At 44.1% G+C, this 72,089-nt stretch overlaps 1 protein-coding gene across 1 annotated transcript; it reads right to left on the reverse strand.

Annotated features, from left to right (window-relative positions):
• Positions 1-43,864: 43,864 nt before the first annotated feature.
• LOC119533166 (steroid hormone receptor ERR2) lies at positions 43,865-58,778 on the reverse strand. The gene is made up of 4 exons (XM_037835272.1): positions 58,672-58,778; positions 58,012-58,173; positions 48,553-48,822; positions 43,865-44,264 (listed from the first exon to the last, which is right to left on the reverse strand). Exons 2-4 carry the CDS (start codon positions 58,118-58,120, stop codon positions 44,020-44,022), a joined length of 624 nt encoding a protein of 207 aa, XP_037691200.1. The 5' UTR covers positions 58,121-58,173; positions 58,672-58,778; the 3' UTR covers positions 43,865-44,019.
• Between the last annotated feature and the right edge of the window lie 13,311 nt (positions 58,779-72,089).

Below are 72,089 nucleotides of genomic sequence, written 5' to 3' on the forward strand. Positions count from 1 at the left end.
TGGCTTGAGACTCTGCATTTCCAACAAGCTCCTGGTGACGCCAATGCTGCTGGCACAGAGACCATCCTCTGAGTACCACAGCCCTGTGGAATGAGGCTCAGACTATGTCTTTGGAGCTCCTGACAGCCTGATCCTAACTGCTTTTCCAGTCCTGTCTCTGGCTCCCCCTTTCCCAGTCTCCCAGGCACCCTATTCTCCAGCCATACCAGGCTGGAAAATGACCGCCCCTCCAAACATCCTCACCCATGCTCATGCCTCTGGGCCTCTGCCCAGGTCAGCCCCTCATCTTGCAATGCCCTTTCTTCCTGTTCTTCTGCCACCAAAACTGCATGTGTCCCTTAAAGCTTAGCTCAGGTTATCACCCAGTTCTCTATGCCACTTTTTCCAGCCACTCGTAGGAATGAAGTGTTCTTTCCGTTGGATCTCCAGCACTTGGCTTTCTTCTGTGCCAGCATTTACTTCATTCACCTGGAATTATAAACAGTTGTTTGCTTGGCTGTCTCTTGCCAGGATGAGAGTCTTGTGGAGGCAGGGGCCGGGTAATAGTATTCAGCTCCAAAACCATCCCCTCTTCAACTGGGCTCAATGCTATCAACCTAAAAGTTGCTCAGAAAATAATAATTGCATGAGAACATCTGGGTGGGAAAGTTTGCTAATGCTGCTGAAATGCAAAACACCAGAAATGGATTGGCTTTTATAAAAGGGGTTTATTTGGTTACACAGTTACAGTCTTAAGGCCATAAAGTGTCCAAGGTAATGCATCAGCAATCGGGTACCTTCACTGGAGGATGGCCAATGGTGTCCGGAAAACCTCTGTTAGCTGGGAAGGTATGTGGCTGGCGTCTGCTCCAAGTTCTGGTTTCAAAATGACTTTCTCCCAGGATGTTCCTCTCTAGGCCGCAGCTCCTCTTCAAAATGTCACTCTCAGTTGCTCTTGGGGTGTTTGTCCTCTCTTCGCTTCTCATTGAAAGAGTCTGCTTTCAACGGCCATCTTCAAACTGTCTCTCATCTGCAGCTACTCTCTCAGCTTCTATGCATTCTTTAAAGTGTCCCTCTTGGCTGTAGCTCCTCTTCAAAATGTCACGCTCAGCTGCACTGAGTTCCTTCTGTTTGTCAGCTCATTTATATGGCTCCAGTGATTTAATTTAGACCCACCCTGAATGGGTGGGGTAACACCTCCATGGAAATTATCCAATGAGAGTCACCACCCACGGTTGGGTGGGGTGCATTTCCATGCAAACAAACTAATCCAAACATTCCAACTTAATCCCCACTAATATGTCTGCCCCTGCAAGATTGCATCAAAGATAATGGCATTTGGGGGGACATAATACATTCAAACTGGCACAGAGCCTTTCCTAGAAATAAGCTTAGTTAACCTTTACGAAACAGTATGTGCCAGTACCTAGTATAAACACACTATCATGCTGAATCCTCACCATAAGGTTTTGAAGTAGATTCTATGATCCTCATTCACAGGGAGTTAGAGTAACGTCAAGCAACGAACGAGTGGTGGAAGCCAGACTCGAGCCCACGGATTTACCCCGCCTCTCTAGGGGAGAATTCAGACCCATCAAGTCAGGGACAAAGACATATTAGCAAGAAAGGTGACCCATTCCTGAACGACTAGGAGGGCAGTGAAATTAATCAGGGACTTTAAGTGGCTGAGAAATGAACTACCTATTAAAACCTGTCTTTAATAAGAAAAATAAAGTTAAGAAATGGGTGCAATTAGTAAGTCATAATAAAAAACAGGTAAAGGGTCACTTAGAAAAATTAAATGTGAGGGAGAGACATAAATCAGGGGGTCCTAGGACATGCAAACCAAAAGGTTCTGCCAGAATTAGCTAATGAACTTATGTTCAAAAAGTGAGCTTAACCATGGAAGGCTGCATAGAGATGAAAAACATCAACCTAGACTTGGAAAACAGGAAGAAAACCGATTCCAACAATTTTCCCCTGGGGAAGCCGTAAGTTCCGTTTTGTAGGCAAGCCACAGAACAAATTTTATGATTAAAAATTTATGATAAATTTTATGAGTTGAAAATCCAGTAAGCAGCTGGAGAGCCACAGAGACCTGTGCCATAAACCGGACTGGCAGGTTTACGCGGAAGTCATGCCGGGAAACCATAACGCTTTTTTATTCTAACTAATTTGTAATATTAGTGGGAAGAGGATCCACTGAAGATTTAGTGCTTTTTGATTTTTAGAAAAGCCTTTGATTCAGTGTCTCATGAAATCCGACTGGCAAAATTAATTTAGATTGGCATGGACGGGGCCTGTCACTGGCTCTGGGGCTCAGCCGAAAGCCTATAAACAAAGGCGTGATGGATGGGGAGGCAAACTGCAGAGGTGGGGGGGGGGCCGGGCTGCTGCTAGCAGTGGCAAGCTCAGCAGAAGTGGTTGCCCGATCACATTTATGGTCTCCACGAAGGTGAGGTGAATGGTTGATCAATTAAATCTGCATGTAAAATTCAGTCGGGGTGACACAAACGGGGATGGTGGGCACCCTCAGAGACATGAGAATTATCACCAGGAAATAGCCTGTGCTGAGCAGCAGGGGCTTGAGACCTGGCAGGAGAAATAGGGGTCCAGCCAGATCCCCGAGAGGTAGGGACACACACAGGTGGGTGAAGCTGGAAGGGGGTGCAAATAACAGAAAACCTGCCTCGAACATCAAGGAAATGTCATCTCACGTATGGGAAATATTGCTGTGGGTTTAGCTTCAGGCACAGAATAATCAGGGCTCTTGACCATTTCTTGGCTCTGCCCTGTCCCCTGAGCTGGCACTGTCCTCGAGTTGGCTTCCCTCAAGATTTCAAGATAGCTGCCAGGAAGCTGCGTGCTTCTGAGCTCATGAGCAGACCAGCTCTGTGTGGCTCTTGGTAAGAGTGAAGAGACCACTTTTCCATAAGCCCCAAGCAACTCCATCTTTACATCTCATTGGCTAACATTAGCACAGCCTTGCCCACCCATAATCCAGTCCCTGGCAAGGGGGTGGAGACCATAATGCAAGGCTCGCACTCACCATCTGGGGTGGAAAGGGTGCTACTACTGTGGCCATTCCAGGGCCACAGAGAGGGGGCATGAAATGCAGTCGAAGTGTCCAGTGTTTCTCTCTGGCCCATGGGCTGTCAGGGGCCACCCAGTTGGGCCCTTTTGTGCTTTTGATGTTCCTGGGGTCACTCTCTGAGCTGGGCAGAGCAGGACAGGGCGGACTTGCTGGCTCCTGCATATCCCACCCCTGTGCAATAGGCAGGGTGGGAAGGAATTGGGGCACTGGCAGCTCATTCCTCACCTTGAGGCATCAGCAGAGGAACCTACCTCCCTTCCCTTGGGGTTCCTGCAGGGGGGGTGTGGGGGGCAGTGTTTGGCCAGGGGGAGGGGGTGTCCCAGAAACTCTTCCTCCCTCTAATATCCACCCCGCCTCCAAAGTACATACACCCGCTCCCAACTTAAAATCCTCATCTTGGTTTAGCCAAATCTATTCCCCTTGCTGAAAAGAAAGGAGAGGGACCTTTTTTGCTGTAAGCGGAGGCGTACACCAGGTGTCGGGTATTCGATGCTCATTCAACCGCACATCATGCCCTTCATCTGCAAGTTGCAGCACTCTGCAAGCTCATCCCAACCACTACGCACTAAATGTTGAACCACAATGAAGTTCATTTCCTTTCTTCCTTCCACAGTTCGAGAGATTTTACCTGCCAAGCAAACTTCATAAAGTAACATTTGCAACCTCATCAGTGAGAGTTGTGCAACTTATTTATTTATTTATTTATTATTATTTTTCTTTGTGTGCAACTTACTTTTGCTTCTTTGAAATGTCTAAGGACTTCCCTACCTTTGGAGGGATCCAAAGGGGTCAGGGAACTACAGATTGGAAGCCAGTGACATGGTAGCAATAACAATAGCTATGACCAGTGACTAAGTGCCTATTAGGAGCACTTTCCATATATATAATCTCTAATCCTCAAAACAACACTGAAAGTTAGATATTATTCTTGTTTCACAAGGAAGGAAACTCAGGCTCAGAAAGGTTAAGCAACCAGATCCCATAGTGAGTAAGAGGCTGAGCCAAGACTTAAACCCCAGGTCCTCGAGTTCCTGTCTGGGTGCAAGGGTGATGCTGATGGGCAGGTCCCGAGATTTTGTGAAAAGGAGTCTCTGTGCTTTGGAGTCATGGAACTGAGCATTTTCCCCACTTCTGCACATGATGCTCTTTTCCTTCTAGAGACCCAAAGGCTTTTTAAGGCTGTTGATTAATGGAACTGTGGGTTGGGTGGAGATTCTATTACCCCTGACCCTCAGTGGAAGGCATGCTGTAGGAGAACAGAGAAGCAGGACTACAGATTGTGTCTTGGTAGGGGAGGTGAACAACTTGATTAGAAAAGGGAAACAAATAAAACTTATTCATTCATTTATGTTAAGAGAAAAATGACCAGAACTATCAAGAATGGTTGGTGGGATTTTGTCAAGGAGAAAGAACAAAGAGCATCCAGGAAAAGGGAAAAGATGAGAAGGTTTGGACACTGTGGGGAGGGTGTGTGCAGAGAACTGACTTAGAATTCAGACAGCTGCAAAGAATTAATTTTGGTCTGAAATCAGTGCCTCCAATCTGGGTAGAGAGGAGTCTGGATTTCTTCATCATCATCACCATCAATTCAATATCAAGGGGAATTCAACCAGTATTTATTGATCAGTTACAACAGATCCCTAACTCACTAGAACTTGTGACCCAGACCCAGCAACAAGACAGCTGACAACCTACTGTGAGAGATAAGTTTTTGCCCAGATGCTGTGGTCCATGGTGCAGCAAGTGAAGTGTTGTGGATGAAAGGAGATGAATGTGAGCTTATCTGCCTAGGCGGACAGGGAAAAGTTTCCTGGAGGGCATTGTAGGTATTGCTGCAGTTCACAAATTTCTGGGTCTCCTCTCCTTCCGGGCCTGTGGCAGGGTTCACTTCCTTGGTCCCAAACATGGCCACGTGGTGTGCTTTGGCCAATGACTTGTGACCAGAAAGGATACATATCACTTTGGAAGGAAGCGTTTAGTAGCTGGTGCACAATCTCCTGTCTTCCTTCCTTGAGCCAAGAGAACTGACTACTGTCTAGCCAGTGCTGCTTCTGATAGCCCGTGAGGGTGAAGTGGAGCAGAGGCCCCTATGCAATCTGTGATGAACGTGCAGTGTGAGTGAGAAAGGAACTTGCTAACTTAAACCACTGATTTGTTACTGCTGCCTACCTGACTAATACAGAGGGGAAGATATCTGAAGTCATCTGTAAGGACTGGCAGAATTTTGACAGGAAGGCATGCAAAATATTCCAGGCAGGCAGAACTGCATGAGCAAGAGATCCAGGGGCAGGAAAGGGCCCAGGGCCACAGGGTCACAATCCAGGCAGATGAGCCCTCCTTTGTCCTGCTCTAGATGTGCTGCTCCGAGGTGACTGGGGGGAGTGTACTTCTCTTACAAGGGACTTGGTGACTCTGTCATGGTTTCTGTGTCCTAAGCCACCGTGGAAGCAGCAGAGCCAGTGAGATAACACACAAAACTCCTAGGCATCCTTTCAAAGAGCATCACTTCCCCTAGGTGGGGGAGTATAAAGTACCAATGGAAGGCACAGGGTTGTAAGCAACATAGGTGCTTTATTGGCTCCTGTCACTGAAAGGTCCACGGGTGGGTAGGACTGCAGGCTGAGCCAGGATCTGGGAGCTCCAAGGATGTCAGGAATCCATCCCCCGCACCCTCTCTCAGCCCTTCTTTCCTCCAGGCTGGCTTCACTCTCATACAGTCTTTCTCTCCTTGGTGACAAGGCTGCCTCTGGTAGCCTTCCTGGCTTTTGCAGCCAGTGATCCTAATGAAAGTGTGTGTCTCTTTCCCAGTGGTTTCAGCAAAATCCCAGGGATCATTCTCATTGGCACGAGGTCAGGTGCCTGCCTCAGGTCCTGGGGGTAGAATTAGCTCCACCTAAAGTGCATGAACAGAGAATGGAGAAACAGCAGTGTCTTCAGCTGGGTTCCCCCAAAGGCAGAACCTGAGACAAGGTTTTGAGTGCAAGTAAAGTTTATTTGGAAGCACCCAGAGTGGCATGGGCAAGTGAGACAGGGGAGGGAAGGAAGCAACTGAGGCTGTGTTAATGCACAGGTTATATTACGAGCAACTGGGGCTCAACAACTCCGAGGCCCTCTGTGAAACTGTGTAGAAGTCTCAGAGTTGTCCCACCCAGGGGCTGAGGAACCTGGGACATCTCTCTACTACTGTGTCTCTTTGGCTAAGGCCTGGTCCTGGGAGCCTGAACCCCCCAGCCCTTCTCACCTGCTCCGAGCATGCAAGCATGTAGGCTGAGCATGCTTCTGTGGACAGAGAGAGCCCTCAGGCAGGTGCATGTGGTAAGAAGTCATAGATGTGCTTGGACACTGTTGAGTACTGAGAGAAAATGGGCAGGGCATTGACATTATCTGCTGAAGGTGGTCCCCAAAGGAAAACAGGAGGCCACTATCAAAAGAACAGGATAGGGATGCAGGGCAGGCATAAGAATAGATGGTCCACTGCAGCCAAGCTCCTGTCAGAATGCAAGGCTGGGAAGCTGATCTCTGACCGCCTCCCCGTAAATTTGTGCATATTTCTGAACATCTGTTTCATCACATTTTTCAAACAGGTCTGGTTTTAATTTCAGAAATATTAAACACCATTTATCTAAGGGATTACCTGATAAAACTAAAGATATCACCCTTTCCAAAGGATCAATACTAATAAATGATAGATCCAAACAAGCGCATCTCTAATGGTAAAATTTCAGGCTCCACAAGGATTGTTCACAGGGGAGAGGTTCTTGGGAAGAAAGGCCTAATCTAGCATCAAAGCCCCACAGTTAATCATCCTCTTTGGCTAATTAGATACACGATGATAAAACCACAGCTAATAAAAATCATTACCAATATTGTTTGGATCTTTTAATAATCTCTGAGGTAAGAAGAAAAAGTACTATCCCTACTTTAGAGAAGGGAAAACTGAGGCTCAAAGCGCTCACACAGCAGAGCAAGACTCTTATCTAACCCAGCTCACCTAATTCCAACCAGACTTGCTTGTTGCTGTTTTAGAAACAGTGTCCCACAAAGACACTGGCAGGAAGTGTTCAATGGAGGAGCTTTATCTCTCCAACTCAGCCACATTTCTTTAAGACTTCCCGTGACCCAATCCAGACCCCACTCAGGGGCTGCTGTCAGCCTGATGTGGGACAGAGTGGGAGGAAAGCCGGAGGCCCTTGGGGACCCAGTGCAGAAGAAGTCTCAAAAGAATGCTAGAAAAAGAACCCAGCAATTGGAAGACAGGAGAACATGTGTCTCATGGAGTTTCTAAAAGTATCCACATTCTTGATTTTGCAGACACTGAATTGAGCATTTTACAATGTCCATGCTCTCTTATGTATGCACATGTTCCAAAATGTTCCAGAAAACCCAGGCCCTTTCTTGGAGACAGCCACACCTTTGGGAACTCACTCCAGTCAGTTGTGCCCCACCCTAAACCACACCACCCAAAGAGCTCAAATCAGCTCTCCAACATTGGTGTTCATCATATAGAGGCACCTCAGTTACAGAAAAAAAATTTAAAATAATATACACACCTGTAAGTGTTCGCAATGCTCTGGGGTGCTCTCGTATGTTGTAGCAGAGGTTCAATAAATGGTTGGCTTTGAAGCCAGACTACCCGGGTCTGAATCCTGGCTCTGGTACTCCATATTTTGTGATCTTGGCAACACTCTTAACCTCTCTGGTGCCTTTGTTCTTCATTTTCCCTGAAGAGTGGATAATAACAGTACCTACCTCTTGGATTGATCTGCAGATTAAATGAATGAGTACATGTAAAGTGCTTAAATGGGGCCTGGCACATAGTAAGTAGTCAATAAATGCTAGCTTTCATATTATTATTAATGCATAAGCGAAGGAGAGAGGGCTGCATGCGTGAAAAGTACTTTGCTCTAAAGGAGAGCTGCTATTTGGGACAGGACTGTCCTGTGAGGGTCCCTTGAAAGTCGTGTCAGCTGCTTCCATCCCTGTACCACCACCATTTGCTGGACAGGCCATCATGAAATGCTGTCTATTTCCCTGCCAAGCTATGGCCGAGGAATGCCAGGCTGTGAAGTAAGTGTCCTGCATAGAGGAGTTTTAGATTTGCTTAAATTTTACTCCTTTTAGAAAGAAAGAACGTGGGCAACCTCCTTTTGTTCAGTCGCAGACCAGCTATGCTTCTCCACCTCCAAGGACTTGTTGAGAGGAAATTGGCTTCAGCAGATTGTGTAGGATTCAGATTAGCTTTTGGAACCAGCACGTTTTGAGGTCTCCTTACCTGAAAGTCTTGAAGATGAACAGAGAGGCCACCAATCTGAGATAGGAACAACCGGTCATAGAGACAGGCTCACCACCCTTCCTAATTCTATTCATCCTGGCAAAACTTGCTTGGTCTATTTATTTCCGGGGCAGCAGAATCTCACTGTTTTATTTGATCTTCACACTAGCCTCATGAGAGAGGGGCTATTTTATCTCTATTATTTTAGAGTTAAGGACACAGAGGCACAGAGAGGGTAAGTAACTTGCCTAAGGTCACCCAGCTATTAGGTAGAAAAGTCAAGTTTCAAACAGGGCCTGTCTGATTCCAGGACAGTGCTCTGAGCCACTGTGCTGGCCAGTGACCAAAGAGCCAAAGAGGAGAACGTCTGTAACTCCCTTGGCAGCCTCCAGTGATGTGCTCATGATCTGTGGAACTTAGACCCCCAACTCTTGGCCACTCTGATTCGGCCCTCATATGTGCTGCTACAGTGTACAAGACTCTCCGGAGAGAGGGAGCTCCAGGGTTCCCAAGTTTTGTTAATGGGAGAAGAGATCAAAGGTTCTGAGTTGGATGACTGCTAGATGGTGGAGGGGAGAAACAAATGCAGAAATGGGAAGCCAGAGGCAAGAAAAGAAAACTTCCCCCACACCGTCAGTTTGCCAAGGACTGCCCTGCCGGGCACCTTCCTTCCCAGCCTTGCCACCGTCTCGGGGGAGGAGATGGCCTTGGGCACCAGGATCCGTGGTCCAGGCTAGTCTTGATGAGGCTGCACCCACCTCCCTGTCCAACCCTTCCTCTCCCTGTCCCACTCAGGCACCCCACCCGGGCCTCCCCAGCCCCCAGCCCCTGATCAGGATGCAGCATCACCATGGGCTGTTTTTAATCCTTGCTAGATCTCTTTTATTTTCCCCCCTTGCTGGGCTTCCTGGGCTGTAATTTTTCCCTCTGTGTCATCCATCACAGACACAGCGTCGCTTGTGCAAATTAAAATGCACCTCAGAATAATAAAAAAGGGGCTTTCTTCCCCCCCTCCTTTTCTTTCCCAGCAGCAACTCCTCAACACAAAGCTTTTGTCTCTGGGCAAGAGCAGGGAGCATTAACCCTGTGTGTGCCATCACCAGGACCATATGATCCCTATAGCCAGGTGCAGCCCATTGATCAGTACTGCAGGGCAGTCGGGAAGCGACAGAGAAAGGAACCCAGCTCCTCGGACTCTATTGCTTATTGTGTGCCAGGCACTGTTCATACACTGCCTCTTTAATCCTCACTGCAACCCTGTGGGGCAGGAAGTATTATTACCTTCATTTAACAAATGCAGAAACTGTGGATGGTTAAGAGACTCTCCTAGTTAATTGATGCCAGAGCTAGGATCTGTCCACCGTCTGAGTCGAAAGCCCATGCCCTACTCTTGCTATTCAAAGTGTGGTCCATGGACCAGTAGCATCATGGACATCAGCAGGGAACTTGTGAGACATGCAAATCTTGAGCCCAACCCCAGACCTACTGAGTCAGAATCTGCATTTTAACAAGATATCCAGGTGACTCGTGCACACATTAAAGTTTAAGAAGTGCTGCTCCAAACTGTGCTCGAGTCTCCCTCATCTACTTCCCACCCCCACCATTTTGATGTTCCTATTGTGACCTGCCAAGAAAGGGCCTTTACTGGGGATGGATTGGGAGCTCCAGTGGACTCAGCTCAAGCATCTCCTCCTCCATGAAGCCAGGCTTCAGGAAGATCTGACAAGGTCTTTTTACATGGCCCTATTTCTATCACAGCAAGAGTAACAGGTATTGCTCTTATTTACCTACATATCTGACTAACCTCTCCCCAGTGAGCTCATGAAGCTGGAATTGTGCCTTACTTGGTTCTGTATCTGCAGTGCCAACACAGTGCCTGGCACCTAAGAGATAATCAATAAACTTCTCCCTACTTCTCAAGCCTTTGGAAAAATAATCAAGGGCTGACAGTGAGCCTCTATGTGCCTGAACACACACACACTCACACAAACATGCATGCACGCATATAACTATATACAGTCATGCTTTTTTTGATCATAAAAGTTACACAGCAGAACTTCTTTTGGGATGGTGTAATAGACATACTTTTCCTTATTGCTCAGCTAAGTACAACAAAAAACCCTGGACACTGTATATAATGCAATCTTAAGGAGACTCTTAAAGGTGGAGAGAAGAAGGCAGACCAACTAGGGCCCTCAGGACCCAAGGGACAGTGTGTTATGGACTTTCACTGGATACTTCAACCAAATGTTTAAAGAATAATTGGCATCAGTTCTACACAATCCTTTCAGGATTTACAAGAAGGAATACTTCCCAACTCATTCTTTTGAAGCCAGGATTGAACTGATATAAAAATGAGACAAAGATAGAACAAAAAAAGAAAGAAAGAAAGAAAGAAAGAAAGAAAGAAAGAAAGAAAGAAAGAAAGCTACAGACTCATATCCCTCATGAATATAGATGCAAAATCCTTAACAAAATGCCAGAAAATAGAACTGACAATAAATAAGAATTCTATACCATGACCAAGTGAGGTTTATTCCAGGGATGCAAGGTTGGTTCAATATTTGAAAATCAATTAATGTATTCCACCATATTAATAGGCTAAAAAAGAAAAATCATATAAGCATATCAATTGATGAAGAAAAAGCATTTGATAAAATTCAAAACTCATTCATGATAAAAACTCTCAGAAAAAAAATAGGAATACAGGGAAATTTCCTCAACTTGATAAAGAGCATCTACAAAAAAATCTATACCTAACATTATACTTAATGGTGAAAGACTGAATGATTTCCCCTTAAGACTGGGAATAAGGCAAGGATGTCCATTTTCACTACTCTTATTCAACATAGTGCTGGATATTCTAGTCAGGTCAATAGGCAAGAAAAGGAAATAAAAGTCATACAGATAGTGAAAGAATAAAACTGTCCCTATTTACAGGTTTTCTACAAGAATATCACAAGAAATCTACCAAACACATGCATAGGCACACACACACATTCCTAGAACACATCAATGAGTTCAGCAAGGCTGCCGGATAAAAGATAAACATACAAAAATCAATTATGTTTCTCCATGCTGGCAATGAACATAGATACACTGAAATTTAAAATACAATACCATTTAAAAAGCACTCAAAAAATCAAATTCTTGGGTTTAAATCAAAGTGTCAGACTCATATGCTGAAAATGATACAACATTGATGAAAGAAATCAAAGAATATCTAAATAAATGGAGAGCCATACCATGTTCATGGATTGGAAGATTTCAGTCCACCCCAAATTGATAAACAGATTCAACAAAATGCCTATCAAAATCCCAGCAAGACCTTGTTTAGATATAGGTAAGATTATTCTAAAATTTGTATGGAAAGGTGAATCAACTAAAATAGGTAACACAATAGTGAAAAAAGAAGAATAAAGTGGGAGGAATCAGTTTAAATGATTTCAAGACTTATTACACAGCTATAGTAATCAACAGTATATGGTATTGGTAAAAGGATAGAAACATAGATCAATGGAACAGAATAGAGAACCCTGAAATAGCCTCCCACAAATATGTTCCTACTATGTGCAAAAGAAATCCTATGGAGGAAAGATATTTTTTCACCAAATTGTGATTATTCACACACACACACACACACACACACACATATATACATATATATATACAAATTGGCTATCCATAGGCAAAAAAAAAAAAAAAAGCAAGTGAATCTTGACTTAAGTCTCATACCTTAAACAATTAACTCAGAATTAATCATGGACTTAAATGTAGAATATAAAACTATAAAACTTTTAGAAAAAGACATGGGAAAAATTCTGAGTTCTAAGACTTGACATGAATAGCACAATTAATGAAAGGAAAAATTAGTAAATTGGGCTTCATCAAAACAAAAAACTTTGCTCTGCAAAAGACCCTATTAAGAGGATGAAGAGACAAGCCATAGGCTAGAAGGAAATATTTGCAAACCTCGTATCTGATAAAGAACTAGTGTCTAGAATATATAAAGAACCCTCAAAATTCAAAAGTTTAAACAACAAAAACCGATCCATTTATAAAATGGACAAAATATATGAAGAGACATTTCACTGAAGAAGATATACAGATGGCAAGCACATGAAAAGATGTTCAGCATCATTAACTTTAGGGAAATGCAAATTAAAACCACAATGAGATATCACTGCATACCTCTTACAATGGCTAAAATAAAAAATAGTGACAACCCCACATGCTGGAGAAGATGCCAAGAAACTGGATCACACATATTGCTGATAAGAATGTAAAATGCTATAGCCACTCTGGAAAACAGTGTCTTAAAAATTAAATATGGTAAGTTTGAAATTATTTCAAAATAAAAAGTTAAAAAAAAAAAAAAAACACTGAGTATGCAACTTTCAATGACTCAGCAATTGTATTCCTGGCATAAGAAATAAAAAAATTACATTCACACAAAAACCTGTGCATGAGATTTATTCATAGTAACCAAAACCTGGAAACAACCCAGCTGTCCTTCCAAGAGTGAATGTTTAAACAAACTGTGGCATATCCATACCATGGCATGCCGCTCTGTAGTAAAAAGAAATGAACCCTTGATACACCCAGCAATGTGGCTGAATCTCCAGAAAGTTATGCTGAGTGAAATAAAAAAAGGCCAACCCCAAAATGTTACATACGTTGTGATTCCATTTATATCACATTCTTGAAATGACAAAATTATAGAAATGGAGACCAGATTAGAGGCTTCCATTGTCAATATTCTGGTTTAGATGTTGTCCTATAATTTTGCAGGATGTTACTATTGGGAGAACTGGATAGGACAGGAGAGGTATATAGGCTCTCTCTATATTATGTCTTATAATTGACTATGAATCTACAATTATCACAACTAAAATATTATTTTTTGAAAATGTTATACAGCTGCAGTATGGATGACTATCCCAATGAAATTAACTAAAATGGTTAATAAAATATAGATTTAAAGCACAGTGTCAAGCTGGTACAATGGTGTGGTAGTTTAAATTGGCCATAAATTCTTCTCATCAAGAGGTGGAGTCTATTTTCTCCATTCCTTGAATCTGAGTTGGCAATGTGATTTCCCCTTGGCCAATGGGACTGCATGCTATGCAAGCAGAGACTTGAAAAGTGCTCATTCATTGGAACTTCCTCACTTGTTGCTCCCGGAATAGGCCTGCCACTGTCACCATTTGAAAAAGCCCAGGCTAACCTACTGAGTAATGAAAGATAAATGGCCCAGTTATCCCCTTTGCTCTAGCCAGCAGCTAATCTACTTTCAGGTATGTGAATGAGGTCATTGACTGCCGGCTGTTTACAGATGCAGGAATGAGCCTAGCCAAGACCAGCAGAAGAACCACTCAGCTGAGCCCAATTCAAACTGCCAACCCAGAGTAATTTATTCAAGCCACTGTTTTGAGGTGGTTTGTTAGCACAGCAATAGACAACTAATACCGGTGACAAGGGATCTGCAGAAACCAAAGATGAACTGAAAGGAGGCTGTCTAAGATCAAAGTTAGCTTCCTCCGTGATAATTTCTTTTGATTCCTTTTGACTCTAAGCTTCCATTTGGAGGCATGTGAGAGGCAGGAGACAAAGTCTAGGGATTTCTCCAAATGAAGACTTTAAAAGATGTAAAGCTGGGACCCCAGAGGGGCACACTCTCAGGATACAGATGAATTAGAAATAAACTTAGCATGCAGAAGGGGCAGCAAGGGATTTGCCTTCCTTTGCCTTACTGGGTGAAGAAAAAAAAATAATTCAATAACTTCTCTGATAATTTACAAACACACCTGACTTTCATGTGAGGTTTTCCATTTTAATTCCTTCTGCTTAAATGGCCTGAAAAACCTGAAGTAAAGCATTTAAAATGCTTCCAGGTTGGTAGTGTGTAAGGAACCAGATGATGCAAATACAAATCCTCTCTGGAAGAAAAACAATTTCATTACAGGCATCTGAGAATTATTCACAGATAAAGTTTCAAGGAAAATTAACAATTAACAAAATGAAATTTCAAAAACACAAGAAAATAAGATATTGCAAAGGTGGCAGCAGAATCAACACATAATAAAGAATTCAAATATTGAAATGATCAGAATATAAAATACCTATGTGTAATACTGTGTCCGATTCCTATTGTGGTAACAAATTACTACAAACTTATGGCTTAAACCACACGAATGTACTATTTTACAGTTTTGGAGGTCAGAAGTCCACAATGGGTCTCACTGGGCTAAAATCAAGGTGTCAGCAGGGCTGCGTTCCTTCTGGAGGTGCTAGAGGAGAATCTGTTTTCTTGTTTTTCCCCAGATTCTAGAGGTTGTTTGTATTCCTTAGCTTATCTTCTCCCATACATCTGGTCCATCTTCTCCCATATATCGGGTCATTCTGATCACTCTTTTGTCTCCCCCTTCCACTTTAAGGGCTCTTCTGATGATAGTGAGCCATCTCAGATAATCCAGGATAGCAAACTTAATTCCATTTGCAACCTTAATTCCTATTTGCTATGTAGCCTAACATAGTCCTAGGTTCCAAGAATTAGAACATGGACATTTTGGGAGGCTATTATTCTGCCTTCCACAAATATATGTAAAGAAATAAAAGAAAAACTTAAAAATAAGAGCAAGGAATAAGGGAGTATAAAGAACAACTTAAGTAAATGGAAAGAAACCAAATGGAATTTGTAGAAATGGGAAACATAATAATTAAACATAAAGTCTCAATGGAAGGATCAAACAGAAGATTAGACACAACCGGTGGGATCACCACTGATATTGTCAAAGACAGATTCAATAATTTTCTAGAATTTAGCTCAAAGAGCCAATGCATGGAAAATCTGAAAGAGAGATTAGGAGGCATGGAGGATAGAGTGAGAAGTACTAAGATGGCCTAACTGGAGTAACAAAAAGGGACAAGGAGAATGGGGAAGAGGCAATGTTTGAAGAGATCATGGCTGAGGGTTGTTGAAAGACATTAATTCTCACATCCTGGATGTCCCAACAAGCCCAAAATATAAAAAAATTAAAAGAAATCCAGTATATCACAGTGAAATTGCAAAACATCAAAGAAAAAGAGATCCTTTTAAACAACCAGAGGGAAAAGACAAATCATTCACAAAAGAACAGCAATTGGGCGATAGCTCACTTACCAATAGAAATATTTGGAAGCTAGAGGACAGTGAAATATTATCTTCAGTTTGAGGAGAGCAAACAACCATCAAACTAAAATCTATACCCAGTAAAAACTATTTTGTAAGAACCAAGAGTAAATAGTACATTTTCAGAGGAATAAAAATGGAGTTTACCTCAAATTAACATTTTATTGGGTGCCTACTATGTGCTAGGTGCTCTGTATGAACCATCACAGTCTTATGAGTTAAGCATAATTCCCATTTTACATATGGGGAAACTGAGGCTCCAAGAGGCTAAAGTGCTTGCCCAGATCCTTCTGATTCCAGAGTTGACACTCTTTCCCCTACATGACAGAGAGGCATCTTAAATCTCAGGGATCATTTTATTTCAGAGGCTGGTTTTAGAATGGGCATTTTAAGGACAGGAGGCTACCTATTTGAGAAGTGGAGCTTCAAACTCCCAGATCTCAAAAGTTTACTTCCACCAAGCAAATTTAGGTACATCTGTGCAAGCAAGTGGTCAGTGTTTGGGGAGGAAGAGCTTTCTACAAGTGGTGATGTCCTATGTGGTGCTGTGCGGCAAGGACTCTGGGAAGAGCAGCCAAGCACCACGCTCCTTCTCCTTATTCTCTTCCCTGCTTTGCTGTCTCATATGCCTTGTTAGTCTGATGGACCTAGGTTGGACAGTCCTTCCATCTCTTCTCCTTTTGTCTCCTTTCTCCTCTGTCTGTCTGGCTGCGCCACTCCTGTGGCAGTGAATGTGCAGAACCACAAAGACAAGCTAGCTGGCCTGTAATAGGTGGAAGGAGTCAGCACATTTGGCACTCCCCAGAGGACAGGGTCCCCCAAACTACCTATGAACCCCTGTCAGCCTTTGGAGCTTTTGTCTTAAGGCCCTACCTAAGCCTCACTTTGTAGGGTCTTTTCTACCCCAGGGTCTCTCTACCCATTATCTAATCCTTTCTTTCTCCAGCCCCTCAATCTCTTGATAGTAACTTTAGAGCATTAGCTGAGCCTCATACCACCTTAAAATATGCATGCTTTATTATACCTACCAAGGCCACTGCCCCTGGAAGGGAGAGCCTTGCATAACATATGATGTATTATCCATCCTTCCTGTCTCCCCTAGGGACCGATGATAGACACCTGATCCAAATCCATTGCCTGAGTCAGTGAACTATGACTTGGTGGCCAGACTTGAAAGGTATGGATTGAGTCAATCAGGTTCCTTTTTGGGAATTTGGGATGGGGGGTGAGGGTTATGGGACTGAACTTGGTGGTGGATACTGTAGCTGAGAAGTCCTGATGTCAGGTTGGGACTGGTTACCATATTGGTCTATGCATAAGCTGTGGAGGCAGGAAAGAAGAGAAGAGAAGAAGAGGGGAGAGGAGTGGATGGGAAGGAAGGGGAGGAAAAGAGAGGAGAGGAGGGGAGGGGAGGGCATATAGGATGTGAAGGGAGGAGAGAGAAGATGAGCACCATGCATACAACCCACAGAGAGAGAGAGTTGGGCTCCAGTCTGAAAGCTGCCAGCACTTCACTGGGATCTTTGGGATCCTCCAATGCTCTGATCATGAGTATCATCCATTACATGTATATGATTCTTTCCCAGTAAACATGCTTTTCTTTCCCCAAACATTGTCTCGTGCAATAAGAAAACAGAACCTTAATTTCCTCCTCTGTAAAATGGGGTGATAGGATTTCAATGAGAATTAAAGGAACAAATGTCCAGGAGATCACCCCCTACATTGTACACCACATAAAGGTGTCACTCTCCTCCTCTCTTTCCCCATCCCCATGTGCTATTTCTGGCACTGAGAATCCATTGACGAAAATGTCAGAGTAGAATGACCATCATGGAGAAGGTCATTACCCAGCCAGGGCTATACCAGTCCCCAATGGAAGGAATACATTCAGGCAAAGAACCTTAAAGAAGCAAACATGTAGCTTTTCTGTGGGAGGACAGAAGGAGGTGGGGGAAAGGGGGGAAGAGAAGTGGAAATCACCATTATTCTTAATCATTTCATGGTGCATTAGAATAAAATGATCATTCAGTGGTATTCTAATTAGGGCTAATGAAGAATAATGGGTATGAGAGAAGGCCTGGAACATATATAGCTTGTGTGGTGTACATATTTCCCAGGCAGGAAAGCACAAGGACCCCACATCAGGACCCCAGGGCTCAGATGCTGGAAGAGATGCAACCTCTGCCAACTGGTGTCCAACCCCAACTCCTGATGTACGTGGGTTGATGGATTGGTTACTGGGGAGCCATGACTACTCAGTGTGTTAAAGATCTGATAGCCCTTGGCAGATGAGGGGTGGGGCCAGCAGAAGGCACATTTTGTAAACTGAGTGGTATGGACCCTTGTAGAAGGCAAACTGGTAGGTGATGCAGGTGTGATATAGTATGAGGTGTGACCCCCCACAGGGTGTGTGTACCTCTGTAGGGTATCTCAGGATACACAGGAGTCAGGAATGGTGCATGGATAGAGGAATATGATTTAGGAGGTAAGTGCCCTGTGAGTTTTATGGCTCTCCAAATAACTGGCCATATAGAAGACAGAGAGGAAAACCACTTAGCCTTTTCTTTGCTGTGTGAGGGGGGATCAGTCTGCCGTCATGGCTGTGAGCTCACCATGACCTTCACGGTTCTTAAGGATCAAGTCTTCCAAGTAGGTGTTAAGCCAGTGTGCTGGTTTGGATCTGCCATGTACCCCAGAAAAGCCTATGTTCTTCCAATCCAGTCTTGTGGGGGCAGACCTATTGTGGGTGGGACCTTTTGATGAGGTTGCTTCCATGGAGATGTGACCCAGCCCATTCAAGGTGGGTCTTAATCCCCTTGCTGGAGTCCTCTATGAGAGGATAAAAGGAAGAGACATTTTGAAGAGAGCTCAGAGACACTTGTAAAGAAAACACCCCAGGAGAAGCAAGAAGGACCCACAAGAGAAGCTAAGGCAGAAGCCCAGAGATATTTTTGAGAAAGCCACGGAAACCAGAAGCTAAACCCAGGAGAGGACAAGCAGACGCCGGCCATGTGCCTTCCCATGTGACAGAGGAAACCCAGAGGCCATGAACCTTTCTTCAGAGAAGGTATCATCCTGTTGCTGCCTTAATTGGGATATTTTCATGGCCTTAGAACTGTAAATTTGTGAACAAATGAACCCCTATTGTAAAAGCCAATCCATTTCTAGTATATTTCATTCCAGTAGCTTTAGCAAACTGAAACAGCCAGATTCCTGGTGACAGGTTTGGTGGCCAGCTCCCCTCCTTCCCTCCCTCCTTCTTTCCTTTCCTCCCTCCCTCCCTCCCTCCTGTCTTCCTTCCTGCCCTCTGGTCTTCCCTCCTTCTTCTGAGTAACAGAAAGTGTGATGGGTAGTTTTATGTATCAACTTGGTGTCCCGTTTTTTGGGCAAATACTGGCCTAGTTGTTACTGTGGAGGTATTTCATAGATGGCATTAGCATCTACAGTCACTTTGCCTTAAGTAAAGGAGATTACTCCCTACTATGTTAGTGTCCCTCATCCAATCAGTTGGCAGTGTTAACAGTAAGAATTCTGGGGATCAGAAGGAATTTTGCCTCAAGATTATACCTCCTAAATTTCAAGCTTAGGGAATCTGGATTCAAGAAGTCAACATCACTCTTACTGGATTTCCCAGCCTCCAGCCTCCCCTATAAATGTGAACTTGCCAACCCTCACAATCACGTAAGTCAATTCATTATAATACATCTCTTTGTATATGTATATGTATATGTATATGTATATGTATATGTATACATACATATATTTCCTGTTGGTTCTGTTTTTCTGGAGAATCCTGACTAACAGGGGTGTTAGTCAGGGTGTGGTCACCAGGAGAAGTAAACTTGACCAGGATGAGAAGATAGAATATAATTTAGATTAGGTCCTTGGTTGGGTTTGTTGGTCTGGTTGGGTTTGTCAGTTGGGATGGCCTAGGTTATGCTGGCTTAAAAAAAAATGTTGGAGGCTTAATATAACAAAGGCTTATTTCTCATTTATCCTACATGTTATTCACAGGTCAGCTGGGGTTCTTCTAGGTGGTATTGTCACTCCAGGACCCTGGGTGATGGAGCAGCCACCATCTGCTTTATTGCATATTGTCACAGTGGAGGGAAAGAGAGCTCTGGCAATTAAATGCTTCAGTCTAGAAGTGACACTTGTTATTTCCACTTAACTCATCGGCTACCACATTCACACGGTCCCCACCCAACCACAAGGGGGCCAGGGAGAGCCGTCCCTCTCTGTGCCCAGCATGGCCCCAAGCCTATTTGACGTGACCTTGACCAGGCCAGTGGCCATCATCTACTCAATCACTAAACATTTACCGAGAGCCTAATCTCAGTCCATCACTGTGCTGGTTCTGGAGATACAAAGATGAATAAGCCCCAGCCCCTGCTCTCAAAGACTTGACAGATTCATGACGTAGATAGACAAGTAAACACACAACTGGGACCCATTGTGGCAAGAGCTATGATTAAACAAAAACAAGTGCTATGGGAACATAAGACCCAGACACCGAAGTCTGAGATGGCTTCTTGAAGGTGGTGATGCTTGAGTGGATCCTACAGATTGAGGAGGAGCAAAGCAGGAGGAGAAGGAGGAACAGCATTCCAAGCAGAGGGAATAGCATGTACAAAAGCCCAGAGGCAAAATGTTTTCAGGGAAGAATAAAAAATGGCTGGCGTGTAGGGTGTGAAATGCAAATGATAAAAGACGATGCTGGAGAGGGGGGCAGAGGCCAGGTCATAAAAGGCCTTGTATGCAATTCTAAAGACCTATACTTTGTCCTGCGAGCAGCAGGAAGCCATCTGGGGCAAGAGTTGCATTTTAGAAACATCGCATTGGCTGTTGTGTAAAAAAGTCACTTAGATGGGGAAAGAATAGAGGCAGACAGAACAGTTGGGAGATTGTGGCAGACAGTAATTCAGGTGAGAGATATAGGTGACTTGACCCAGGCAGTATAGTGGGAATGGATGGTAGTGGACAGAAGGAGGTGATATTAAGCTACCTACCCAGTGGACAGGATTGGTTGACCAGTTGGACAGGGGAAGTATGTTGTGAAAGAAGGGCTAGATTTTGTGTCATGCTTTGTTTTTGTGAAAGTCTGCTCTGTGTTGGCCACTTTAATTATTTTCTGGAGCAAGGGGGAGCATAAAACTATCATTCATTCAGTAACTACTTCCTATTCCCTGGCTTTGCGCAAAGTGAATGTGGTCCAGCCTGAGCCTGGAGGAGCTCACGGTCTCAGCCACGCTGAGGAGGGACGGGGTGGCTGAGAAGGGGAGAGTGGGAGAAGAGGAAGGCATTCCAGCCTTCTTTTACAGAAGTGTTGCACAACTTCATTTATTCCAGCCCCACTTTCACAAAGTTCACCGTGTCATTTTCTTAATATTTTGTATTTAAGCCAACTCCATTTTTAAACTTATGACCTACTTTAGCCTCATCCTAAGCAAAACATCTGTGTGATCATAGGTTTGGGTATGTTAGTGCTATTTTTCTCTAATACACATTAAAATAAATGCTACTAGTATAAAATAAAACTAAGCAAAAATTTTAAATGTCCAAGCACCATCAAAAATCATCTCGCAACCTCACTTTGAGGAAGACTGTCCTTTAAGGATCTATATAAGTTCAAAATTGTGTTCCTTTTATGATCTGTCCCGTAAGTGGCCAGATGACTTCCCTTCATCATTTTTATACTCAAATCCTTTTAGAAAAGATGAAGCCCCAGACCTTCCCTCCTGCTCAAATGCTTTTCTCTCCAGCTACCCAAGGCTTCACATTTTCAAGGATATACTTGTTAAGGGCCTACTCTGGGCAAGGCTCACTCTGCCCAGCACATAGAGGGAACCAAATGACTACTTCCTTGCTGATTTGTTGGATGTGATTGGACAGTGTTGGATCAACAGCAATTGCTTGAAGTTATGTGAGCTGTTGATGACAGAGCCCCTACCTGCTGGGATGGGCAGTGTTGTGCAGGTCACCGGTGCTACACGTCTGGGCATGGGCATGGAGGAATTCACTAGATGTGAAATGCCAGGAATCATTAAAGCACACAGCATACTCTCAGAGGGGCCTCAGAGGTCTCTCAGAATTCTCCAAGGGATCTCTGGTAGCTGCACATGTGCCTCTTTCTCTCAGGAAGCCAGCAGTAAAGCTCGGCAAGGTCATTCCTTGTTTTTCCACTAAAAGCCTCCCCAGTTGGGCAGCAGCTTCAGTGACAAGCCTACCCATGCTTTATACAGATGCTTCCTGATCCTGGAGTCAGTGTTCCAAAAGACTGCTATCCAGGTCACTGATTGCAAGCCCCAGAAATTAGTCCTGGAGAAAAGGAGATTTTATTAGAGTCACACTGGATAGGCCACAGAACTAAGGAGGTGATGGGCAATCAGACCTCAGGAAGGGCACACAGCTCTGAGGCTTTCAGTAGCCTGAACCATAGCAGATCCCTCAGGGGCAGCCATCCTGTGCTTATTGGCTGAGCTCAGATCCTGGCCCCAACCCCTGTGCTTGACAGCCTCACCAGGACTAGTAGAAAAGGATTGGAAAAGTGGGTGCTGTTATCAGAGAGCAAAGGAATGCTAAACTTGAAAAAAAACCCACCGATGCTGACTACAGAGTCACATGAGGAATAACAATGATATAATTGGAGTTAATTTATTCAACCCAACAATTTAGGGATAAGGAAATCAAGACCCAGAGAAGTTAAATGACTTGCGTGGGACCCCCAGCTCATTATTGGCAAAGTTGGGCCCTAGATCCATGGAGGTTCCTTGACACTCAGAGCAGCGCTGCTTCTACCTCCACACTCTCTCTACGGACAAAGCAAGGAAATTGGGACAGTTAAGTCTCTGTGATCTTCTCATCATCCCCTGCAGGTGTATTTCAGTTTCCTTATTCTTACAGCATACTTTTACCTTAATATTTTGGTGTCCCATGAAAGAAGATGGGATTAAACCTCCTGAACTCAAATGGGAGCCAACCCCATCTGGTTGACCTCAGGCATGGAAAGGGTCAATGGAGTCACAGGAGAAAACGATTGTTCCAGGGAGGAGATGTGGAGGAGGACAGCTGGCTCAGGTTGACTCGCCCCCACCCCATGAACCCCAGGGTACCTGTCTCCCTCCAGTTTCAGAAGATGCCCCAAGAAGATGAATTGGGCTGTTAACTCTGAGCAGAAGGGGACTGAGAGCCTATGCCTCTTTCTGAAAGCAAGGCACTGCCTGGTGCCAGTGTCTTGCAATGTGCCAGCTTCATTGCTCTGACAGCATGAAGGATGTTTGGTTTTGTTCCCAGCGCTGTTATCATTCATCATCCTCTTGTAAAAGCTGGCACCCTCCGCCTGGTCCCCTTTCCTTCTCACTCTTGCCCAGCCCCCACCTCCAGCCCAAACTCCCCATTTCACCTGCTCCCCCAGGCACTGTGGGGTGTCCTCTTGTATGCACCCTAGAGGAAGTTGCCTTGCATTTGGTTCCCAGAACTCATTTTCTGAGCAGTTCCTCTGAGCCAAGTACTATGCTTGGGACTTAGGATGATAAAATATAAGTAAGACAGAGCCCTGCCTTCAAAGACCTTGCACTTCAGCAAAGAAATAACTACAAAGTCCCAGTAAGATGGTGTTAAAGGCAAAACACAGGGCAGCCGGGAGAGTTAGGGAGAAGAGAACCACACATTTGGAAAGGCTGGGAAAGCAGCACTGATGCCTTTTGAAAGAGCAGGTGCAGTTGGTGGAGGAGGGTGGAAGGCATAAGGCAAGGAGGGAGTAGGGGATGAGACATGAAGGAATCAAATATCTTCAGGAAAAAATCTGAGAACAGAAAGAAAGAGATGAAATCATAACTGGAAGAGGGAGGTTTCATATTTGAGCTGGTTTGAAGGTAAAAGGGCAGGGGCTAGTGAAATGGGCAAGGTTGAAGGTACAAGGGAGAGGAAATCATTGATGAAGCAAAGTCCCAAAAGGGATTGGTGAGGGAGAGTCAAAGAAGAGGGGAAGGGTTGGCTGTGGAGGGAAGTCAAAATACATCTCATCCCAAGAACAGAGTAAAGGCAAAAACTGATGTGTGACCATGGGGGGAAATTTGAGGTGAAGGGAAGCTAAACTGATTTCACCTTCTCAGTGAATCAGGAGATGAGGTCATTTGCTGAGCATGGTAAGGGATGGGATAGGTTAGGACCTTAAGAATCCTGGAAGTTGGAATACCCACCGAGGAACTACAGAGCATTAAAAGGGCTGTCTAGCAGCCCCGAGGCCCCTGCGAGATTCAATCTCACCCCAGGACATTTGCACGTGCCATTTCCTCTGCTTAGAACATACTGCTGCCCACTCTTCACACGGTTAGCATTTTCTCATCTTTCAGATCTCAGCTTAAATGTCACCTCCTAACAGGGGCCTTCCCAAATAATCCCATCTAAGGTAGGTTCCTCCTTGCCCCTGCCCCGTGATTCACTATCTTAGCTTCTTTTCTATTCCTTCATAGCACTTACACTAATAATTACTTTGTTCTTTTTTTTTTTTTTTGTCCGTTTGCCTTAGGCCATATCTTTTTGCTTACTATACTGAATCCTCAGTGTCCAGCCAAGTGCCAGGCACAGAGCAGAAACTCAATGAATACGTGCTGAGTGCAGGAATGAATATTATTGAATAACAGGTGTTTGGGTGGAGCTAATCAGCCAGGCCGAGCACTTTCCCCCAGGACTGGTGACTGCAGGAGGTCTCCAGAAGAAGGTTGACAATACCAGGAATCCAGGGTCCTAGTGAGAAATTATTGAAATGTTTGATGACAGGGAAGCTAGAGGAAAGCCAAGGTTGGGGAGGGGAATGCTGGCCCAGGCAGCCAGGAGGTGAGCCACTCTCATCACCCTTCGAGAGAGAGAACTTGCTACTCTGCTGTGAGGGTTGCAGTCCATTGACAGCCTCCAGCTGCAAGGCCTTTGGGACACCTGCCATGTAGTTTGAGTCAAGGCCAGTCTCTTCCTAGATAACACCAGTGGCTGAGCACAGTGGGGGCCTGGCCATTTCTCCCCAATGTGAGGCTTTCCTAATCGACAGTCTCTGTTCCAGAGCTCCCTGTTGGGTTGGCCAAGACTTTGTCAGTTCAGGTCTTCCAGGAAGCAAAGACTGAAATGGAGTTAAAAGAGCAAGAAGTTTATTGGGGAGTGGAGGTGGGGGGTAACCTGTGAAAGATGAAGGGGAGCACAGCCTAAGTCTCTCTCTGACCAATTTGGATTCTCCCCCTTTACATGTCACAGGAGTTAACCCTCCAATAAACCTCTTGCTTCCTAACTCTGTCTCAGCATCTGCTTACAGGAGGAATCAAACTGACCCACTGGCAACCAAGAGCTGTATTTAGAACCAAGAGCAGGTTCCATAGGACTGCGACATAGCTGAGAGATGGAAAGACAGGAGGTTTACTTACCCATCCATTCCATAAATATTTATTTAACATCTATGGAAATTGCAGAGTTTGCAATGTGGGTGGTAAGGTCCAAGGTGGCAGTGAGTTGGTGGGGTTCCTCTAGTGAACTGGAGTGGGCTGATGAAAGCAGGGGCAGCAGAGGGGCTACGACGGGTCATCAGCCTGGACGCTCCCAAGAACCACCTTTTCTGGCCTGGTGGCTGCACTCTTCTTGGGAAGTCACAAGGAGCCAGGACTGCCCACTGCTGGGCTCTGCTTCTTTCCATCCTTAACTCCTAGGAGAGCAGGTACTAGGAGCAACACATCACCATTATCAATACGTATTAGAACCACAAACCTTGAAGAGATGGGCTTATCAATCAAACTGAAGGGAACTGGTAAGTCCACAGTGGATCGGGCACTTACTGTGTCCTGGGTAAGCTGCTGGGAGCATAGAGAGCTGCATGAGCACTGTCCCTGGGAAGGCAAGACCTACACCTGAGAAATAAGTTAATACTTACAAGGAAGCCCCTTCCTTCCCCTTCCTGCTTTTGGCCTCTTGGATTAGTTGACAAAGTTGCCCCTATGACAACTGGTTGGAGAGCCCAGAATCTGCAGCCATACCTCAGGAATTATTCTCTTTCTGTTTAATTATTAATTTAATTCAGGGGATCAAATGGCAATTTCCATTTAAGTTGCTACTGGTTGTTAACGTGGTCTTTAAAGACGTCCCCTCATCTGCAACAACTCTGAAGGCAGCTCCAGGTCAATGTTTAGCACACTGGTGACCTCCAGACACTGCTGAGAGATGGCTTCATGGAGCTTCAGAGAAGGTTCTGCTGGTTACCTGAAAATAAGAAGGACTGCATTCATCTTTACTCTTGATTGGGAAATGGTTTATTGTTTTTAATGTTCAAATGCATGAAGTGCTATCCTACCTAATTAGTTTTCCTGAATTTTCTCTATAATTGTGGCATTTTCCAATTAAGTTCTAGAATAGGTATATGTTTGATGCATCAGGGTCTATGTAGGTATGTTTTATTACAATAAAAGACCACCTGTGATGGTTTGAAGCCATATGTACCCCAGAAAAGATCATGTTCAGAAAGGTCAGCTAATCAGTTCCTATGGGTGCAAACCTATTGCAGGTAGGACCTTTTGATTAGGTTACTTCAGTTGAGTCATGCCCCAAGATGGGTCTTAATTCTTTTACTGGAGCCCTTTATAAGAGGATAAAAGACAGAGAGAAGACACAGAAAAAAGCCCCAAGAAGCTGAGAGAGTAGGACTCACACAGAAGGTCGGAGAGAGAGCCACTGAAGCCAGCAGCTGAAAGCAATGAGACCTGGGAGAGAAGGACCAGCCAATCCTGCTATGTGCCTCGACACTGACAGAGGAGTCCAGTATCGTCTGATGATGCCTTGGTTTGGACATTTTCACAGCTTCAGAACTGTAAACATGTAAGCTAATAAATCCCCATTGTAGGAGCCAACCCATTTTTGGTATATTGCATTTTGTCAGCTTTAGCGAACTAAAACACCATCCTTCTAAGGAAACAGCCTCTGAGAGACAAGGGATTTGCCCAAGTTTCCACATTCAGAGGGTAGCTGAGTCAGGATCAGTTTCAGGCTCTCTAAAGTTTTTGCACAGGAAATAACCAGAGGACAGGATGGGATCTCAGAGTACCAGAGAGCCTGGTTCCATTCCTGAAGGGTTGTGGGCAGAAGAAAGGTATGGCTCATTCTGTGTGGCTGCAGAAGGCAGAAACAGTGTGGGGTGGATAGAAACTAAAGGAAGGCTGAGAGGCAGGCTTAACCCATTTTAATGATGAGATGTGTACAAAAAAATGGAAGGGACTGTCTAGGGTGTAGTGTTGCTGTGTTAGTAAATAAAAATACAGGGCACCCTGTTAAATTTGAATTTCAGATGAACATTACATAATCCAATGCAATATTTGGAATATGACTGCACTAAAAATTATTCATTGTTTATTTGAAATTCAAATTGAACTAGATATTTTTTATTCTATCAGGAAATTCTACTGGTGTGATGAGTTTTTGTCACTGAAGGTATACAAGCTGAGTTTAGAAAACCAAATGGAAGGATAGTGTATGATGATTGAGGTATCAGACAGCCAGCTTGGGGTTAATATCCCCTGCCTCCTCTCCCTCCTATCAAACCAGGGATTTGATTCCACCAGTTTCCCTGGGACAGAGTGTTCCGAAAAGGTGTATCCTCCCCGTTCACTGGAGAAGGCTTTTAATTCTCTGTCCCTGAGCCCAGCAGCTACTTGCTTAGAGCTACATCCTACAATCACCCACAGCAACAGCGACATCTGTTTCGAGGAGCAGCCAGTCCCCAGTGGTTGGAGGTGGGGAGCTGGAGCGCGGGTGCCTGAGCAGTTTCTGACCATTGGGCAAAGATGCAGACCTACCCCTCCCCCAGGGCAGGCGCTCTCCCCACCACCCCTTAGCAAGCCTCTTGTGGGTGGCAAACTGTCACCTGCCCTTTTGCTGGTCCCTTGGCCAGCCACCACCCTCACACACTGGATTAGGGGATTGAGTGACTCACAGGGGCTCCTCTTCCCCAGGGTCGGCATTTGCATAGAGTGATGGATGCTGAGATGTCATCTAAACACATCCACACTTTGCATTTTAAACAAAGCAATTTCCAGAGGAAGCTGGCGGAGCTCTGCCTCTTTCCAGGAACACTGCCTTAGAGTCAAATTCTCTCCTTCTGACCAGCCCTAGGTCCCTCTCCCCTACTGGCTTCCTGCCCCACACCTCCTTCCCCTCCCCCCATTCCTCCCCACCTCTGCCCAAAGTAGTGACCTCATTCTGGAGCAAGGAAAAAGAAGGACATAGGTCCTTGGCTAGGGCCAGGCATGGACAACCTTCTTCACACACCCCCCACATCCCCTTCCCTAGCAAATCTATGACTACAAGGATGCCCTTAGCCAGGAGCAGCCACCTACGAAACGCTCCAGTTATCCCTATGCACCCGCATTTGCCAAGGTCCAAGTCAAGGGGATTGAATCATGTATCCCACAAAAGACATATTCAAGTCTTAATCTGTGTTCTGTGGGTGCGAACCCATTTGTAAATAGGACCTTTGATCATGTTATTACTCAAGATGTAGCTCACTTGTGAAGAAGGCTGAAATCCTTACAAGGAGAAGAAATCTACACAGAGATATGCATGGCTGAACAGGAAAACCAGAAGCCAGAAGGAGAAACCATGTGAGGGAGGCAGAGATGCAAGCCAAGGAGCCCGAAGGATCATGGCATGGCCCATCAAGGCCTTGATTTTGGACTTTTAGCCTCCAAAACCATGAGACAATAAATTCTAGTTCTTTAAGTCAGCCAGTTTGTGGTATTTGTCTTAACAGTTCTGGTAAACTAAAACATCCCCTAACATCCATCCCTGTTTTGTCTTGGGATACAGAATTCCTCTGTCTAAACTCTGACCTCTGATATCATCCAACTGAGCTTTTTCCCCTTAATGATTCTAGATTTGTTTCTCAGGGACCTGTAGGATGATGATAAAATTTTTACCTTAATATTGAGCCATAAGGTTGGGCTGAATTATTTTGTCTCCTAAGACAGCAAGAAGGAATGAGATAGGAAGCCCCTAGATTTTTGTCCTCAACAATGTGGTTTGAAGGTCATGAGCTTCACTCAATCTCAGGGTGTGACTTCTGGTAAAGTCCCTTAAACACCCTGAGCCTCAAACTGGCTTAACAATATCTACCCCAGAAGCTCATTCCTTTTCCCAGCTGAATAATATTCCATTGTATGCATACACCACAATTTGTTTATCCATGCATCAGATGATGGACATTTGGGGTGCTTCCATCTTTTGGCAATTATGAATTATTCCACAATGAATATTTGTGTGCAGATATCTGTTCAAGTCCCTGCTTTCAACTCTTTCAATACTTAGAAGTGAGATTTCTGTATCATATGGTAAATCTTTACTTAACTTCCTGAGGAATCACCAAACTGTTTCCCACAGCAGTTGTATCATTTTTACAGTCCCACTAACAATGAATAGATGTTCCTATTTCTCCATATCCTGTCCAACACTTATCATTTTCTGTTTTTTTTTTTTAAATAGTAGCCATTCCAGTAGATATGAAATGGTAGCTCATTGTGATTTTCATGTGCATTTTCCTGTTGGCTGATGATGTTGAGCATCTTATTCATGTGCTTATTGGCCATTTGTATATATCTTTCTGAGAAATACCTATTCTAAATCTTTTGCCATTTTTAAATTGGGTTGTTTGTCTTTTTGTTGTTGAGTTGTAAGTTTTTTTTAATATATTCTGGATATTAAACCCCAATCATGTGGGTGGTTTCCAAATCTTTTCTCCCCTTCTGTACATTGTTTTCTTCCAGGATGAAGTCCTTTGATGCACTAAAATTTTACATTTTGATGAAGTCTCATTTATCTAGTTTTTCTTTTGCTGCTTGTACTTTTGGTGTAAATTCTAAGAAACCATTGCCTGATACAAGGTCCTTAAGATGCTTCTCTATGTTTTTTTCTAGGAATTGTACAGTCCTGTTTCCAATATTTAGGTCTTTGATCCATTTTGAGTTAATTTTTATACATGATGTGAGGTTGGGTGTGCTGGTTTGAATGTATTATGGCCCCCAAAATGCCATTATCTTCGATGCAATTTTGTGGAGGCAGATGTATTCGTGTCAATTAGGTTGGAACCTATTAGTTCAGTGTTTCCATGGAGATGTGACTCAATCAACTATGGGTGAGACCTTTCATTGGATCATTTCTATGGAGATGTTGCCCCACCCATTTAGGTTGGGTCTTTATTGGATCACTGGAGTACTTTAAAAAGAGCCACATAGACCCAGACGCAGAGCAACTGATAATGACATTTTGAAGAGGAGCTGCAGCTAAGAGAGGACAAAATGCCCCAAGAGCAACATTTTGTAGAACACCATTTTGAAATGCAACCTGGGAGCAAGCAGATGCCAGCCACGTGCCTTCCCAGCTAACAGAGGTTTTCCGGACACCATTGGCCATCCTCCAGTGAAGGTACCTGGTTGTTGATGCCTTACCTTGGACAATTTATGGCCTTAAGACTGTAACTGTGTAACCAAATAAACCCCCTTTATAAAAGCCGATCCATTTTTGGTATTTTGCATTCCAGCAGCATTAGCAAACTGGAACATAGGGGTTCTCCTTCATTCTTTTGCATAGGTTATCCAGTTTTCCCAGCACTATTTATTTAGTGGATTTGACAAACCCTTGTCAAAAATCAATTGGTCATAGATATAAGGGTTTATTTCTGAATTCTCAGTTCAATTCCATTGGACTACATGTCTGTCCTTGTTCCAATACCATGCTATTTTGACCTCTGTAGCTTTGCAATAAGTTCTAAAGTTACGAAGTAAGACTTTTTCAAGACGGTGTTGCCTATTTAAGGCCCCTTATACTTTCTTATAAATTTGATGATTGGCTTTTCCATTTCTGCAAAGCAGTTCTGTTGGAATTTTGATTGGGATTGTGTTGATTCTGTAAATCACTTTGGGTTGAATACAATTATTCAAAAAATCTTAACAATTTTTAGTCTTCCAGTCCATGAATAGGGAATGTCCTTCCATTCATTCAGGTCTTCTTTGATTTCTTTTAGCAATGTTTTATAGTTTTCCATGTACAAGGCCTTTATATCATTTATTCCTAGATATTTGATTCTTTTATTTGCTATAGTAAACAGAACTTTTTCTTGATTTATTTTTCAGATTGCTCATTACTAGTGTATAGAAATGTACTGGTTTTCTATTGGGGGCCAATAGAAAAATGTTTATCTTTGCTCTGCTATTTTGCTGAATACATTCATTCATTCTAGTAGCATTGTTGTGGAATTTTCAGGAATTTCTATATATAGGACTATGTTGTCTTCAAATAGGGAAAGTTTTATTTCTTCCAATCCAATTTGTATGCCTTTTATTTCTTTCCCTTGCCTAATTGCCCTGGCAAGAACTTCCAATACAATGTTGAATAATAGTGGGCATCCATTTCTTGTTCCTGATCTTAGAGGAAAAGCTTTCAGTCTTTTCCCTTTGAGTATGATGTTAGTTGTGGGGTTTTCAAGTATGCCCTTTATTATATTGAGGAAGTTTCCTTATGTTCCTGGTTTTCTGAGTGTTTTTAGCAAGAAGTGGTGTTAGATTTTGTCAAATGCCTTTTCTACACCAATCAAGATGATCATGTGTCTTTTTTTCCCCTTCATTCTGTTAATGTGGTATATTACATTAATCGATTTTTTTAATGTTGAACCTCCCTTGCATACCTGGGATAAATCCCACTTGATCATGGTGTACAATTCTTTTAATGTGCTCTTGGATTCAGATGGTAGTATTTTGTTGAGAATTTCTGTATCAAAATTCATAAAGGATATTGACCTGTAATTTTCTTTTATTGTGATATCTTTATCTGGCCTTAAAATAGGGTGATATTGGCCTCATAGAATGAGTTGGGAAGTGTTCCCTTATTTTCAATTTTTTGGAATAATTTGAGCAGGATTGGTCTTAATTCTTCTTAGAATATTTGGTAAAATTCACTAGTAAAGCCATCTGGTCCTACTTTTGTTTTGTGCGAAGTTCTTTTATTACTGATTCAGTCTCCTTACTTGTTATTGATCTGTTGAGATATTCTATTTCTTCTAGAGTCAATGTAGATAGTTTGTGTGTTTTCAGGAATTTTTCCATTCCATCTAGGATATCAAATTTGTTGGCATACAGTTGTTCACAGTATCCTCTTATAATCCTTTTTATTTCTGTGGGATCAATAGTAATCTCAAATGTACTGATCTTTTCAAAGAACCAACTTTTGATTTCATTGATTTTATTGTTTATTTAAACTCTATATCACTTATCTCCACTCTAATCTTTGTTATTTCCTTCCTTCTGCTTGCTTTGGGTTTATTTTGCTCTTTTCTAGTTCCTCCAGTTTTAAGGTTACATCTCTGATTTGAAGTCTATCTTCTTTTTTTAATGTAAACATTTAAAGCTATAAATTTCCCTCTCAGCACTGTCTTTGGTGCATCCCATAAATTTTGTATGTTGTGTTTTGTTTTAATTCACCTCAAGATATTTCCTAATTTCTTTAATGATTTCTTCTTTGACCCATTAGTTTTTTGAGTGTACTGATTAATTTTCACATTTGTGAATTTTCCAGTTCTCCCTCTGCTATTAATTTCTAGTTTTATTCTACTGTGATCAGAGGAGATTTTTGTATGATTTTAATATTTTAAAATGTATTGAGACTTGTTTTGTGACCTACACATAGTCCAACCTGGAGAATGACCCATGTGCCCTAGAGAAGAACATTTGCTTAGCTGCTGTTGGGAGAAGTGTTCTATGTATGTCTGTTGGATCTAGTTGATTTATAGTATCATTCAAGTCTTCTATTTCCTTACTGGCTTTAAGGACGGTCTATCTAGATGTTCTATCAATTATTGCAAGTGATGTATTGAAGTCTCCTACTATTAATATAGAACCATCAATTTCTTCCTTGAAATCTGTCCACATTTGCTTCATATATTTTGGGGCTCTGCCATTAGGGCATATGTATTTAGAAATATGTCTTCTTGTTGAACTGACCCCTTTATCAGTATAAAGTGATCTTCTTTGTCCCTCATAACAGTTTTTTACTTAAAGTCTATTAGTATTCCTACCACAAATTTCTTTTGTTTAATATTTGTATGGTATATTTTTTCCCATCCTTTCATGTTCAAGCTACTTGTGTCTTTGAATTTAAAGTGGATCTCTTGTAAACAGCATATGGTTGGGTCATGCTTTTTATTCATTCTGCCAAACTCTGCCTTTTGATTGTAGAGTTCAATCCATTTATATTTAAAGTAACTACTGACAATGCAAAACTTTCTCTGGGCATTTTGCTATTTGCTCTTTGTAAGTCTTATACAATTTTTGTCCCTCAATACTTCCACTAATGTCTACTTTTATACTTATTTGTTTGTTTTGAGTGTACCATTTTGAGTCCCTTCTCAATTCCTTCTGTATATCTTGTTCAGGTATTTCTTTTGGTTACCATGAGGTTTAAATTTAACATCCTAAATTCATAATAATCACGTTTGATTTGATACCATTTTGACTTCAAAAGCATACACATACATTGTTTCTCTACCCCTCTGCCTTCCCACCTTTTTATTGTACTTGTTAAAATTGTATCTTTATACATTGTATGTCCAAAACCATAGGTTAACCATAACTTTTTATCCACTTGTATTTTAGAAGCTATAAGAAATAAAAAGTGGAGGTAAATAAAAAAACACAATACAGTAGCCCTGGCATTTATAATTCCCTATATGGATACCTTTACTGGAGGTCTTTATTTCTTTATGCCACTTCAGTCCACTCTCTAGTGTCCTTTTCCTTCTGTCTGAAAGACTTCCTACAGTATTGCTTGTAGGGCAGGTCTAGTGATAACGGAGTACCTCAGCTTTTGTTTGTCTGGGAATGTCTTAATCTTTCCCTTTTTTTTCTTTCTCTCTTTTTTGAAAGACATTCTTGCTGGATATAAAATTCTGGTTTGGCAATTTTTTTTCTTTCAGTACTTTAAATATTTCATCCCACTGCTTTGTTGCCTCCTTGGTTTTTAATGAGAAATCAGCAACCTTAATCTTATTGGGACTCCCTTGTATATAACATGTTGCTTTTGCTTTTCTCTTGCAACTTTCAGAACTCCTTCCTTGTCTTTGGAACTTGAGAGTTTGAGAGCTATGAGTCTGGGCATGGTTATCTTCAAGTTTACCCTGTTTGGGATTTGTTGGTCTTCTTGAATGCGCATATTCGTGTCTTTTGTTACATTTGGGACGCTTTCTGCCATTGTTTCTGTTAATATTCCTTCTTACCCTTTTTCTCTTTCTTCTTCTGGAACTCCCATGATGCATATATTGGTACACTTGATGGTATCCCACTGGTCTCTTTGGCCCTGTTCACTTTTTTTTTCATTCTTTTTTCTTTCTCCTCCTCAGCCTGAATCACTTCAGTTGTCTTGTCTTAGAGTTCATGGTTCTTTCTTATGTCAACTCCAATCTGCTGTTGCCTTCTAGGAAATCTTTCATTTCAGTTATTGTCTTCAGCTCTTGTATTTCTGTTCAGTTCCTTAGTAAAATTTCTGTCTCTTTATTGAGATTCTAGTATTGTTCATTCACTGTTTTTATGAGATTTTTAGTTTCTTTCTCTGTGTTTTCCTTCATTTCCTTGAGCATATTGAGGACCATTTTTTAAAAGTCTTTGTCCAGTATGTCCAAAGTCTGGTTTTCTTTGTTGATGGTTTCTGAATTTTTATCTTGTTCCTTGATGGGTCATCATTTCCTGTTTCTTTATTTTTCTTATAATATTTTGTTGTACACTGTACACTTTAATATTTTAAAGTGTTAATTCTGGGACTTAATCCCTGAGTTGTCTATTCCTTAAGTTTATATCCAGCAAGTAATATGACTGAGATTTTTCTTCAGCGCCAGGAGGTGATAAAAACAAAACAAAACAAAACAAAAGGCAAAAAACACCTTTCACAGTCTACAAATTGGCTCTCATTGTCTTGTGTTCTCTTTCAGAGTTTAGCCTAACTATCAAGAAGATCATCCCAGCAAATGCAAATGTGAAGTGTAGGTCCTCTCTGTCTTTTCTGAGCCTGTGTCTTGTCCTGGGCTTATGTTTTCTTGGGGTCTTAGGAATTTCCCCATTTACAGGTATTGGAATGCCCCTCTGCTCCCTATGAAATAGACTTCCCCACCCCAACACTTCTGGGTACTCAAATGTGTTTCTTAAAGCTGGTACTCCTTTGCCCCAGGTCACCTTGACTTAATTGTTTCCTACACTGTTTTAGCTGTCTGCAACCTGCTTCTCCCTGTAGGCAAGTTCTGGGATGGTGAGTCAGAGACAAGTTTCCTGGTTTAGTCTTCAGGCTGTCACCTAATAGACTGGCAATGACATACAGACACCCCAGCATGCATGTTGGGGCTACTCTGCTCCCTCTGGAACAGGGCCAAGGACTCACAATGGGAATGAAGGCTGGCTCCACTGCATGCTGGGGAGAGGGGGGCAGGGGCCAGCAAGGGCACCAGGAACTTCTCCCACCATTTTTTAAAGCTGTATTTTCTTAATTTAGCACTCACCCAGTTATTGCAACCCTTTAATTGATTTTCAGAGTTTTAGGGAAGATGGCTCTGCTAGTTTTTGCTAGCTTTTCAAAGACTCTGTGGGGGGATGGCTCCTTTGAGTGTCTTATGTAACCATCTTCTGCACCAGCTTTGATATAATTTTGCCCTGTAGTAATAATTTATTATCTCACTGATGGTGTTGATAATGCTAGGATTAAAGAGGTGGTCACCTTCATTTACTTTGTGATGCTGAATGGTTGTTTCTTTGAAATTGACTGGCCAGACATCAGGGCTTTATCTGGGACTTGTATTTAATTGGGTGACTTGAGGAAAATGGGTCAGGGTGGAAGTGCAGTTCATGTGTGGGGTGGTTGTTCTCAAGTCTTCCTGAGCCAGCTGAGGAGCCTGGATGGCCACTACGATTATACTTGCCTCCTGTCTTAGTCTTGCCCCAAGCTTGGTCGTGGGGGCTTATTCAGTCCATCTGTGGGATGAGGGGATGGAGGCTCTTGATGTCCCTCTTCCCTACAGGGGAAGTTGAAATAGACTCCTGGGTATCCAAGTGAGAGCTCCAGGAACTGTGGCTTGGCTTCAGCTAGTAGCAGCGGCAATGGAGTCTTTGCACAAATGGTCTGGGCATCTGGGCTGACGAGACAGGTGTGGATGCCTGTAGAAGTCAGACCAGTTTTCTGGATAAAGTAAGTAGGGAAAAAGGTCTCAGAAGACCCTTGGCTCTTCTCCTTTAGAGAAGGAGACTTGGCTTCTGACCATCAGACACTGGATGTTGAATGGCTAAATCCCAGGTTCCCCTGCCCATCCCAGGCTGGGGATGGACATATTATGAGAAAATCCACACTTGGAGCAGAAATAGAAGGATAGTCATGGACTAGGACTACTGAAGATGAGGAAGAGGAGGACATGGGGTCATCTTTACTCTTAATATCCTTTAACAGGGAGCACATAGGCCTGTCAAGAAGGGATCCCTACTACTATGAGACATGAAGCCACAGATGCTGTCATGCTTCATAAAACTAAAGGTTTACATATCGAAGGAAACCAGGTTGTGGCCTGACCACAGAGAGACTGCAGAACCAGAGCACTGTCTTCTCTGACCTATAGGTTGAGTTTGAACAGGAATCATTCACGTAGAACATGGAGGTGTTTGCCAGGTGAGGTAGAGGTGGTAACTAGTACTGGGAAGAGCTTGGTAATGGGGGTTGAGACATATAAGTTCTGTTCCCTGGAAACCTGGGTGAAACAGAGGGGACTGGCTAGAAGAATGGCTTCCAGATTTTCTTTGATAATGTGCAGAGTACATCTAAATCAGGGTTTCTAAATCCCAGCACTATTGACATACGAGTCTGCGCTGGTTTGGATATATTATGTCCCCCAGAAAAGCCATATTCTTTAGTGCAATCTTGGGGGGGGGGAGCAGAATGATTAGTCTGTTGATTAGGGTGGAACCTCTGATTAGATTATTTCCATGGAGGTGTGGTCCTGACCATTCAGGGTGGGTCTTGATTAGTTCACTGGAGTATTTAAGAGAGAAACTAAGAGCCAACACAGACCCAGATGCTTGCTGACACTGAGAGATGCTTGAGGTTGTGGAAAGAAGGATATTCAGAGATGCTAAACTATGAGATTAAGCCCAGATTTGCACTGGAGAAGCTAAGAGAGGACCCACAGACACTTAGAGAGAAACACCCTGGGAGAAAAGAGCAAGGATGCACAGGAGCTGAGAGAGAGGAGGTAAGACAAAAACCCAGGGACATTTTGGAAAGTCATTTTGGAACACAACCCAGGGGCAAAGGACCAGCAGATGCCAGCCACAAGCCTTCCCAGTTGACAGAGGTGTTCCAGACACCATCAGCCATTCTTCAGTGAAGATATCCTCTTGTTGATGCCTTAATATGGACACTTCTATGGCCTTAAAACTATAACTTTGTAACCTAATAAATCCCCTTTATAAAGCCAACCCAGTTCTGGTATTTTGCATAATGGCAGCATTAGCAAACCAGAACAGGGTCACATAAGCCTTTGTTGTATGGGGATGATCCTGTGGGTTGTATTTGTTTAGTATCCCTGGCCTCTACCCACTAGATGCCCATAGTACTCCCCTACCCCACAGTTGTGACAACCAAAAATATCTTCAGACATTGCTAATGTCCCCAAGAGGCCAAATCATCCCCAGTTAAGAACCTGTGGTCTACTGACTCCCATGGGTGTAAATCTCCCTGGCAATGCAGAATATGACTCCCGGGGATGAGTGTGGACCCGGCATCGTGGGACTGAGAGTATCTTCTTGACCAAAAGGGGGATGCAAAATGAGACGAAATAGTTTCAGTGGCTGAGAGATTTCAAATGGAGTCGAGAGGTCACTCTGGTGGACATTCTTATGCACTATATAGATAACACCTCTTAGGTTTTAATGTATTGGAATAGCTAGAAGTAAATACCTGAAACTACCAAACTCCAACCCAGCAGTCTGGACTCCTGAAGACAATTATATAATAATGTAGATTACAAGGGGTGACAGTGTGATTGTGAAGACCTTGTGGATCACATCCCCTTTATCTAGTGTATGGATGAGTAGAAAAATGGGTATAGAAAGTAAAGGACAAATGGTGTTGGGATGGGGGGATGATTTGGGTGTTCTTTTTTCACTTTTATTTTTTATTCTTGTTCTGGTTCTTTCTGATGAAAGGAAAATGTTCAGAGATAGATTGTGGTGATGAACGCATAACTATGTCATCATACTGTGGACAGTGGATTGTGTACCATGGATGATTGTATGGTGTGTGAATGTATTTCAATAAAACTGAATTTAATTAAAAAAAAAAAAAAAGAACCTGTGGTCTAAATCATATTAAGCAGTTGTGCATTTCCTAGTCCAGAGTGCTTTCCAGCACCCCCCAGTGTTTTTGAGAATCAAGGGCAAGGTTATATCTCTAATTCATCCATTAAGGATCTTTTTTTACCCCAGACGATCCCTTTAGGTTCATTTCTCTCAACTGTCAAATAATGACATAAAAAAGTGATTACTAAGCTCCTTCTGCTCCAAAAACCTGTGTTTCTAGGGTGCAGTTTACTTAGTGCCTTTGAGGCCAGGTAAAGAGCAAGGAAGGATAGTGACTGGGTGTGAAGAGGAATTCACAGCTGGCCAAGATTACCAGAGCTAATACCTGGTATTGAGGGGTGCTCACTCCTCATTCCCTATTTAGCTGATCCCATAGCCTTCTTTGTGTGGGATGTCCACAGCCCTTGGATGTCCAATAGTCACCTCAAACTTAACATGGTTGATTCTCCCACCTGGTCCCCAAACTTGCCCTCCCTCGGACTTTCTCATCTCAATGGATGACAAGATGACAAGCCTCTTCTAGTTGCTGAGGCCAAAAATTTTGGACTCACCCATGTCTCCTTTCTCTCATATCACACATCCAATCCACCAGCAAATCTTGGAGGCTTCTAAAGAGATCCAGAGTCCAATCACTTCTTAACATCTGTGCTCCTACAGCCTTGGTCCAAGCCATGACCACCTCACCCAGCTGGTCTTCTAGTTGGTCGTCCTATTTCAACCTTGCCCTACAGCAGTCTGTTTTCAACACAGCAGCCGAAGACATCTGTTGAAATGTGTTATCACATTATTCCTTTATTCAACATCCTACACTGGCTCCCCACTTACAATGGCCTCACATTCCCTACCTGATGTGCCCCACTCCCCCTTATTCCACTTTGGCCACACTTGTTTCCTTGATGTTCCATTGCACACACCAGACATTCTCCCACCTCAGGGCTTTGCACTGGCTGTTCCCTCTGCTTGGAGAGATTTTCCTCCAGATATCCACAGGACCAGCTCCTTTACTTTCTTCAGCTTATTGTTCAATGCATTGTTCTCACTAAGGCTGATCTGTCTACCTCTTTTAAAATTACATCTACCCTTCATATTCCTGATCCCTTATTCTCATTTTTTTTCCCCACATGGAACTTAACACAGTATAAGGAAATATATGCCTATTTATTGGTTGTATTTATGGTTATTGTCTCTCTCTTCTTCCCAGTAGTGTGGGCTCCATGAAGACAGGGATTTTTTTCTCTATTGATATAGCCTCCCAGACCAGAACAATGTCTAGCACAGGGAGACCCTCTGTAAATATTTGTCAAGTGAACAGGTAAGGGAAAGATCTTTAGCTGTGTGTGTGTGTGTTTGTTTTTTTTTTAACCCTTTCTTTGAAACTCCACTTCTTTTGCTAACAAAGGGGAGAATATTTAGAGAATGAATGACAAGAAATGGATGAAGGATAAGTCTCAGAAAAAATGAGCTATTAGCTAGTCTGATTACAATTATCTATAAGAATGGAAGTAGCAGAGAAAATCCAAAAATATAGATAATCCAAGAAATATTTCTACTTTGATTGCATTATATGATGTTATAGGTGACTCTCTTTCCAAATCCTTTTTTAAGGTGGCAGTATGAATACCAGCTGTGTGTGTTCACATGCATGTGTGCACATGCATCAAATGTAGTGAAGATGAATTGGAAAATTACCTAAAAACAACCCACAAACTGGATAATTCCATTTCCACAAGTGCTTAATACATGTCATATATTAGCCATTGAGTACAAGGCCTACCATATGGTTCTTATTTTCCAGAAGCTTCAGGAAATTTACAACAGCTTGACCATACCCTGAACTATCCACATAGTGGGTTCTGAGGTATAGCTGGCTGGCTGGCTGGCTCCTAGACTTCCAACCCATCTTTTTCCCATTGTGTAGCAGCTAGGCTGTTGAGTGAGTTGGTCCAACCCCTTCTGGTCATAGTGGTTTGTTATGGGATAGGCACAAAAAACCACAGGAGTGCAGAATGAAGCTCAGAAATTTTCTTCTGCACTTCACATATATCCAAGGCAATAAATCCAGCAAGCCAGTACAAGCTGGGGAGTCTCTTACTTGCAATACACAGCATCCTGATATAGCCCTCTTTGATCTCTTTCAGCCCCTCCCATCTGCTTCTCACTCATCCTGATTGTGTCCTGGGACAACATGTGACCTCTCTGTGTTGTCCATGTACATGCATGCATGTACACAAGCATTTCAAATCCTAATGCAACGAACTGGTCTTGGTTCACTGTTTTGAACATGTAGCTGATGTTCCATTTCTCCAGCATTCATGAAAATAAGAGTGCACTGCACTCCTCAAATTGCAAAGCATTTTAAAGCTCACATGAATCCCCAGAGAACTCTGAGGCTGAGTTTGTTCTCCCAATGGCCTCTCCTAGCATCAGTCTGAGACCTGAGGGCAATGCTTTTCCATGGGACAGAGAGCCCAGAAAGATAACGTGTGAAGAAACTCTCCAATCAGCCTTTCCTTATTTATTAGATTCCAGATTCACAGGACCAGGATAGAAGAATCCCAGGGCATCTGATTTACATGGGGGTCTTTGGGAGGAAACATAGAGGCAGGAATACGTACAGGTGAGTGATGCTGTGACGAGGGACTGCCATTTTAAAAAATACATACATCTCAAGAAGCCATTCCAGCCATATTATCATCATTAGAAAATAAAACCATCTCTCCACATAGTGCTTTTCTTTGGTGCTGTTCTGTGGGCATGGATTTTGGGCCCTTCGGTTTCAGAAGTTTGTCGCCCTCCACGTCTCCCATGTGCACTGGGGGAGGCGCATCTGGGGGACTGGTGGCCCCGGAGACAGGGTGCAGCTTCCTCCAAGGCCCTGCTGTGGCCTCTCCATCAACACCCTGCTCTGGTCTTGAAAGCCTCCTACTTTATCCTTCAGTTGCACCCTGGGAAATAAAAACCTAAGTCTCCTGTATGCAAAAACTAGGAGACACTATCAAAGTTCCCACGTGCCAACCCAACTAGAAGCTTTAGAAAGGATGGGGACAAGAAGACCAAACAACACCCAGCCAATGCCATTTCTCCATGGTTGGATTTTTACATTTTATTCTTGGTTTGTCTCAAATGACCTGTATCATAAGAGTATGAGTGAGAAGGGCTATTTCCTCTTTACAGATTTTCCAGGAATGGCAGATTTGGGAATAATTGAGTTCTGTTCTGTTTGAGGGGGCCAGGCCTCCTAAATCCTTCTCACAACACCATCTCCCACTAAGATGTCAATCTCTCCCTCACTCTCTCACCTCAGAGGTCCCTCATCTGGCCAGGCTGCCAGTGAAGAAGTTAGCCCCTAACATTTTTTTCTGAATATCCGGTGGATCCAACAAGTACACACCAGGGACTTCTCTGATGGATGGAATTCCCATTGTTACCAATCGTTTCCCGCTGCAATGGAACTTTTAAGTGTAAAAACAGCTTCTGCTCATTGGCACCAAACCGTCAGGACCTTTGCCCCCCGCTCTGTTGGAAGGGGGCTGAAATTCTGGGGCACTGCAGAAGCCCTAGATCCAGTGAGGCAAAGCCACCGTGGGCACAGAACACCCACCCACTCCGAACCTTACTGAGCTGGCCCCTGTCACGCAGTTAGCCAGAGATGCCTTTTCCTAGAAAAGAAGGAACTGCAAGTGCCAGCTGTGGACAAGCCTCTGCCTGGACTGGCCAACAGCCCGGGTGCTCTCACCTGAGCAGGGAGTGGGGCTGCCGTGAACAGGGCACAGGGGCAAGGAGAAGCCCCCCTCTGCTGGCCCACCTCTTGCAAGCACACAGCACAGTGAAAGCGGCCAGGGAGGCTCCCACAGGCCAGACCCCAAGTTCGCTCGCTGTCAGGTTTCTCCAGCTCAGAGCCTTTGTCACGGCCCTGTAATCTTACATGACACCGTGTTGTAGCCCCGGTTCCTTGATGCCGAGGCCAGGGACCTTGCCTTTCAACATGTGTCCACCTGGATCAGGGACATTGGGGACCTTAGTGAGGGCTGTCCGGAGAGCTAAGGGATAAAGCACCCCAGATTGGAAACCCATGTCAATTTGCCAAATATCTTACACCTCAGCTTTTCCAGAGGCAAAAGGGAAAGGGGAGGAGCACACTTTACTGAGCTGTGAGGTCTCTTGGAATCCTCGAAACTTTCTAAGTGAGCACAAAATCTGAGAGCCACTCTGCAGCTGCTGGGATTTGGCAAGGCCTCCAGTGGGAAGCCCTCAGCACACTGAGGAGTTCCTGGGTTGAGAAACGGGAAGGCAGGGCCAACCAGCAGCTGCTTCTGCTGGAAAACCCATGTGGGGGCTGTGGAACAGGGTGTCTGGCCTCAGAGCAGGACCAGGAGGACACCTGGGTACATGGTGCTTCTGCTCCAGTGCCCTAGTGACAGAGACGAAATCTGTCTGCCCCTCCAGGCAAGGGGAGGTTGGGTTAGAATGGGGTGGACTGGGAATTCCCCAGAAAAGGTGTTCCAGGTGGGATTGCTTTGATCCCTGCTGTAGAAGGCAGTGGAGTGGAAGAGGCACGTTCCACACCCACCAGGCCTGAAACCCCTTCATTCTAGGGAGATCGTCCGTGCTGTCCTCGGCCTGCCCACAAGCACTGGACTGGGTGTCCAGAGCTGCCCCTTGAGTGGGCTAAAGCTGACTTCTGCAGCTACTCAGAGGCAAGGTGACCAACTGTCACTGTCCCAGTTTAGCAGGACTCAGGGGTTTCCCAGGACATTGGACTTTCTGGGCTGTGTGTTTACCCTACACAGCAGCAGGACTGGGAAGTCCCATCAGACAGCTGGGCCTGCTCAGTGGGTCCATGGGAGCTGAGCTAGAGCAGCCTCCTTAGTCCAAGGGGGTTGAGGCACCCTCTTTGTGGGCACTGACAGGCCCAGCCCTTTGGAACACAGGGGAGAGGGGTCTCTGGTGTCAACTGCCCCTGGAAGCCAGGATAGATCAGAGAGGCTGGTGATGCCCACTAAGTACCACCTCTTGAGGGCTCCCCTGGCTGGCTCATCTCTGCATCTAGGCCTTTCTGGGCTCAGCAGAGATTGGTTCAGGCCTCACTCCATCCTGCCCTCATCCTCCCAGGACTGCCAGCCTAGAGGTGGGGTTCCCAGGGTGCCCTCGGATGGGGCCAGGCACCTGTTCACCCCCCACTGCCCACAGGCCCACCTGGTTTGACCTGCGCTTACTGCTGATGGGGCTGGGGGTGAGCGATTGAGGGAGAAGCAGAAGGGGGAACTGGGGAGTGTGGTCTGGACCCTGCTGTTCTCTGAGTCAGTGCTGTTCCCTTCTAAACACCCTGAAGTCACCTTTGCTGGCTGAGCCCACGAGTGAGCTCTGAGGTAGGGGCAGGCAGGGGGGCTTCTGGAAGGAGAAAAGGAGGACAGGTGGGCACTGGTGCAGGTGGTGTGTGCCAAGGGGTGGGATGCCCAGGAGGCCACATGAGTTCTGGCCACTCTTCTCCTGTGGGTAGCCCTGGCTGGGAGCTGAGAGGATGAAGGGAGGGAAAGAACCATCTGGACTGTGGAAGAGGCAGGGCCCCGTGAGAGGCCCCAGAGGACCCTGGACTGGGCTGGCCCTTTGCAAGACAGATGCTGTCATTCCACGAGCACCTGCCCTCTGGGAAAGGAAGACTTCCAGGTGGTACCGAACCTGAGTTTGCCGGAGTCCTGGGCTCTGAGCACAGCCCGCCCAGGCCATGGACGGGGAGGTGAGAGGTGGGAGTTGGGAAATGTGCATGCAGCCTCTTGGTGGTTTTTTTTTTTGGGGGGGGGCACTTCTTCTGATGGTCTCCAGTCCCAAGGGGAGTTAGCCCTGGCCCAGGCCTCAGCACTGCACAGGGAAAAACATACCAAAGAAAAAGCAGGTTCCAGATGAGCCCCATGCCCTGCCCTCCCACCCCCGCTGCCCCCAGGAGTCTGCACACACACGACCTGGAGGCGGGCTAGACCTCCCCCTTCCTCTGGGACTGCTCATAGCCATGATTCAGGGGGTGAAGGTCGAGGCTGGTGGCTGCGGAGCTTTCAGTGGTGGTACGTCCATCTGTCTGTGTCTGGGAGCCGGTCTGTGTGGCAGGCCATCAGACCTTGGCCTCCAGCATCTCCAGGAAGAGTTTGTGCATGGGCACCTTGCCCTGCAGTTTGACGCTGTAGAAGTGCTGCACAGCCTTGGCAGCCGTCTGCCGTAACAGGGGCAGCGTGAGCAGCAGCTTGCCCGTCCTCCGTGGCTCCTCGTGGCGTTGGCTTAGCTCGTAGTCCTGCAGCGCCTCGTGCAGCAGGTCCTGCAGCTTCTGGACGGCCTCCAGGTCTTCGATGTACATGGAGTCTGCAGGCACAAGGAGAAGCATTAGTGGGGTGGGCTACTGCGAGGCCCTTGCGCTTCTACTTCAGATCCAAGGTTCACACGGGTAGCGCTGCATTCCAAATCTTCATTTCACAGAGGGGGAAACCAAAGCTCAGAGAGGTTAAACTGCCAGCTGGGGCTCAGACCTACACCTATGGAGGACATTTCTTTTGCAAACCACCAAGAGGTGGCAGCAGAGACCCCAAAGTTCTTGAACAAGAGCCGCGATGGTCACCCTGGAGGGAAGAGATGGACTCCTCTGGAAGCAGACTGCTGAATTGGTTGGTGTCTTGCCTTCCTCACTTGTTAGCTGTATGGCTTTAGGCAATTTTTTAACTTCTCTGTGCCTCATTTTCCTCATTCGTGAAATTGGATAATAGCCATACCTACCTCAAGGGGTTAAAGGAGTTAATAAAAGTCAAATGCTTAGAATACCACTTGGCACAAAGTACCTGACTAGCAGCAGTAGCAGCACCACCACTACCATCCTACCATCATCATCATCACCACCATGACCACCACATCTCTACCACCATCATCACCAAATCACTATCACCACCACCATCATCACCAATATCACCATCACCACCACCATCACTATCATCACTACTGCTACCACCATCACCACCATCATCACCCCCTTCACCACCATCATCACCACCATCACAATCACCATCACCATCATCACCATCACGACTATCATGACCATCACTACCATCACTGCCACCATCATTACCCCTTCACCACCACCATCACCACCATCACCATCACCACCATCACCACCATCACCATCACCAACATCACCATCACCAACATCACCATCACCACCATCACTACCACCACCATCACCACCATCATCACCAATATCACCATCATCACCACCATCACTATCATCACTACTGCTACCACCACCATCACCATCATCACCCCCTTCACCACCACCATCATCATCACCATCACAATCACCATCACCACCATCACCACCACCATCACCATCACCACCATCACCATCACCACCATCACCACCATCACCAACATCACCATCACCACCATCATCAACATCTCTACTACTGCTGCCGCTGCTACCAGTGCTGGTTTGGATATATTATGTCCCCAAAACTCCATGTTCTTTGATGCAATCTTGTGTGGATAGATGTATTAGAGTTGATTAGATTGGAATCCTTTGATTGAGTGTTTCCATGGAGATGTGACTCACTCAACTGTGAGTGAAATGTTTGATTGGATAATTTCCATGGAGGTGTTACCCCAACCACTCAGGGTGGGTGTTAATTGGATCACTGGAGTCGTATAAAGGAGTTCACAGACAGAAGGACAAGAGAGCAACTGAGAGTGACATTTTGGAGCAGCTGCAGCTAAGAGAGGACAAAACGCCCCAAGAGCAACACTTCGGAGAACGCCATTTTGAAACGCAACCTGGGAGCAAGCGGACGCCAGCCACGTGCCTTCCAAGCTAACAGGTTTCCGGATACCAATGGCCATCCTTCAGTGACGGCACCCTATTACTGATGCCTTACCTTGGCCACTTTATGACCTTAAAACTGTAACTTTGTAACCAAATAAACCCCTTTTATAAAAGCCAATCCATCTCTGGTGTTTTGCAAAATGGCAGCATTAGCAAACTGGAACAAGTACAGACCCAGGTGGAAAGGCTCAGCTCTGCATCTCAGTGTCCATGGTGAGACAGCATGGCTGGACACACAGGACATGGTGTAGAAGGAGCTGTTGGGAGTTCTCCAAAATCTTAAGGAGGGCTTTGGACTCAGGTCATGAATTGGAGATTCAAACAAAATTCACCTAAATCTCAAGGGCACGGAGTTGCCAGCTAACAGCTGGGTTATGATTAGGTCAGAGCCTAGAACCCACTCCCTGGCTTGGGGAAAATACCAAGCATTCTTTTGACATTTTTAAATGATCCTGCCACCACCCTGAACTGCTTGGCTCAATGACACATACCTCCCTTCTCCCAAAGACAGGAGGACAGGGACACATGGGAATGGAGTGAACTTAAAACTCTGGGGTGGAGTTACCAAAGAAGGCTGGGTGAGTTTACTGAAATCCTCAAAAAGGTAGTGACAATTCTTTTGCAGGAAGGAAAGACCCAGGGCAGGTGCTTCAGCTGGCCAGCCCCAATGACTTCTCCTGACCCTCTGAGGCTACACATGGCCAGTGCCTCTTTTTCTTGGGAGGATAGCAGTAGAATGAGGGAGATAGGTCTTAGGAGTTGTGTAACCTTGGCCAAATTAATTAGCCTCTCTGAGATCATTTTCTCTTCTGTAAAATGAAGTCAATAAGAATGTGTACCCCATCGCGTGGTGGTAAGGATTAAATGAAAAAGCACATTACCTGGTACTTGGTAAGCAGCTAATAAATATGAGCTATTATTATCATTGTTGTGGGGACTCAGACTGGGAGCAGTGTCCTTGCGGGGTCAGGGTGTCACTGGCCCTGTACCCAAGTCTCCTCCACAATTTTTCTGCCTCCTGACACTAAGGACTCCTTCTTTGTCAGTGGGAGATGGATCTCAGCATTTACAGAGCACCCATCCAAAATGCAGCTGGTTCCTTCAAGGCCCAGAACTGGCCACGCAAACTCCCTGACTCCCGCTCGCCCCCTCTCCCATCCTCCCACCCTCCCCCACCTCCCCAAGGAGGACAAAGTTGGCAGCTGACTTTGACTAAAAATGAAATAAAATAACATTGCAAGATTAATTTCTTTGCAATCCATCAGCGAGTCTGTATTGATGGCATTGATAAACTGTTAATTATAAAATCAATGGCTATGAATTTTTTCTGCTGTCAGAGAGCCCTGAGAAGGCCGGGGCACAGGGTGAAAGACGGCCGGCAGGCTCCCAGGGGGCCGGGGTTTGGGGCCACAGTCTGTCTGTGTGCTTTGCACACTCCCCTGAGCCGCTGACACCCCATGGGTGGCTGAGTCGTCCTGTCCCATCCACCCCTCAGCAGTGGCACCAACAGTGGCCCTTGGGATCTCTCCCATGGAGACCCTCCATTGTTTCCTGCTCCCACCCCGTTTCTTCCCCAGCCGACACACTCTCTGCTGCTCGCTGTGTGATTTTCTGATCCTTGGGACAGATCACTCCTCCACAACCTTTCATGGCTCCCCTGCACTGACCTTATCAACAGCCCAATCCCAAACTGTCGGCCCTGGAGCCTCTGGCCTGATCCCAAACGGCTTTTCTCCCCTTACCTCCAAACAGGCCTGTCCTTCCCCCTTTTCCTTGATTGCTCCACTGTGAACTCTAACCCTGCCTCCTCCTGCCTCCTGAATGCCCCCTTGCTTCAAGACCCCGCTTGGATTCTACCACCCCAGCTTAATGCAGTTTATTTCTCCCTCCTTGAAACACCCGGAGCCTTTCCCCTGAGCCTCCCTTATGCCACAGCTCACACCCTGCCTCACTGGTTATGCTCCTGTTCATGTCTTATCTCCCCACTGGACGGAAAGCTCCCTGGGGGCAGGGGCTGCACCCAATCAGCTCTATATTCCCAGGCCCCAGCACTACGCTTGGCTGAGCTGCACCCAAACACCAGGAATTAGGTGGCATTGAGTGCTTCGGATTTGCCAGGACCTGTGCCAGGGACTTACAGGTATTATTTCACATTTTTATCTGCAATGAGCTGTTGTTCTCCCTATTTTACAGACGAGGAAGCTGAGGCTCAGAGAGGTCAGGTCGCGTGACACTGGGCAAGTAGGTAGCAGAAGTGGGATTTGAACTCAGGTCTAACTGACTCCCAAGGACATGCTTTAAGCCAGTGCTACTCAAAGGGTGGCGTGCAGACCGTTCCGGTCACTCTCCGTTTGCTACTGTCCATGGTAAGATACGTACAGTAAAGGAGAAGAAGCATTTGGAAACTTTATAGCAATTGGACAGAATAAATTTTATATCTGTTGAATCTAGTATTTTAAAAATTGGGCCTGTGTTTTATATGTGTGTTTATTTCACTTTTATTGTATTTTACAAAATGAGCAGTCCATGATGGATTGAACATTTTAAAAAATTTTAAAAACTGTTCTTCATCACAGGTCCTTTGAAAAGTGCTGCTTTACACCATGATTTAAAAAGCCATGACACAGCAGGCTGGCTTACTGAGTACTTGCTTAGCAGCACAAGTCTTGTCTGGTGACAAGGAGCTCCAGTGTCTTCACAACTTCCCTGGCCTTTGCAGCTGGCCCCAGAGCTATGCTCCCCAGGCTCGCACACACCTCCACCACCTCCCCTCTCCACGCCCCTTACCTGAGTTGGCGAGGGCCAGGGCCTTGAGTGTCACGAACTCCTCCTTCTCCACCTTGAGCTTCTTGTACCTGCGCACCAGCTGCAGGATGGCCCGGTAGAGCTCGAGCAGCCCGGCGAGGCGGGAGTGCTCCTCGTCCATGATATAGTCCTCGGCGTACACCAGCTTGTCATCGTAGGGGAGTGAGCGGTACACGATGCCCAGGATGAGGATCTCCATCCAGGCACTCTGCAGCAGGCTCATCTGGTCCCCCAGTGAAAGATTCGAGAAGCCTGCGGGAAGAGGGGGCCAGGAGGGTGGAGGAGGTCACGGGGGGAGGCGGTCAGGGGCCTCCCTGGGCCTGACTCAAGGGCAGGGGTAGTCCCAGGTTACTGCATCCTTCCTGGTGGCCCTCTGGTGTCAGCTTATTGTTCTTCTCTAGATGAAGGAGCCCGATGTGGAATCATGGGGAACACTGACATCATAAGAGCTCAGCCACTGCTGGCAGTTTATTATTTGTGCCTGTTAGGGGTTTTTTGATTAATTAAATGCATTTGTGAATTAGGGAGTTACTGAATTCATAGCAGAATCAGGAGATGGCAGCAAAGGGTCACTTCCACTCTGGGGAGTTTCCAGGTACCCCTCTCTGCTCAAAACAGGAGGGGCTCTGGTGTTTTAAATGACCCCTGAACCTCGATGCAATGCAGAATCTCAGCTGGGCTCAGACTCAGGGGCCCACCCAGGAAGGGGGGCTCAGCTGTGTCTGGTCGACGCAGGCCCCAATTATAACATCCTGGGGCTGCTAAGAGTTCAGGAGTGCTGGGGTCAGGGGGCACTTTCTGAAAGGGCAGCCTGTCCTCCCAGGGGTCAGACCCCCTCTGCCCAGGTCATCATTCTTCACCTAATGATTCAGCAGTCCTGCATTCTGTGAGCTTGGAAGCATCCCCCCTCCCTGCTGGTGAGAAGGGGGTGACTTCCTATTGACCTAGTGGAAGAAGGTGGGGGGTCGGGATAGCTCCAGAGTTATGACATGGGCTTGTCCACTGTGCTCTGGAGATTGCCTGGGTTTGAATCCCACCTCCTCATTTGCCAGCTGTGAAAGTCGCAAAATTTCTCAAACCTCAGCTTCCTTATCTATGAAATGGGTATAACAGTAGTGCTTGCTTGAGATGCTAAATGAGACAATGATCACAGAACATACAAAGCATCTACTGAACTCTTACTGTTATTATTAATGATGAGATTAAAGCCTTCATCTGTAAAATGAGAATTATATAATGGAATAGCATCATATCTGCACTTAACAGAGACTGATTCCATTCATATCTTGATTTACAAGAAACAAAGAAAGAAAAATCAGAAAGGCAGAGACAGAGAGAAAGAAAGGAAGGAGGGGAGAGAGGGAAATAATAAATGTTCAGACATCTTGGCTACTAAACACAAGCAGTAACCTCACCAGGTATTCAACCAGAAACTCCGTGAGTGGTTCCAACATCAGAGGACAAAACTAGCCACTCTTGATTTACTGAAAAAAGGAAGAGTATCCACAAAATCACATCACAGGCAACTTAAGGGATTCTCAGGGGTAATTTTGCCTGTGTAGGACGCTTTCCTCCATTTGCTGACATAACCTCCCCTGCCTGGCTGAAGCTTTAAGGTGTGCCTGCCTCATGGGGGTGCAGAGACGATGCAGGTAAACCACTTGGCACCCTCCATGCTCACAGGGGTGGGTGCTTAACAAATCTGAGCAACTGTGGTGGCCATGTGTCTTAGTTTGCCCAAGTTGCTATGACAAATAACCACACACTGGGGTTGGCGTTAGAACAGGAATTTATTGGCTCACAGTTTTGGAGGCTAGAAGTCCAAAATCAAGGTGTCGACAAGGCCATGCTTTCTCCCCAAGGTCTGCAGCATCCTGGTGCTGGCTTGCTGCAATCCTTGGGATTTCTTGGCTTGCATCTCCATCTCCTGTCACATGGCGAGCTCTCTCTCTGTCTGCTCTTCCAGTCTCCGCTGACTTCTGGTTTCTTCCTCTGGTTTTCTCCAACTGACTGTGTCCAAATTTCCTCTCTTTATAAGGCCTCCAGTAATACGGATTAAGGCTCACACTCCGTTGGGCCACACCTTCATGGGATCTTAGAAGATCCTATTCACAAATGAATCTCCACCTTAACTGATAATACATCTTTCCAAAGGCTCCTAATTACAAATGGGTTCATGAAATTCGGACAAAGTCAGTCAGGGTAAGCCACAGGAGGAAGCGAGATGTCAGTGGAAACCTGAAGAGCAGACACAAGGAGGGAGACGTGCCATGTAACAGCAAACACAGATGCAAACCAAGGCATCCAGGATGTGACAAGCCAGCACCAGAATGGTACAGACTCCAAGAAAAAGCAAGGCCTTGCCAACACATTGCCTTTGGACTTCTAGCCTCTGAAACTGTGAGCAATAAATTCCTGGTTGTTAAGCTAACCCCAACACATGGTATTTTTCAAAGCAGCTCAGGAAAACTAAGACACAAGTTGCCATCACTGGCCCTCTATTGGCATCACTCTTAATCTCTCTGAACAAGCCTGGGGGCCTGGGGTGGTCCTGAGCTTCCGGATTGGCCCGTCTCTCTGAGCTTCCACATGTACGCCATCTCTCATCTATGGTCCTCTGTCTCTAACCATTTTCCACCTAGTGCATGACTGTTGGACCTCTGGGGCTAACCCCCCTTCCCTTGCCAGGCCGCCCTTTACCATGAGCCTCCTCCTAGTCTGATCATCACGGTTCCCAGGTCCTAGCTGCACAGCCTGGGCCTCGGGTCATCCACCACCAGGCTGCTGGAATCCAAGGGGGATCAACAAAGGGCTGGAATGATTGCACTGACATGCCCCAGGGTGGGCTCTGATTGATGCACCATCTCCAGGGAGAGGCCACGGTGCAGTGGGGTCAGGTGTGTGCGTGTGTGTTCTCATCCTGATTCCAGCCATGAGAGAGGGGGTGCAGCTGCCTGTGGTGGCCAGCAGAGCCAGGAGGCAATAAGAGATAGATGGAAATGGACATCCAATTTCCCTTATCGGTCTCTGAGTAGGAGAGAGGCCTTGGGTGACGTTAATTAACAGATATCAATCGGCTCACACGTGAGGGTGTGTATATGGAAGAAGGACTGGGCGGGGGGTGAGTCTGAAAGCAGGCAGACTGGGAGGGAAGATGTAGAGGTGGACAGGAGAGAAATTAATAGACAATTGAACTGGAAGGTGGAGAAAGAGAGGGTGAAGAGTTAGGCTTCTGAAAATGAAGGAGAAAAGACCCCTGTGAAGCTAATCATGCAGGCATGATCATTAGAAGAATGTTACTAGCATGCTTCTGCCCTTCGTTCATTCACAAACATTTCCTGAGCACCCACTAAGTGCCAGGTCTTGTGTAAGGCACTGGGGACAGAATGGTAAGCTTGAACCAGAGCTGGTCCCTGACTTCCAGAGCTTACAGTCAAGAGGAGAAAGACACATATCAAGGATCACAAGCTAACGTAAAGTTACAACTGCAAGAAGATCTACAGCAAAGTGTAGGGTTGTAGAAGACAAAACAGGGGAGCTGGGCTCAAACAGGACACATAAGAGGCTCTGCAGGAGAGGGCACTGTGGGGCTGAGCTGTGAAGGGCACATGTGACAAGGCACACACCATGGTGCATTGGGATAAACTGCTTTCACTTGCTATGCCCTGAGCTCCCTGGGGGCATGGACGCTGTGCTGCTGGCCATCTTCATAGCCCCCACTGCCCAGTACTGTGCCTGTTGCAAAGGCTCCCAATAAACCTTGGCAGTTCAGAAGGCATAATGTGCCAATACCACTCAGCCTTGTCCCTGGGTGACAAGAAAATGTGCCAGAAGAGCCTGATTGACCCTCTTAGTCATTTGGCTTTATCTGCCTTTGCCTACTGTGTGTGTTTGTAAGAGACTGAGACAGACGTGCCCTTTGGGCAGAAGGGAAGGGCAGGTGGTGGGAGGCAGGGAGAGAGCAACTCAGAAAGTTGTGTGTCACCGTGCAAGGATGTTCCTGGTGATCTGTGCCCAGACCTCTGTGCCAGGCTGGCTTGAATAGTGACATGGTCCCTGATTTCTCTCTCTCCTTGAGCATCTTCAAAAGGAGGTAGAAGTAAACTTTGGAAATCCAAATGTATCCTCCAAATAGTGTACATAGGCTGCTTCATTTTGTGCAAGGTAGGGGAGGGAATACTCGATGTTTTCTAATATTTGATAGTTCAAATGTTCTCTAATACTTGAAGAAAGAAATACTAGAAGGAAAAATGAGAAGCAAAAAGTGACCTTTAGGAGGAAGGAGGGGGAGGGGACAGGGAGGAACATGAGACTTTTACGTATACATTTTTGTCAAATTTTGGCTTTTGAACCATGTCATCGTTTAAGATGCTCAGAAATAAAATCAAGTCAAACGTAAAATGAAAATTTGCTCCCTAACTACTTGTTAAATTGCACTTTGAAAGTTATCATTGTTATGAATTTATGTTAAAGTTCACAATAAAAAGATGCATGAAAAATAATAAAATGAAAAGCATCCTCCCTTCGACCCAGCAATTCCACTGCTAGGAATTTCTCCCAAAGAGAAAAGCATGCATAAATATGCAAAGATGAAAGTAAAAGGGTGTTTGTTCCATCATTGATTGTAATGACTGAAAGCAGAAAACAATCTAAATGTAACTAATGTAATACACATCATTGTTATAGAAAGGTAATTGATATCGTTATTGATTACACGAGTGGCACACTTAGAAGCCACTATGAAGAATGACACAGAACAGTGGATATGGGAAGATACCCAAGAGCCCAAGAACGTAAGAGGGACTGAACGGTTAAGAGAGAAGCCCAGGGCCAGGTATAGTCTGTTACAATCCTAGCTCTGCCAATCCCTGGCTGTGACCTCAGGCAGGTCAACCCTCTCTGTGCCTCATCTATAAAATGGGAATAAAAATAGTACTTAATCATGGGATTGTTAGGATTAAATGAGTTGGCATGCAGAGAAAACACTACCTAGCACATGGTGAGTGCTAGTATTTCATATAATTAAATGAAAAAGGTGAACAAAAAGAGTTATAATATGACCTCATGGGGGGAGGTAGAAAGAAGGAATATACACACAGGTTTGTACATGCACTGGAAAATCCCAGGACACTTAAGAAAGTCAGGATGATGCATCCCTCTGGGGAAGGGGAATGGGGAATTAGGAAATCTTAATTTCTACCCCTCTGCCTCCCCTGACCTCTTTACCAGAAGCATATATTCTTTTATTTAAAGCCAAAACAAAGGAGCTAGAGCACCTCTCTCTGTCCTTTGGTTAAAACACCCTTCATTCCGTTTTTCTGAAATAGGCTCAATCTCCTTCTCCATTAAGTAATTAGCAATTCTGGGACAGAGGTTCCCCTGTTAGGGGGCAGCTGGGAGAGGCTGGGGTGTCACCTGCACTCCTGGGAGTGGAGGGCTGGCTCTGCCTAGCTGACCCCATACCACACTGCTCCCTTGAGGTTCTAATAGGCCCTGCCCAAGCTGGCTGTTGTATCCTAGCACCCCGACCCCCAGGTCTCCCACCTTGAGATCTGCAACCCCAGGAAAGTTGCTTTATCCCTACCAACTGATCTTATAACATTCAGGCTCTTCCCCAACCCCCATCCCCCAGTGATTTGGCAGCACAAGCACCTAGAATTTTTTTTTTTTTTTTAAAGCACATAATTTCTGGCAAGTGGAGTTCATAATCTGTTAATTTATTATCATTTCTGTCGACCTGGAGGGCCATTAGCAGAGGTAATAAAGGGAGATGTAATTATAGGATCTGAGGCCACTCCAGACACAGCTGCTGTCACTCGGCAGCCCATATTTCATCAGCCACTGGCGTTTTTCTCTGCCCAGCGAGAGCCAAACAGTGGCTACCTGGGAGTGGGGCCTGTTGAGGGACCCATGGTGAGGAGGCCTCTGGGGGTCCCCTGCAGGGGCATGCAAATGTCAGCTGGCAGCTAAGGTAATGGTGACCCCCCAGGGGTCCGGCAAGAGAAGCCCCTCCTGGCTGGGGTAGCCTCTAGGCTGCCTGGGGAGGGAGGATATAACAGACTAATAACATTTTGAAGCCGCAATTCATCAAGCACTATCCATTGCCTATTAGAGGTGGCTGGCTCTCCTTATCTCCCATGCTGGTGGGAATAAGAGCTGAACGCTCTAAAGATTTGGGCTTGCCCTCTGGGCAAACCAACATTTGTGAAAATTCAACTCAAGGTAAAAACCTAGCATTTGGGACAGGGCAAGTTCAGACCAAGGGGAAAAGAATGACTGCTATTCTGGAGCAAATCACCATCAGCCCCAAGCTCCCCATGGAGCTGAAAGTGTCCTGCATGTTCAAAACTATGGGCAAAAGGCAGCAGAATCCTGGGACATGCATTTGCATTCAGATAATCCATCCTTCTAACTAAGCTGGTCTCCTCAGAGCCTCTACGGATGTGTTGACTTCTGTATTGCAGCATGAAAAGTTGTGTTCACAGCAGCCCTTTCTCCTTCTGGACTTTTTCTACCTGGTCACTGTCCATCGATCCTGAACTCCATCCTGTGGCTCTTCCCTCTGTGTTCTAAATATTTGTCTTGTTGTGTATGAGAAACAGGAGGGGGGAAACGAGTGGGGGCAGAGATGAAACACGAAGGGCTGCAGGTTGCTAATGATGGAAGCTGGTCGAGGGAATATGGGGCGTTCCTTATACAGTCTACTTTTGTATGTGTTTGAAATTTTTCAAAATAAAGTTTGTTTTGTTAAATACCCGTCTTATTCCCAAATGGGATCCTTGGGGCAGAAATTATCTAATTCTTTGTATCAGTCACAACTGGCAGCAAGACTCCTTGCACACAATGTGTGCTCAATAAATACATGCCAAGGCGAGGGTGCAGGGCTCTCTCCGTGCCAGGCACTGGGCTGGAGGCTGGAGGATACTGACATATATGACATGGTTTCCTGTGCTTAAGGAAGGCGGGCTGGGCTCCTTCTCAGGGTCCACTCCTGTGCACGCCGAATGGCCAGTCCTTCTTCCCCGCTGTCCAGAAACCAGATGTACTGGAGCCAAGATGAGTCCCAGGGTATGGCCCCACTTGCATCCTCCCCGCTCAACCTGCTCTCACTCTCTCTCTGAAAGGGCCACTGAGCTGGTCAGTCTTTGGATTAGTTTTCCATCTAATCTGAGATGGGATTAAGTTGATTAGTTTAAAAATATCAGGCACTTGATGTGTCATCGCTTTTACTATGACGTTTACATGCAGTGGCGGGAGACTCTACCAATTAATTTTACCTTAAACACTGGAAGGTCAGGCCCAAATAATTCAGTATGTAGGTTTATGCAAAATAGGCAAATTAGCAGTTGAGACAGACAAATGAGTCCCTATATTTATTTTATTTTGTAATCAAAAAGAATTCGGCTTTGGATAAGGAGAAATGACAATATGGAAAGAGGCTTTAATTGCAATTAACAATGACAACCATGGTCCCAGTCTCTGCCATTCATCAAGTGCTCGCTATGTGTGGGGGCTGGGCTATGCGGGCCCTGGCTTCCCAACAATTAGGCTATGATTCCCATTTTACAGACAGGGACACTAAAGCTCAGAAAAACTAAATACCTTGCACAAGGCCGGTAAGGGCAGAACTGGTATCAGAGCCCAGGTCTGCCTGATTCTGAAATCTGTGCCCTTAGCAACCACTTTGCTCTACCCACCACCCACAGGCTGGAGATGGAGCTGGCAGGTGGGGAGGCATAGGGAAGAATGCGTGCAGGGAGGCAGTGTCTTCCGGTTTCATTCCATGGTGACTTCCGGACCTCACTCCATTCCCTCGGAGGTGCTGTGAGGCTGGAGAGGTGGGAGAAGGGAGCAGTATCCCCGGAGACCAGCAGCAGCCGCTCCCGAGCTAGTGCTAGGATGCAGAATCTGCTCACTCCAGAACTGGAGCGTTTGGCGGTGGGTGGGGGCGGGGGTGGGGTAGCTGTACCTGATTTGGCCCTGGGTTAGTGGAGCAATCCAGGCTGAGGTGTCTTAAGCTGTGGCCTGACCCCATATCTGTGCTGAACCAGCACTGAGCAAATTCAGAAACTCCTGAGTGTATAATCCCAGGAGGCTGAGCTCCTTAGTGAGGACACACCAGCCCAGATCCCCAGTGAGCCCACCCCTGAGTCAGACCCCAGATGCCACCAGGAGCTCCCTGCAGAGGGAATTCTAGGCTTCCTGCCAGCTAAGACCCACCGCTGTGCCCTTGGTCTCTCTATGTGCCCCCTCCCCAGGAAGGCTCCTCCTATGAGCTGTGCACACAAGCTTTTACATACATGTAAGGGCTTTCTTTCTGAGTCACCTCAATCAACTATGGGCTTGGCATCTAAAGTCTAGGACGCCTTTGTAACATGGTCATGCATGCTGTACTCATCTTTCAGAGCCAGTGACAAGCCAACAAAAGATGTGCAGACAAGAAGATAAACTGTCCCAAGTCACACAACTACGAAGAATTTGAGTCCATGGTGGATATTTACCAGGATTACAGGGGTCTCTACCACACACTACGAGCCAAGGTGTTAGAACCTTAAAGGAATTAAGAAGTAAACTGCACAAAGACTTCAGGAAGGTCCCCAATATGTGCATAATGCAGAACAAGTAGGTGTTGGTGTCTACAAAAATTAAAATAAGATTCAGTTCACACTGCTACCCAGAACCAGAAAGACTGAATGAGAAATTTGGGGCCACACAAAATGAAGAGAAGACCATATTGCCTCAAACACATTACACATAATTTATGTGATAGAAACGCTCTAACCATCATAGAACCCAAATAAAGAGACCTCCCTTAGAGATCAGGCTAGGGGCAACAGCGAACAAGCAGTTGGTGCCAGCTCAGGCCAGGCACTGTGTCAAATGCTCACACAGGCTATCTCATTTCAGCCTCACATCAAACTCCATGAAGGAGGTTTATGCTATTCCTATTTTACAGAGGGGTCAAGTGACCTGCCCAGGGACACACAGCTAGTAGGTTGCAAATTTTGAATCCTGAGCTGATTCCAAAGCCCAAGCTTTTATCTGCTCTAGTCTACCTGCTTCTAATATGAAGGAGAGTCAATCCCTCATCTGTGTTGTTTTCTAGCACAATTCCAGTATGTGAGAAAACCCTCCTTGTTTGCCTTCGAAGTTCAAGGAACTTGCTCTTTCAATATTACCTATTATAGATCCAATCATAAAAGCCCCTTCTGGAGTGGTAAAAGGTTCACCCCCCCATCCCGGCACTTTGTAAACATTACCAGATCTTCCAAACACCTGCTCCCCTCCACTCTCACAAGGAGAGAAAAAGAGTCCAGAGGAAAATGGGCTTGCCAAGACTTCACGAGCTTCCTGGGTGCCAAGCTCCCATTCGTTAGAACCACAGCCACTGGGTAAACAGTGGGGAGAGTGGCCAGGAGCCCCTGTTCCTACAAGACTCACCTGGGATGTGTTTGGCCCAGCCAATGATGACTACGAGCTCCCTGTCCGCCAGGTCACAGAGGGTGGTCAGGGCCTTGATGTCCCCCTCAGGCATGCCAGGGGGAGGCATGGCATAGAGCTTGTCCGGCTCAGCCACCAGAAGGTATGAGACAATCTTGGTTACTGCAAGGACCAAAGAGGGAAAGGTAAATGCCTTTAGGTCAGGGGTGCAGCCAAAGATGGGTTAGAAGGAAAAGTCAGGTTGCTAAGACCCCCTCCCCCCAAGATCAAAAGTGGCTGTAAGGTCCTCTTTCTGACTCCACAAAGTCACTGGCCAAGATGATTTGGGCTGTTGAAAAATATCCCCGTCCATGGGAAGTTGCCTGGTAAATTCTCCTGGGAGGATACTGCAAAGCAACTTTGGGTGAGTGGTGCGGGGGACATGTTTTGGTATCTAGAGCCCATGGCTTCTTAGGATCATGCTTCATTTGGAGCCACATTCTATGGAAAGGCCTTCTGAATGAAGCCTCAAATATCCCACACCAGTGCCCGGTGCTCATGTAATCCCAGATAAACAGTGTCCCATAAACAAGCAGTGGGGAGATGGCATTTCCCCCAGCAATGTCAGATGTTCCAGGTACAGATGCTGGGAAAAGGGGCATGGACTGCCCTGGCACTCACATGGCTTTTTAGCTGGTGGAGAAATCTGTAAGCTCAGGTAGGTGCTGCTCTCTGAGTCCAGCCGCCGCTTGTATTTCTGGCGACCTCCACGCACTCGGTCAAGACGCACACCTATTGGGGAGGAAAGGGAGGACTCAAGAGCTGTTCAACATCACCAGTGGCATCCCAGCTGACTTTTGTATTTCAAAAGTGGCTAAGTTCTTTAGGTCTGAGCCCAGTGAGCCTTTTCCAGCTGCCCCAAGGCCAGCCTCAAGCCAGGTGGCTGGATGGTCTTCAAACACTGGAATAGTCACCGCCCACTACAGTTGCCCCAGGCCTGGTTCTCCTGCCACTCTGGATATAGCATCCTCCTGAAATCCATCCCAAGCAAACTCCAGCCCTTGCGGCTTTATGTTTCCAAAAGGAAAAGCACTCCACCAAGTGTTGGGATAAGTCCCATTCTTTTAGATCTGCTTTGAATACAGGGAGGGTTGAGATAATTTGACAAGATAGGAAAGGAATTCATGCCACTGGCAGCCACCATGAAAGAGCAAAGACAAGGATTTTCAAACTTTTCATGTAAGAAGCATCTGGGTGAGTGCTCATTAAAAATGACCATTTCTGGGAGAGCACAGGCGCAAAATGGTAGAGTAGGAAGTTTGACAAAGCACTCCCTCCACTAGAAAAATGAAAAGGCTGGAAAAAGAGACTGGAATTAAGTAGGCAGTAATTCTGGAACCAGAAGGGGCATTTAGAACAACTACAGGAGTGCCAGAGGAAGGGAGAGGCTGCCAAGAGTTCAGCATTTATGAGTGAAAACAACCCAGTAACCAGCCCCATTCGTTGCTCAGTCCCTTGTAGCAGCTGCAGAAACGGCTGTGGCTACAGCTACACAGCCTGGTTTCTGAGAGCAGCTGGCTGGGGCCAGGGCTGGCAGGGGAAACCAACCCCTCTAAAAATTGGGGTTGAGGGTCAAGGTCGATCTGAGAGATCCCCGAGGAACTAGTATGGAAGCTGTCCTCAGTTTTGGCCCTCTGGGTAGCACATCTACCAGGACTTAAAGACCTCAGGCACGTTTTCATTGGTTGGGTTCCTTCTTTCTCTTTCTTGTGTTGTTTGGTCTGGTGGATCCTGGGAGCCCAGTGCAGACTCTAGCCCTGGCTTCTCTCAGAAGCAGTGTCTTCTGGCCTTATACCAGCATCCATAGGGAAACAAAGAGCCAGTGCACTTCCTTCTCTTTCTCTGTCTCTGGTTGTTTTTTATTTTTGCTCTCTCTCTGTCTCATATTTCTGGGTCTGGCAGAAACCTGAGTGACAAGCAAGGATGCTGGCCAAGGGTTTGGCTTCAACAGCAGCAGCTTCTGGCTTCCCACTGGCACATGACAAGAGGTTCAAAGAAGCAGTGCATTTCATTACATTTTTTCATTTCCCCCCTTGTTTTGTGTGTGTGTGTGTGTAGGGGGGGAAGGTGTTTTGTCTGTTTGTTAGTATTTCTTCCCTTTTCTCCTCCACCCCCCTTTTTTTGGCCCTTGTTCTTAGTCCAGTGTGCTGAAGAGTAGAACTAGATTTCCAGAGTGACCAAAACATAATACTCAGAATGCCCAGTTCTCAATGAAAAAAAATTACAAATCATACAAGGAGACAGGAAAACATGGCCCAGTCACATGAAAAATGGAATATGACAGAAAATATTCTGGAGGAAGTGGAGTCTTTGGAATTGCTAGTCAAAGATCAAATAGGATCCACAAACTAAAAGAAAGCATGGACAGAGAACTGAATAAAATGAGAAAAACATTATATGAACAAAATGAGAATGTTAATAATGAGATAGAAATTATACAGAAGAATAAAATGGAAATTCTGGGACTCAGAAGTATAATAACAGAAGTGAAAAATTCAGTAGAGGGGTTCAAGAGCAGATTGGAGGAGACAGAAAAAAGATTCTGTAAAGAGACAGAAAAAGATCCAGTAAACTAAAAGACAAAACAATTGAAATTGCCCAGGTTGAAGGAGCAGAAAGAAAAAAGAATGGGGGAAAAATGAACAAAGCCTGAGGAATCTGTGGGATGCTATCAAGTGTATCAACATATGCAGCATAGGAGATCCAGAAGGAGAAGACAGCGATAAAGGGCCAGAAAAATATTTGCAGAAATAATGGCAGAAAATTTCCCAAATCTGATAAAAGATATGAACATACCTATCCAAGATACTAAACAAACGCCAAGCAGGATGAACCCAAACAGATTTACTCTGAAAAACATTATGATCACATTGTCCAATGCCAAGGACAAATTCAGATTTTTGAAATCAGCAAGAGAAGTGATGCGTCACATACAAAGGATCCTTAATAAGATTAACATTTGATTTCTTAGCAGAAACCATGGAGGCCGGAAGATAGTGGGGAGGACGTACTTAAAGTTCTGAAAGGAAAGAACTATTACTTGGGAATAATAGACCCAGCAAAGTCATCCTTCAGAAATGAGGGAGCCACTATAGCTACCTGTGGAACTGTAACCCATAACATTCTTTGAAATTTGCTAACTACTTGTTGATTGATAATTTGAACATTATCACCTTTCTGTATATTTGTTATACTTCACAATAAGGAAAAAACTGAATTGTGGAACTATAACTCATAACATTCTTTGAAATTTGCTAACTACTTGTTAAATCATACTTTGAAAGTTATCACTTTTCTGTATATATGTTATATTTCACAATTTAAAAAATGTAAAAAAAAAAAAAATGAGGGAGTCAGATTTCCAGGGCAGATGGTGGAATAGGGAGTTCTAGGACTCAGTGCTTCCACAAAAACAACTATAAAACAGGAAGGAAGTGTCTGAAACTACTATTCTGAAACTCCAGAGGCCAGAAGAACACTGTACAGCATCCAGAGTAGAGCAGAAGGAAGAGGCTGGTAAATTCTGGTAAAGAAGTACAAATTGCTCTTTCTGCATCATGGCTACTGGCAACTATCCCCCGATCTCATGACAGGCCAATGCAGGGTTCAGTCCCTGGCAAGCAGCTGATGACAGAAAGGGACACAACCATCCTTTTCCCCAAGAACAGGGGAGTGCACGGTGGATCACTGATCATGGCTTTTGATTAGTGAATTTAGATCCCTGGGTTCCAGCTCTGAGGTCAGCTATTGTTTCAACCCCATCCAGGAGATGTAAAGACTCAAGACTTCCTCAGGGCTGCAGGGGAAAGTTAGCTGGAGACTAACAATTATAAATATATATGCCTAATAGCAGGGCCTAATACTGACAAATTTGAAGGGAGAAATGGATGGTCTACATTAATAGTAGGAGACTTTAACACACCACACTCAATAGTGGATAGAACAACTAGTCAGAAGATCCTTAAGGAAGTATAGGACTTGAATGATGCACTAAACCAACTAGACCTAAACACATACGAAGAACACTACATCTAACGAAATAGAATACACATTCTTCTCGAGTGCACATAGATCATTCTCCAGGATAGACCATATGTCAGGTCACAAAACAAGTCCCAATAAATTCAAAAACATTGAAATCATACAATGTATATTCTCTGACTACAACAGAATGAAGCTAGAAATCAGTAACATTTGGGAGAAAGGGAAAATTCACAAATATGTGGAAATTAAACAACATACTATTAGAGAACAAATGGGTTAAACAGGAAATCAGAAGTGAAATTAGGAATTATCTTGAAATGAATGCAAATGAACATATAACATAAGAAAACTTATTCGATGCAGTGAAGGCAGTGCTGAGATGGAAATTTATACCTTCAAATGCTTACATTAAAAAAGAAGAAAGACTTCAAATCAGCGACCTAACCTAAAAACTGGAAGAAACAAAAAAAGAAGAGGAAGCTAAACCCAAAGAAATTAGAAGGAAGGAGTAACAAAGATTACAGCAGAGATAAATGAAATAGAAAACAAAAAACACAATCAAGAGAGTCAACAAAACCAAAAGTTGTTTCTTTGAAAAGATCAACAAAATCAACAAACCTTTAGCTAGACTGGCAAAGAAAAAAGAGAAAGAATGTAAATAACTAAAATCAGAAATGAAAAAAGGGACATTACTACTGACTCCACGAAAACAGAAAGGACTATAAGTGGATACTATGAACAACCGTATGCCAACAAATTAGATAACCTAGATGAAACGGGCAAATTCTTAGAAACAGAAAAACTACCTACACATTGACTCAAGAAGTATTACAAGATCTCAACAAATCAGTTGTTAGAAAAGAGCCTCCCAACAAAGAAAAGACCAGGAACAGATGTTTCACAGGAGAATTCTACCAAATATATTCCAAGAAGAATAAACCCAATTCTGCTCAAACTCTTCCAAAAAATTGAAGAGGAGGGAACACTCCCTAACTCATTCTATGATGCCAGCATCACCCTCAGACAAAAACCAGAAAAAGATAAGAAAATCAATTAATGTGATTCACCACATTAACAGAATGAAGGAAAAAAAACACATAATCATCTCAACTGAACAGAAAAGGCATTTGACAAAATTCAGCACCCTTTCTTGATAAAAACACTTAGAACACTAGGAATAGAAGGAAAGTTCCTCAGTATGATGAAGGGCATATATGAAAAGCCCACAGGTAACATCCTACTTAACGGTGAAAGACAGAAAGCTTTCCCTCTAAGACTGGAAACAAGAGAAGGAGACCCACTGTCACCACCATTGTTCAACATTGTACTGAAAGTTCTTGCCAGATAAATTAGGCAAGAAAAAGAAATAAAAGGCATCTAAATTAGAAAGGAAGAAGGAAAACTTCCCCTTATTTGCAGATGATATGATCCTATATAGAGAAAATCCCGAGAAATCCACAACCAAGTTCCTAGAGATAATAAATGAATTCAGCAAAGTGGTGGGGTACAAGATCAATACCCACAAACCAGAAGTGTTTCTATACACAAGCAATGAACAATTGGAACAAGTAATCAAGAAAAAAATTCCATTCACAATAGCAACTAAAAGAATAAAATATCTAGGATTAAATCTAATCAAGGATGTAAAATACTTGTACACAGAAAACTACAAAACATTGCTAAAAGAATAAAAAAGACCCCCCAAAAATGGAAGGATATTCCATGTTCATGGATTCGAAGACTAAACATCATTAAAATGTCAGTACTACCAGAGCAATTTACAGATTCAATGCAATCCCAATCAAAATTCCAACAACCTTCTTTGCAGAAATAGAAAAGCCAATCATCAAATCTATTTGGAAGGGTAAGAGCCCTGAATAGCTAAAGTCATCTAGAAAAAGAAGAACGAAGTTGGAGGACTCACACTTCCTGATCTTAAAACTTATTACAATACCACAGTAATCAAAACAGCATGGTACTGGCCCTAAGACAGACATATAGACCAATGGAATTGAATTGAGAGCTCAGAAATTAACTCTCACATTTATGGCCAACTGATTTTTGACAAACTGGCAAAGACCACTAAATTGGGAAAGAATAGTCTCTTCAACAAATGGTGCTGGGAAAAGTGGATTGCTGTTTGCAAAATAAAGAAAACAAAAAAAAAAAGGGGGGGGGACTCCTACCTCATACCATATACAAAAATCAACTCAAAAAAGGATCAAAGGCCTAAATACAAGAGCGAGAACTATCAAACTCATAGAGGAAAACATAGGGAAGCATCTTCAGGACTGTGTGTTAGGTGATAGTTTCTTAGACTTTACATCCAAAGCACAAACAACAAAAGAAAAAATAGAGAAATGGGACCTCATTAAAATAAAAAAACATTTGCTCTTCAAAGAAGTTAATCATGAAAGTAAAAAGAAAACTTGCACAATCAGAGAAAATGTTTGGAAACCACATATCTGATAAAGGTTTAATATCTAGTATATGTAAAGAAATCCTACAACTTAACAAAGACAAACAACCCAATTTAAAAATAGGCAAAATACTTGAATAGATGTCTCTCCAAAGAAGATACATAAATGGCCAGAAAAAAACATGAAAAGATTCTCAACATCATTAGCCATCAGGGAAATGCAAATCAAAACCACAATGAGATACCATTTCACACCCATTAGAATGGCTGCTATTTAAAAAATGGAAAATATTAAGTTCTGGAGACGATGCAAAGAAATAAGAACATTCACTCATTGCTGGTGGCAATGTAAAATGGTGCAACCACTGTGGAAGATAGTTTGGCAGTTTTTTAGAAAGCTAACAATAGAACTACCATATGACCCAACAATCCCACTACTAGGTATATACCCAAAAGAATTAAATGCAGGGTCTTGAACAGGTATTTGCACATCAATGTTCACAGCAGCATTATTCACAATCACCAAAAATTGGAAGGAACCCAAGTGTCCATCAACCCATGAACGGGTAAATAAAATGTGGCATATACACTCAATGTAATATTATTCAGACATAAAAAGGAATGAAATACTGACACATGCAACAGCATGGATGAACCTTGAAGGCATCATGTTGAGTGAAATAAGTCAATCACAAAAGGACAAATATTGTATGACCTCACTGATATAAAATAATTAGAATAAGCAATCTCATAGTCAGAATCTAGAATATAGGTTACCTGGGGACAGGGTGAGGATAAGGAATAGGAAGTTAACGCTTTAAATGTACAGGTTCCTATTTGGAATGATGGAAACGTTTTGGTAATGGATGGTAGTGATGGCAGCACAACATTGTTAGACATAATAAATGGCATTGAATTATATATCTGAATGTGGTTAAAAGGGAAATGTTAAGTTGTATATACGGTAACAATAAAAAATTTAAAAAAATCCATGAAACTACAGTAAACAGTGAACCCTAAGTTAAATCATGGATTTTAATTAATAGTACAATTATAAAAATGTGTTATCAACTATAACAAATGGTCCTCACCAATGCGAGGGGTTGGTGGTGGGGTGGTATATGGTAATCCTGTGTTTTATGCATGATTATTCTATAAACCCACAACTTCTTTAATAAAGAAAAAAAATGAAGGATACATTAAGACATTTCCAGTCAAACAAAAACTGGAGTTCCTTACGAATAGATCTGCCTTACAGGAAATGCTAAAGGCAGTCTTCCACAATGAAAGGAAAGGACACTAGGAGGCGGGGCAAGATGGCAGACTGGTGAGCTGTATGTTTTAGTTACTCCTCCAGGAAAGTAGGTAAAAAGCCAGGAACTGCGTGGACTGGACACCACAGAGCAATCTGTCTTTGGGCATACTTCATACAACACCCATGAAAACGTGGAACTGCTGAGATCAGCGAAATCTGTAAGTTTTTGCGGCCAGGGGACCCGCGCCCCTCCCTGCCAGGCTCAGTCCCGGGGGAGGAGGGGCTGTCAGCTCCAGGAAGGAGAAGGGAGAATTGCAGTGGCTGCTCTTATCGGAAACTCATTCTACTGATTCAAACTCCAACCACAGATAGACTGAGACCAGACACCAGAGACTCTGAGAGCAGCCAGCCCAGCAGAGAGGAGACAGGCATAGAAAAAAAACAACACGAAAAACTCCAAAATAAAAGCAGAGGATTTTTGGAGTTCTGGTGAACACAGAAAGGGGAAGGGCGGAGATCAGGCATTGAGGCGCATATGCAAATCCCGAAGCAAGGCTGATCTCTCTGCCCTGTGCACCTTTCCTTAATGGCCCTGGTTGCTTTGTCTATTAGCATTTCAATAACCCATTAGATCTCTGAGGAGGGCCGTTTTTTTTTTTTAAATCCTTTTTGCTTTTTCTAAAACAATTACTCTAAGAAGCTCAATACAGAAAGCTTCAAAGAATTGAAATTTGGGCACGTCAAGTCAAGAGCAGAACTAAGAGAGCTCTGAGACAAAAGGCAATAATCCAGTGGCTGAGAAAATTCACTAAACAACACAACTTCCCAAGAAAAGGGGGGTGTCCGCTCACAGCCACCATCCTGGTGGACAGGAAACACTCCTGCCCATCGCCAGCCCCATAGCCCAGAGCTGCCCCAGACAACCCAGTGTGACGGAAGTGCTTCAAATAACAGGCACACACCACAAAACTGGGCGTGGACATTAGCCTTCCCTGCAACCTCAGCTGAATGTCCCAGAGCTGGGAAGGGGGAGCAGTGTGAATTAACAGAGCCCCATTCAGCCATCATTTGAGCAGACTGGGAGCCTCCCAACACAGCCCAGCAGCCCAGAACTGCCCTGGGGGGACGGCACTCACCCGTGACATAGCACAGTCATCCCTCAACAGAGGACCCGGGGTGCACAGCCTGAAAGAGGGGCCCACTTGCAAGTCTCAGGAGCCATACGCCAATACCAAAGACTTGTGGGTCAGTGGCAGAGACAAACTGTGGCAGGACTGAACTGAAGGATTAGACTATTGCAGTAGCTTTAAAACTCTAGGATCATCAGGGAGATTTGATTGTTAGGGCCACCCCCCCTCCCCGACTGCCCAGAAACACGCCCCACATACAGGGCAGGCAACACCAACTACACACGCAAGCTTGGGACACCAATTGGGCCCCACAAGACTCACTCCCCCACTCACCAAAAAGGCTAAGCAGGGGAGATCTGGCTTGTGGAGAACAGGTGGCTCGTGGACGCCACCTGCTGGTTAGTTAGAGAAAGTGTACTCCACGAAGCTGTAGATCTGATAAATTAGAGATAAGGACTTCAACTAGTCTACAAACCCTAAAAGAACCCTATCAAGTTCAGCAAATGCCACGAGGCCAAAAACAACAGAAAATTATAAAGCATATGAAAAAACCAGACGATATGGATAACCCAAGCCCAAGCACCCAAATCAAAAGACCAGAAGAGACACACCTAGAGCAGCTACTCAAAGAACTAAAGATGAACAATGAGACCCTAGTACGGGATATGAAGGAAATCAAGAAGACCCTAGAAGAGCATAAAGAAGACATTGCAAGACTAAATAAAAAAATGGATGATCTTATGGAAATTAAAGAAACTGTTGACCAAATTAAAAAGATTCTGGACACTCATAGTACAAGACTAGAGGAAGTTGAACAACGAATCAGTGACCTGGAAGATGACAGAATGGAAAATGAAAGCATAAAAGAAAGAATGGGGAAAAAAATTGAAAAACTTGAAATGGACCTCAGGGATATGATAGATAATATGAAACGTCCGAATATAAGACTCATTGGTGTCCCAGAAGGGGAAGAAAAGGGTAAAGGTCTAGGAAGAGTATTCAAAGAAATTGTTGGGGAAAACTTCCCAAATCTTCTAAACAACATAAATACACAAATCATAAATGCTCAGCGAACTCCAAATAGAATAAATCCAAAAAAACCCACTCCGAGACATATACTGATCACACTGTCAAACATAGAAGAGAAGGAGCAAGTTCTGAAAGCAGCAAGAGAAAAGCAATTCACCACATACAAGGAAACAGCATAAGACTAAGTAGTGACTACTCAGCAGCCACCATGGAGGCAAGAAGGCAGTGGCACGATATATTTAAAATTCTGAGTGAGAGGAATTTCCAGCCAAGAATACTTTATCCAGCAAAGCTCTCCTTCAAATTTGAGGGAGAGCTTAAATTTTTCACAGACAAAGAAATGCTGAGAGAATTTGCTAACAAGAGACCTGCCCTACTGGAGATACTAAAGGGAGCCCTACAGACAGAGAAACAAAGACAGGACAGAGAGACTTGGAGAAAGGTTCAGTACTAAAGAGATTCGGTATGGGTACAATAAAGGATATTAATAGAGAGAGGGAAAAATATGGCAAACATAATCCAAAGGATAAGATGGCCGATTCAAGAAATGCCTTCACGGTTTTAACGTTGAATGTAAATGGATTAAACTCCCCAATTAAAAGATATAGATTCGCAGAATGGATCAAAAAAAAATGAACCATCAATATGTTGCATACAAGAGACTCATCTTAGACACAGGGACACAAAGAAACTGAAAGTGAAAGGATGGAAAAAAATATTTCATGCAAGCTACAGCCAAAAGAAAGCAGGTGTAGCAATATTAATCTCAGATAAAATAGACTTCAAATGCAGGGATGTTTTGAGAGACAAAGAAGGCCACTACATACTAATAAAAGGGGCAATTCAGCAAGAAGAAATAACAATTGTAAATGTCTATGCACCCAATCAAGGTGCCACAAAATACATGAGAGAAACATTGGCAAAACTAAAGGAAGCAATTGATGTTTCCACAATAATTGTGGGAGACTTCAACACATCACTCTCTCCTATAGATAGATCAACCAGACAGAAGACCAATAAGGAAACTGAAAACCTAAACAATCTGATAAATGAATTAGATTTAACAGACATCTACAGGACATTACATCCCAAATCACCAGGATACACATACTTTTCTAGTGCTCACAGAACTTTCTCCAGAATAGATCATATGCTGGGACATAAAACAAGCCTCAATAAATTTAAAAAGATTGAAATTATTCAAAGCACATTCTCTGACCACAATGGAATACAATTAGAAGTCAATAACCATCAGAGACTTAGAAAATTCACAAATACCTGGAGGTTAAACAACACACTCCTAAACAATCAGTGGGCTAAAGAAGAAATAGCAAGAGAAATTGCTAAATATATAGAGACGAATGAAAATGAGAACACAACATACCAAAACCTATGGGATGCAGCAAAAGCAGTGCTAAGGGGGAAATTTATAGCACTAAACGCATATATTAAAAAGGAAGAAAGAGCCAAAATCAAAGAACTAATGGATCAACTGAAGAAGCTAGAAAATGAACAGCAAACCAATCCTAAACCAAGTACAAGAAAAGAAATAACAAGGATTAAAGCAGAAATAAATGACATAGAGAACAAAAAAACAATAGAAAGGATAAATATCACCAAAAGTTGGTTCTTTGAGAAGATCAACAAGATTGACAAGCCCCTAGCTAGACTGACAAAATCAAAAAGAGAGAAGACCCATATAAACAAAATAATGAATGAAAAAGGTGACATAACTGCAGATCCTGAAGAAATTAAAAAAATTATAAGAGGATATTATGAACAACTGTATGGCAACAAACTGGATAATGTAGAAGAAATGGACAATTTCCTGGAAACATATGAACAACCTAGACTGACCAGAGAAGAAATAGAAGACCTCAACCAACACATCACAAGCAAAGAGATCCAATCAGTCATCAAAATCTTCCCACAAATAAATGCCCAGGGCCAGATGGCTTCACAGGGGAATTCTACCAAACATTCCAGAAAGAACTGACACCAATCTTACTCAAACTCTTTCAAAACATTGAAAAAAATGGAACACTACCTAACTCATTTTATGAAGCTAACATCAATCTAATACCAAAACCAGGCAAAGATGCTACAAAAAAGGAAAACTACCGGCCAATCTCCCTAATGAATATAGATGCAAAAATCCTCAACAAAATACTTGCAAATCGAATCCAAAGACACATTAAAAAAATCATACACCATGACCAAGTGGGGTTCATTCCAGGCATGCAAGGATGGTTCAACATAAGAAAAACAATCAATGTATTACAACACATTAAAAACTCGAAAGGGAAAAATCAATTGATCATCTCAATAGATGCTGAAAAAGCATTTGACAAAATCCAACATCCCTTTTTGATAAAAACACTTCAAAAGGTAGGAATTGAAGGAAACTTCCTCAACATAATAAAGAGCATATATGAAAAACCCACAGCCAGCATAGTACTCAATGGTGAGAGACTGAAAGCCTTCCCTCTAAGATCAGGAACAAGACAAGGATGCCCGCTGTCACCACTGTTATTCAACATTGTGCTGGAAGTGCTAGCCAGGGCAATCCGGCAAGACAAAGAAATAAAAGGCATCCAAATTGGAAAAGAAGAAGTAAAACTGTCATTGTTTGCAGATGATATCATCTTATATCTAGAAAACCCTGAGAAATCAACGATACACCTACTAGAGCTAATAAACAAATTTAGCAAAGTAGCGGGATACAAGATTAATGCACATAAGTCAGTAATGTTTCTATATGCTAGAAATGAACAAACTGAAGAGACACTCAAGAAAAGATACCATTTTCAATAGCAACTAAAAAAATCAAGTACCTAGGAATAAACTTAACCAAAGATGTAAAAGACCTATACAAAGAAAACTACATAACTCTACTAAAAGAAATAGAAGGGGACCTTAAAAGATGGAAAAATATTCCATGTTCATGGATAGGAAGGCTAAATGTCATTAAGATGTCAATTCTACCCAAACTCATCTACAGATTCAATGCAATCCCAATCAAAATTCCAACAACCTACTTTGCAGACTTGGAAAAGCTAGTTATCAAATTTATTTGGAAAGGGAAGATGCCTCGAATTGCTAAAGGCATGCTAAAAAAGAAAAACGAAGTGGGAGGACTTACACTCCCTGACTTTGAAGCTTATTATAAAGCCACAGTTGCCAAAACAGCATGGTACTGGCACAAAGATAGACATATAGATCAATGGAATCGAATTGAGAATTCAGAGATAGACCCCCAGATCTATGGTCGACTGATCTTTGATAAGGCCCCCAAAGTCACCGAACTGAGCCATAATGGTCTTTTCAACAAATGGGGCTGGGAGAGTTGGATATCCATATTCAAAAGAATGAAAGAGGACCCCTACCTCACCCCCTACACAAAAATTAACTCAAAATGGACCAAAGATCTCAATATAAAAGAAAGTACCATAAAACTCCTAGAAGATAATGTAGGAAAACATCTTCAAGACCTTGTATTAGGAGGCCACTTCCTAGACTTTACACCCAAAGCACAAGCAACAAAAGAGAAAATAGATAAATGGGAACTCCTCAAGCTTAGAAGTTTCTGCACCTCAAAGGAATTTCTCAAAAAGGTAAAGAGGCAGCCAACTCAATGGGAAAAAATTTTTGGAAACCATGTATCTGACAAAAGACTGATATCTTGCATATACAAAGAAATCCTACAACTCAATGACAATAGTACAGACAGCCCAATTATAAAATGGGCAAAAGATATGAAAAGACAGTTCTCTGAAGAGGAAATACAAATGGCCAAGAAACACATGAAAAAATGTTCAGCTTCACTAGCTATTAGAGAGATGCAAATTAAGACCACAATGAGATACCATCTAACACCGGTTAGAATGGCTGCCATTAAACAAACAGGAAACTACAAATGCTGGAGGGGATGTGGAGAAATTGGAACTCTTATTCATTGTTGGTGGGACTGTATAATGGTTCAGCCACTCTGGAAGTCAGTCTGGCAGTTCCTTAGAAAACTAGATATAGAGCTACCATTCGATCCAGCGATTGCACTTCTCGGTATATACCCGGAAGATCGGAAAGCAGTGACACGAACAGATATCTGCACGCCAATGTTCATAGCAGCATTATTCACAATTGCCAAGAGATGGAAACAACCCAAATGTCCTTCAACAGATGAGTGGATAAATAAAATGTGGTATATACACACGATGGAATA

The sequence above is a fragment of the Choloepus didactylus genome, chromosome 4, assembly GCF_015220235.1.
Source record: "Choloepus didactylus isolate mChoDid1 chromosome 4, mChoDid1.pri, whole genome shotgun sequence".
In the NCBI taxonomy this organism is placed as follows: Eukaryota; Metazoa; Chordata; class Mammalia; order Pilosa; family Megalonychidae; genus Choloepus; species Choloepus didactylus.

Bases quoted from the DNA above. Each gene is read 5' to 3' on its own strand.
- LOC119533166 (XM_037835272.1), bottom strand. From the start codon at position 58,120: ATGCCTCCCCCTGGCATGCCTGAGGGGGACATCAAGGCCCTGACCACC. The intron at 48,823-58,011 runs GTGAGTCTTGTA...CTCTTCCCGCAG, and splicing joins CTGGGCCAAACACATCCCAG to GCTTCTCGAATCTTTCACTG. The intron at 44,265-48,552 runs GTAAGGGGCGTG...TTGTGCCTGCAG, and splicing joins CCTGGCCCTCGCCAACTCAG to ACTCCATGTACATCGAAGAC.